Below are 69,052 nucleotides of genomic sequence, written 5' to 3'. Positions count from 1 at the left end.
CGAGAACCCCCAGTTTGCAGCACCGGGGGCCGAGGCTGCCTTCTCCCGCCGCTTCGCGGAGCACTTCGTGGAGCACTTTGAGGCCGAGGTGAGCCGGGCCTGTGCCGGCGACTCACCCCCCCGCTGCGACATCGCTCCCTTCACTGGAGCCCACCATTGCCCTGGGGGCGCTTCCTCCTCCTCCACCCGTGACCTCTCAGAGACCTGCAGCGACTCCTCGGTGGCCTCTCCAGTGGAGCCGCAGCCCGGCCTGGCCTCGGGGCTGTCCAGCAGCCAGTCTCGTAGCTCCGAGGACGTCTCCGCCTCTGCCGCGACTGCCAGCACAAAGCCTAAGCTCAAAAAGCGTTTCTCCCTGCGCAACGTCAGCCGCAGCGTGCGGGGCAGCATGCGAGGCATTCTGCAGTGGAAGAGCTCAGCCGAGTCCCCCACTGAGGAGGAGGCTGGCGGGGCCAACACCAATTCCAACTCCTCAGGGGGTGGGGCAGCGGACTCCTTGCCCACCGAGCGCTGGACACACAAGTTTGAGAGGCTGCGGCTCAGCAAGGCGCCTGCCCCCAAAGTGGAACTGTCCAGTGTGCGCCGGGAGGGGCTGCTCAATTATATTGTGGCCGATGACAGCGGAGGGGGGGGTGGCAGCCGGGCCCGATGGCAGAAATGCCGGCTGCTGCTGCGGAAGGCAGGCAAGGGAGAGGGCGAGGGCTACCTGCTGGAGTTCTACATCCCCCCCAAGGTGAGGGGGCAGTGGGAGTTGTGCCCCATCCTGGGGGGCAGCCACCCACCTGATGGGATTCCTCATGGGGGGCTGCTGGTAAGGATTACCTGCAGGGAGAAGACCCTCAGGTCTGGGGTGGCAGAGAGCTGCGGTTCAGGATTGAGGACCATTGCTAGAGCTGTGCGTGCTGTGAGAGACAAGGTGGAATGAAAGGTGTTCTGGAGTCAGGGCTTCTGGGTACCTTGCCTGGCTTTGGGAGGAGAGTGGGGGTTTAACAAGGTACAGCAGTGGCTCTTAACCTTTCCAGACTACTGTACCCCTTTCAGGAGTCTGATTTGTCTTGTGTACGCCAAGTTTTATCTCTCGTAAAAACTACTGGGTTCCAAAATCAGACATAAAAATACAAGTGTCCCCCAGCACACTAGTACTGGACAATGGCTGATTTTCTCATTTTTACAATGTAATTATAACATAAATCAGTTGGAATATAAATATTGTACTTACATTTCAGTGTATAGTGCATAGAGCAGTATAAACACATAATTGGGTGTATGAAATTTTAGTTTGTACTAGGGCTGTCAAATGATTTTTAAAATTGCAATTAATCGTGAGTTTAAAAATTAATCATGACTAATTGCCATTTTAATCGCACTGCTAAACTATAATAAAATACCATTTAAATATCTTGGGATGTTTTCTACATTTTCAAATACATTGACTTCAGTTACAACATAGAATACAAAATGGACAGTGTTCACTTGATATATTATTTTTATTGCAAATATTTGCACTGTAAAAAAAGATAAACAAAAGAGTACTTTTTAATTCACTTCATACAAGTCTTGTGCAATCTCTTTATCACAGAGGGACGACTTATAAATGTAGAATGGTTTTGTTTTGGTTTTTTGGTACATAAGTGCACTCAAAAATAAAGCAATGTAAAACTTTAGCACCTACAAGTCCACTACTTCTTGTTCAGCCAATCGCTAAGAGAAACAAGTTTGTTTACATTTACGGGAGATAATTTTGCCCACTTCTTATGTACAATGTCGTGAAAGTGAGAACAGGCGTTCACATGGCACTGTTGTTGCTGGTGTTGCAAGGTATTTACATGCTATGTATGCTAAACATGTGTATGCCCCTTCATGCTTCGGCCACCATTCTAAAGAGCACGCTTCCATGCTGATGATGGGTTCTCCTTGATAACGATCCAAAGCAGTGCAGACCAACACACGTTCATTTTCATCATCTGAGTCAGATGCCACCAACAGAAGGATGATTTTTGGCGGGGGGGAATAGTTCAGGTTCTGTAGTTTCCAAATCGGAGTGTTGCTCTTTTAAGGCTTCCGAAAGCATGCTCCATGCCTCGTCCCTCTAAGATTTTGGAAGGCACTTCAGGTTCTTAAATCTTGTATCAAGTGCTGCAGCTATCTTTAGAAATCTCACATTGGTACCTTCTTTGCGTTTTGTCACATCTTCAGTGAAAGTGTTCTTAAAATGAACAACATGTGCTGGGTCATCATCCAAGACTGCTATAACATTAAATATATGGCAGAACACAGGTAAAACCACAGAGCAGGAGACATACAATTCTCCCCCAAGGAGTTCAGTGAAATTTAATTAATGCATTATTTTTTGAACGAGCATCGTCAGTATGGAACCATGTCCTCTGGAATGGTGACCAAAGAATGAAGGGGAATACGAATGTCTAGCATATCTGGCACGTAAATACCTTGCAATGCCAGCTACAAATGTGAATGTGAATGCCTGTTCTTGCTGTCTGGTGACACTGTAAATAAGAAGAGGGCAGCATTATCTCCTGTAAATGTAAACAAACTTGTTTGTCTTAGCAATTGACTGAACAAGAAGTAGGACTGAGTGGACTTGTAGGCTCTGAATCATAGAATATCAGGGTTGGAAGGGACCTCAGGAGGTCATCTAGTCCAACCTCCTGCTTCAAGCAGGACCAATCCCCAATTTTTGCTCCATGATGCCTAAATGGCCCCCTTAAGGATTGAACTCGTTTTGTTTTTGAGTGCAGTTATGTAACAATCTACATTTGTCAGTTGCACTTTCACGTTGGAGATTGCACTACAGTACTTGTATGAGATGAATTAAAAATACTCTTTGGTTTTTTACAGTGCAAATATTTGTACTAAAATATATAAAGTGAGCAGTGCACACTTTGTGTTCTGTGTTGTAATTGAAATCAATTTATTTGAAAAGGTAGAAAAATATCCAAAATATGTATAATAAATATTCGTTTATTAATAATAATCTGTTATTCTTTAACAATGCAATTAAAACTGTGATTAATCACAATTAATTGTTTTAATTAATTTATTTTGCATTAATTGCTTGAATTAAGTGCAATTAATTGACACCCCTAGTTTGTACTGACTTCGCTAGTGCTTTTTATGTAGCCTGTTGTAAAACTAGGTGAATGTCTAGATGAGTTGATGTGCCCCTGGAAGATCTCTGTGTATCCCCAGAGGTACACACACCCCTGTTTGAGAACCACTGGGGTACAGTGGGGGTAGAAGAGTCAGGTTGGACTCCTGGGTTCCTGATCTGGCTGTGCAGTCTTGGCAAAGTCCCTTCCCTGGGCTGCACCCTCAGTGTAACAGATCAGTAATGACCCCCGTCCCATCGCACTTGGCCTGTCGCAGCCCTGTGTGGGGAGGGGACGAATGGCCTGGCCCAGGGCTGGGTTGATTGTGGGTCCCATCTCACCTCGCTATCTCTCACCTGCCCTCAGTCCACCAAGGCCCGGGTCAGCATCCTCTGCTCGGCTGTGACAGACGTGCGCACCACCACACCGCTGGAGATGCCTGACAAGGAAAACACCTTTGTCTTAAAGGTGGGTGCGGGGGACTGGGAGGGGCTGTGGGGGGGAGAGAATCAGCTCACGCCCCTTCTTTGCGCTGCTGCTGCGAGTTAGGCACAGGGCTGGGGCGGAGCAGGTGGAGACGTCTGAGGGCTGTGCCCCCCGCCCCCGCAGTGGGGTCGCAGGGGACCATCCCCCAGTGATGAGGGTCTGAGCAGGAAGCCCCAGCTGTGGGGCCAGGCTGTGGAGATGTTCTGTGGGGGAGGGGTGTAAGGAGGTTGGGGGTGGCCCCACAGGCATATACAGGGGCAGTTTGGGAGATGTCTTGGGGGTGCCATACTGGTGGGGGAGGGGAGGAGTGGGGTGGGAGCATCTGAGGCTGGAGTGGGGCTGGGGGATTCGGATGCTGGAAGGATGGAGAGAGGAGCACCACGAGGGGCAGGGAAAGGGGTGCCTGGTGCACTGGTGCTGACCCGGTGTACCTGGCAGATGGAGAACTCTCTTGAGTACATTCTGGAGACGGTCGATTCGCTGCAGATGAGGTCGTGGCTGGCCGACATCCAGGACTGCATGAGCCTGGGGTGAGTGAGCCAGCGTCCGGCCCCGACCCCAGCTCTGACATCTCCCCCTCATGGCACCAGGGCTCCGGGTCCCCTTCGCCTTGCTGTGGGACCCCCCTGTGCCGCCAACTCCTCTGCCCCCTGCATTGCCCTGGCTCCCTGCCCCGGGACTGCGCTCAGTGCAAGGTCCAGATTCCCATTCCTAGGAGGGGGAGCCAGGCAGCATCCCCCAGGGTGGGGGTGGGGGTGTCCTTTACCTGTGAATCATGCCAGTGTCCCTGCAGGGAGAACGCGGACAGCACGGACCTGCCCTGTCTCAACCACTCGGAGAGCATGCCGAGTCGGGAGCTGCCCATGGTGCCCAGTGAGAGCAGCGAGCAGCTCTCCCAGGGTGAGTGTCAGCAGAGACCTGCCCTGCCACTGCCCCCCCTCATGTGCCAGTCCTGCCAGCTCCCCGTACCACCCCCTAAGCCATCTTCCCCCATAACCAAATCCCCAACCTCTCTACCCCATGCCCTCCCCAGCCGTGCCTCATCTCCCCTACCAACCAGCACCCCGTAGCTGGCTCCCCCTGCCCTGCATCCCCCTTTACCAGAGGTCTGTAGCCAGCCGCCCAACACTTGTTTACCCTGTGCCCTCCTGAGCCCTGCCTCCTTCCATACCAGCACCCCATAGGTGGATGGCATGCTCCCAGCCCTCTCTGGCTCTGTCACAGATCCAAAGGATTGGTGCTATGGCCCCAGCTTTGGAACAGTCTCTCGGAGGACTTCTTCAGTGAGCCAGACCCCTGGGGTCTCTCTTCTTCCTGGATAAACCATGTGGCTTCACCGCCTGCTTAGACTTGACCTCTGGGCTGCAGCCTCCTGCTTCCCCCGTGAGCTCTGACCAGCGAGTCCCGCTGAGCCAGACCCCGGCAGAGACGCGCCCACGCTGCCGGGACAGTGCCCTCACCCAGCATGGCAGGGACAGTCCCTCAACACTGGCGCACAGTCAGGTGTGTTAGTCAGCTGGGCACGGCACAGGGAGCCCTTAGGGTCGCGCAGAGGGGTGCAGGTTACAGCCCAGTCCATTCTGCTCAGCCCAGAGCCCTGCCAGGCAGTGGGGAACCCCTTGGGTCAGGTTCTCTCCCTGTCTTTCTGATCTTCTTTGTCAGGCTCCCAGGGTGTGGTCTGCTAGAGGCAGTCAGGGTACTTAGCCTCCCTTCCCCCCTCTCCCCTCAGTCCTTTGTTCTCCAGCTGGGGAAATGCAGCTCAGCCCCCTGCTAAGAGGTGGGTTTGGCATTCCCTGGACCAGATTGCTTTGTCCCCTTAGCTCTCCAGCCTGGGGTGCCTTGGACACCGCTGTACTGTTGGAGCAGCCTGCTGACCTGCAGCTACTAGCATGGAAAACCAATCCCAGCTGCTTACATGAATGCTCTTCCAGCCAGCCATGAGTCGATACAGGGCGGCACCCGCATATCCCCTGTCCCAGCTCTGGCTCCCCCATAAATGTGCGTCTTACACTGCTCAGTAGCCCACTGGACAGTACAAGCTCATAGATAGTTGGACATCCCAACAAAGGGTAACGTTTATGCACCAAAAGAGGAGGAGGACTTGTGGCATCTTAGAGACTAACAAATGAATTTGAGCATAAGCCTTCTTGAGCTACAGCTCACTTCATCGGATGCATTCAGTGGAAAATACTGAATAGTGGGGAGATTTATATACACAGAGAACATGAAACAAGGGGTGTTACCATACAGACTGTAATGAGAGTGATCAGGTAAGGTGAGCTATTACCAGCAGGAGAGCTGGGTGCGGGGACGGGACCTTTTGTAGTGATGATCAAGGTGGACCATTTCCAGCAGTTGACAAGAATGGGGGCGGGGGAATAAACAAGGGGAAATAGTTTTACTTTGTGTAATGACCCATCCACTCCCAGTCTCTATTCAAGCCTAGGTTAATTGTATCCAGTTTGCAAATTAATTCCAATTCAGCAGTCTCTCGTTGGAGTCTGTTTTTGAAGTTTTTGTTGTTGAAGACTTGCCACTTTTAGGTCTGTAATCGAGTCTCTAAGGTGCCACAAATACTCCTTTTCTTTTTGTGGATACAGACTAACACAGCTGCTACTCTGAAACCTGTTTATGCACCAGTCTTTGTTATCTTAAGTAGAGATTTCTTAAACACTTCAATCAAACCAGCTGGTTTAGAGAAAATAATAAACCGAGTTTATTAACTGGAGAAAGACCCGGTTAAGTGATGATAAGGGAAAAGGCATAACAGTCAGAATTGGGTACCAAAAAAAAAAAGATAAAACCATTAGCTAATTCCTAAACTTTACTTAGCTCAATAAGATTTGAAGCAAACATCATTCTCTCCACGCCAGATGCTGCAGGCAATTCTCAGTTTACAGGCTCTCTCTCCTTTCAGCCTGGGACCACTCCCCTTAGTTCAGTATCCCTCAGGCATTCATTGATGTTATGAGCAGAGAGCTGTAAGGAGGAGAGGAGAGGTGAGGTGGCTAGTGGCATTTCTCCCCCTTTGATGCCCCAGCCCTTCTGTGCTGGACAAGCCCTTGCTGGGTCATGGGGGCAGGCAGTTCCATGGCGTACAATTGTAAATTTCCTGTTTACAAGTCCCCTGCTGGTGAATCTCTGCTTAAGCAGGCAATGATCTTTTAGCACGTAGCTGGCGTGCCAGTCTGCCTTTGTCTCTGAGAAATTGGCTTATGGGGGTTACCCAGAATCACAACCTATTTCACTAACAATCATACAGTAAAACCTCATAATTTGACATGAATCATTGTTACACACATTTCAACAGGGCAATGATGTTCAGCAGATTGTGAGTTTTCAAATGACACCTCAGAAGGCACACTTTGTACCAAATATATCACAACCATATAAAAGTGGTGACCATGGGGCACAGGGAGTCACAGCAGGGAAGTCGGTATGTCTCTGGGTCATTGGTTGCTAGGTATTGGATTTGTCATTGTCTTCTGAAGAGCTCCATTGATATGGGACCTGAGAGTCCAGACAGCTAGGCGATATGCATACCTGTGTCCTAGCCTGGCAAGAGCACACCGACCTGTTCTCCCCACTGAGTGACAATGCAGCACTGGAGGGAAACTCTGGCACACACAGCCTTTATAAAAATATTACAAAAAATTATCACTTTGTGACAACCTGCCATAGCTGGCCCCCAAACCCTGCTTCCCGCCCTGCCCCCAGGTACCAGTGCCCTGTAGCTGCTTCCCCCCTGGATACCAGCACCCCATAGCTGGTCCCCCCAGCCCTTCCTCTAGACCAACTCCCTCAGCCGTCTTCTCCCCTACACCTGCCACGCTAGCTACGTAGTCCCTCTCTCCATATCCAGCTCCCTTCTCCCCTGTGCCTGGTTCCTCCTCCTCACACTTGGCTCCTGACTCCTCTTCCATCCCCTGTTTCTCTTGTTTACAGCTGTTTTGCTGAGTGCAGTGACCCCAGCACAGCCAAAGCTGTGGGCCCAGGGGATCTTGAAGCAGACATGGGCTGAAAGTGTCTTATTCAGGGGCAGGGTTTGCAGGGATGGCAGTGACTATAGAGAGGAGACAGGGTAGACAATAACAGTTGGAGAGAAGAGGGAACTGAGATGGGTACATGGGGAGTGGTGGATCCAGGGAATGTGCTGCCCTGGGCCAGTGGAACTGCCTGCCACTGGATCCCACTGCATTCAGAAATTGGATGCTTCCAGAGAAAACCAGACCAGCTGGACCTGCTGAGGAGGGAGCATGAGCCACACAGCGTGGGATGGCCTCAGCATGAGCCAACCCTAAACTGGGTCTGTCCCAGCGCCCCCAGCTCTGTGGAGATTGGTAACTTCATCTGGTATCTATCCCACCAGGTGCATATGGGGGTCTGTCTGAGCGCCCCTCAGCTTCCATCTCCCCCAGCTCTGTCTCCATCGCTGCTTCCCACTTCAACTCCATGGAGCTGCTGCCTCCCGAGCTGCCCCCCCGGGTCCCCATCGATGAGGCAGCTGAGCGGCTGCAGGGTCCCTACCCCCCTGGCCTGCTGCACACGCCCTTCCCCGACACTCCCGACGCCACAGGTACGGAGCAGAGGAGTCTGTGGGGGTGGCACTGGGGGAGGAGGAATGGGGAGTTCAGGGGGACCATGTAGCCAGAGATGGGGGTGTTTCCAGGTGCTGTGTGGCAAGAGTGGGACCCAGAGTGGAAAAGAGATTTTGTGGGAAGCAAAGGTGTAATTGGGAAAGGGGTGTGGGGGAGGTCTCTGGTGGGGGGTGTGCTTGGGGGGCTGGGGATAACCGGGTCTGTAGGAGGGGCATGCTGGGGCGTGTACTGGGTCTGGTGGGGGTGTGTTCAGGGGAGGGGAGAATGGGTCTGGGGGGCCCTGCTGGGGACGGTGGCCAAGTGGGGAGGAGATCGGGGGGACGGGACAGGGTCAAGTGGGGAACAGGTTGCGGGGGACGTGCCAGGGATGGGGCCGAGTGGGGAGCAGGTCAGGGGGATGTGCCAGGGACGGTGGCCAAGTGGGGAGGAGATCGGGGGGACGGGACAGGGTCAAGTGGGGAACAGGTTGCGGGGGACGTGCCGGGGATGGGGCCGAGTGGGGAGCAGGTCAGGGGGATGTGCCAGGGACGGTGGCCAAGTGGGGAGGAGATCGGGGGGACGGGACAGGGTCAAGTGGGGAACAGGTTGTGGGGGACGTGCCGGGGATGGGGCCGAGTGGGGAGCAGGTCAGGGGGATGTGCCAGGGACTGTGGCCGAGTGGGGAGCAGGTCAGGGGGATGTGCCAGGGACGGTGGCCAAGTGGGGAGGAGGTCGGGGTGACGTGCCGGGGATGGGGCCGAGTGGGGAGCAGGTCAGGGGGACATGCTAGGGACGATGGCCAAGTGGGGAGGAGGTTGGGGAGGGGGGCGGGGCCAAGTGGGGAGGAGGTTGGGGGGGGCGTCCTGGGGACAGGGTCCGAGTGGGGAGCAGGTTGGGGGGGGGGCATGCCAGAGGCGTGCCCCCCATGTGCTGTTTCACTCCCCTTTCCTGTGTCAGGCTCGTTCCTGTTCCAGGGGGAGCCGGACCCCGGGGGAGGCGACCCAGAGCATCCCCTCTCCGAGTACCCCTGGTTCCATGGCACCTTGTCCCGGCTGAAGGCCGCCCAGCTGGTCCTGGCTGGCGGCCCCAGCAGCCATGGTGTCTTCCTGGTGCGGCAGAGTGAGACCCGGCGGGGGGAGTACGTGCTGACCTTCAACTTCCAGGGCAAGGCCAAGGTGAGCGCCCCAGCCCATGGACCCGTCCCCAGAGAAGGGCCAGGAGCCCTGGGGCTGCAGAGCCTGTGGCCATGGTCTCACCCGCTTCTCCCTTCCCCCCGCCAGCACCTGCGCCTGTCACTGAACGAGGACGGGCAGTGCCGCGTGCAGCACCTCTGGTTCCAGACCATCTTCGACATGCTGGAGCACTTCCGAGTGCACCCCATCCCTCTGGAGTCGGGCGGCTCCAGTGACGTCACCCTGGTCAGCTACGTGGTGGCCTCACGGCGGCTGCATGGTGAGAGTGGGGGGCCCTGCTGCGCGGGGGGGAGGCGGAGGCGGCAGCCCAGGGCTCTGCGGGGGTGGCGCTGGGCGCCCAGGAGGGCACAGCAGCTGCAGTTCCATCGGAGGCTCATTCATAACTGGCTGGAGGAGGCGTGGCTGGAGGCTCCCTCTCTGCCTGCTCCCCCGTGGGATCTGGTGGGGAGGGGAGCAGTCTGTCTGCCTGTCTGTCTGCGTGACTGCGTCTCCCTGCCGTGGGGTTCCCATCTGGCTGTCTGGAGAGTGTCTGTCGGGGGAAGGGTGTTCCCCATGTGTCTTGCTGCCTGGGTGAGGAAGCACACTCCTGTGGTTGGAGCGGAGGGCATGTGTCTATCTGGGGCTGGGGGAATGTGTGGAGGGAGGCGGGCGTGGGTCTGGCTCAGCAGGGGTGGGGGGGCGGCGTGTGTCCGGGGGGGATGGGTACCACACGTGCCTGGCTCAGGGAGGCAGGTGCACGTGTCTGGGGGGGGGGGCAGAGGGAGGTGGGCTCACGCGTCTGGCTCGGGGGGAGGTGGGAGTGCGTGGGTCCAGGTGGGGGTGGGGGAGGGAGGTGGGTGCAGCGTGCATATGGCTGGGGATGGGGGTGGCGCATGTATGGCTTGTGGGGGGAGGGAGGCAGGTGCGGTGTGTGTATGGTTCAGAGGGGAGGCGGGCATGGGTCTGTCTTGGGGGTGGGGGGGAAGTGGGCAGATGTGTTGGGGGAGAGGGTCGTCCAAGCCCTATCTGGCAGTTGTCCTGTCCTGTGTCTGTCCATCCGTCCGTGCTTTGTCTGTCCCCCCAGGCCGGGCGACTGTCCCCGTCTTTCCCCCCCCACGTCCGTCTGTCTGTCCCCGTATCTGACGGGCGTCTCTGTCTTCCCCCCCCTCGTGCCCCCAACCCCTGCAGGCAGGGACAGGGCGGGCAGCCGAGCCGCCGCCTGTGAGCCGACCCAGCGCAGCCCTGACTCGCCCGGCCTCGTCTCCATCGGCGCGAATGACTGTTTGTAAGTGTGAGCCGCGCCGGGGGGCATGGCCCCGAGGGAGTGAGTGTCTGTTGTGTGCGCCATGGCCCATCATGCCATCCATGGGGATGGGAGGGGGGCGTGTCTGTGAGCTGCCGCTGCTCACCCCCATTCCCCAGAGCTCCTGCGGCGGGGGGCCGTTACAGATGTTGCGGGGCAGCAGCTGCTGGGGGAGAGGGGTCCCAGGTCTGTCAGGCTGGTGCTTCTGGCCTCCCGGTGGCCCATTGGGCCATGGCAGCCTGTGACCCTGGCCCTGATGTTGGGGGAGGGGGGGAGCGAGGAAGGGGGGCTGTCACCCTGTTATTGCTCAGGGAGTGGGGGCTGGGGTTTCAGTGTCAAGTGCATCAGCTAACACCTGACCCTGTCTGTCTGTCTGTATGTCTGTCTGTCTCCACAGAGCCGAGCACCTCCCATAGCCTGCCCCCCCAACCCCCATCCTGGCACGCAGCTCCAGAGGGGGGGCCCCTGCAGCCCCCCTGGCTCATCCCCGAAGCCCCAGCCCCCGGCAACCCCTCCCTGCCGCAGGAGGAAGAGGAAGGGGGCAGCACAGGGGACCTGGAAGATGGGGCCACAGGGAGGCTCCTGCAGCTCCAGGCTGAGGAGCCAGAGGGAGACACGGGGCATGCCCGGGCCATCAACAACCAGTACTCCTTTGTCTGAGCCATGTTGGGGATGGGGCAGCCCCACTGAGCTCCCCCGAGGCCCTGTGGCAGGGGTGCCCCAGCCCCACTGTACACCCCCAGACCTCGTGAGAGGGGGGCCAGCCCCCTTGAATCCAGCTTCCCAACCCCCCACCTTACATGTGATCATTGAGCCTCTCCCCTCCCCACAAGGTTGGCCTCAGCGGTACAGAGCCCATTGGGGCAGGAAGGTACGTCGCCCCCCACTGGCAGAGGGGCTGGGCACTGAAACACTACAACAGAGCCCTCTAGGTCAGGGCCTCTAGAGCGCTAAGGGGTGTAAGGGGCTGGTCTTCTCCAGGCCAGGAGGGCCTGTCCCTCCCCCTATGGCTCCACACGCTGTCACTGAATGTATCGAGTTTCCGAATGTATCCTCATGCATCCCCCAGTGTTCCCTCTGACCCCAGGGGGTTCAGCCCCCTTCTGGCCCTGTCCTCCTCCCACCCCAAAGCAACATATTTATACACCTCCCGGAGCCAGCCTAGGGTTACAGGCCAGGCCCTGACACCCCGCGTTCGACTGGCCGCACCTTACGGACCCCCAGTAAATTAAAGAGAAGATACTATATATGTCTGTCCCCTCGTATGTCCCCCAGCCTGTGCACTGCCCCCATCTGTTCTCTCCTCCCCGCCCGATCTCACCCTGCACAGAGTGCCCCTCGCCCCCCCACGGCGCGCCCTCCTCACCCCCTTTCAAAATTATTTTTCTACTGTGGAGTAGTTAGACTCTCTTCCCCTGACCCAGCCCCTCACCCCGCCCCACCCCAGCCCCCTGACTCCGCCCTGCCTGGTTTTTAGTTGGCCGGGGTCCGTTTGTTGGTTTTTTGTTAATTTTTTGGGCGTTTGTACGAACCTCGTTCACCTTTTAAAGAAAAAGAGGGAAAGAAAAGCTTGACTGCAATGGCAGTGTCTCCGTCTCTTCTGTGCCCTGGGGCTGGAACGTCACAGCCCGCACTGGCCTCGCCCCCAGGAGCGGCCACCCCAGCGCCAAGGGAGTGTGACGCACCGCCCCCCGGCTCTGGGGACGGTGCTGGCAAAGGAGTGGGGGACTATGGAAGAGTAAATGCCTCCCCACTGCTGGGGGAGTTGCAGCCACAGGGGGCATGGAGAGGCTAAAGGGACACCCCCTGCATCCAGCATGGGAGTGGGATCCTGGGGGATAAATACTCCCCTGTACCTCCCAGGACAGAGGCCGCAGGGAGCGGGGCCAGCGCTGGGAAGGGAGAGGGCTAACACCTCTCCCCCAGGCCAGAGTCCCCAACACGCTGACCATGAGGGTACAGGATAGACACCTGCTGAGCCCCAGCCGCTATGGGGCCGGGGCCACACTGGGGATGATGGCAGTACAGGCAAGGGGGGAGGGTAAACCCCTCAGTCCTCCCCTCCCCCCGGCCTCCAGAGCCCATGGTGCTGCTGACGGTGTGCAGTCCCCTTTGCCCTGGCCGGAGACCTAGCCTTGTCCCGCCCGCTTGGCACCGCAGCCTGGCTGTGGGGGTGCCTGCCGCGGGTGCTGCAAGGTCAGTGCAAATCTGTGGCGCTGACCCCTGGCCAGAGCTGGGCTGGTTGCTTAGCTCAGTGGGGAGACCCCCTGCCACAGCTGGGACAGCATGGGATACCCCCTGCCCCAGACTGGCGCAGTGGGGCCTGCCCCCTAGCGCTACCATGGGGGAGGTGAAGGAGAAACCCCCCCGCACCCTGGGCTGCGCAGCTCACATTGGGGGCAGGCCCCTGCTGGCTCCTAGCTGCAGCCCCTCTGTCCCTGCACTGGCTCCAGGTACAATGGACCTGAGTCCCCCCGCCCCGCACTCGGGGCCAGGGAGGACCAGGCTGACCTGGGAGGTGGGTGCTGGGAGCTGATCGAGCCACCAGGGGGAGGTGCTGGTCCCTGTGATTTCCTACAGAGCCCCTGGGCCGAGCTTTTCACCTCCTCTCCTGGGAGCTGGTGTGTCCGTCCCGTCCCCCCCATTCCCCCCCCACCACAGAGCCGAGAGCCAATAAACCAGAATCGCTGCAGATGGGAGATCAGAAGTGGGGGTCAGGAGGGGCACTGGCAGAGCTGGGGGGGGCAGGGCTGGGCTTGCAGGGGGCTGTGGGTTGGGAGTGAGGGGCACCGGCAGAGCTGGGGGGGCAGGGCTGGGCTGACAGGGACTGCGAGTCGGGAGTGAGGGGCACCAGCTGATCAGGGGAGGTGGGCAGGAGTCCAGGACTGGGCTGGTAGGGGGTTGAAGGGCATCAGCAGAGCTTGTGGTTGCCTCATTGGGCTTCTGTGCCCAGAACAGACAGCAGCTGCCCTTGTTGTCTGGGTTGTGGGGGCTGTGATTCGGAGAGGTCTGTGGAGAGGCGGGTGTGTGGGGGCTGAGGGGAGAGCAGTGATGCAGGGAAGGGATGGCAGCTGGAATGGGAGGGGCTGGCATTTGTCCCATAGGCTCCGCTCTTCACCCAGTGTGGGGCAGTACCGGCTCCCAGGTCCAGGTTGGAGCAATGTCCTGGCACAGGGGCTCACGGGTCCTGATGCCTCTTGGGTCTGGTACTGAATTGCTGGGGTTCCCCTGCAAGACGTACTGCCTGGGGAGACTGAGCCAAAGCCCTTGGTCCCCAGCTGGATCCACTGGGGGGGGCCCTCAGTCTAGTTCTGTGGGGAAGCCTGCTCCTGCCCCTCCCCCACATGAATGGGGTATGGAGACTTTACTTATTTCGGGGGCTGTGGAAGCCCCAGCTTTGCTCCCCAGAGCACCCTGCCCGAGCCTGCTCTGTGTGACCTTGTTCCCAGCAGCCACCTGGCCCTGTGGAGACAGACAGGGCCAGCTGCGGGGGTCGGCGGAGGTGGGGGCAAGAACCAGCCAACCTCATCAGGGATCCCTTGGAAAACTGATTGCCACATTCAACGGGGTGGGTGAAGGAGGAGGGAAGGCCCCTGGGTGGGGGGCTGGAGGTGGGGCGCAGGCAGGGTTAGCCCATCATTTGGGACTCTGGCCTCATGAGAGGCCTTAGTGCATGTCCGACCTTTCCTTGGGGCCTCGCACCTTGCCACAGACCCCCAAATAAGACCAGCCAGGTGGCCCCCTCCAGCAGCTCAGCTAGATTCAGGGCTGCTAGGGCAGGAAGGGCCCAGTCCAGAGGCCTCCTGCAGGGAGCCCCATGATCGGTGCTGAGTGTTCAGAGTGAGCGATGCCTGGAACGGTAGAGAATCCAGTCCCCAAAGCCACGTTGGTCCAAAACATCAGTTCCTAGAGGATCTGGGAAAATGGGACTTTTGCCTCATGGATTTTTTTCACAGGAAAAAGTAACCCTAGTGAAAACAGGAATTGCTGACACGAAGCCAGAGTGCTTTTTCATGTGGGCTTCCAATTTGTGGTATGTGTTTATGTGTCTTACAGGAGCACCCTCGAGCTGCAGTCCTGGGGCAGGAGCCTGGTGCTGTACAAATACAGCGGTACGTTGGGTTGGTTTTGGAACCAAATAAACAGTTTGAGCAACTGGGGAAGCTCCTGCTCACTCACCCCACACCCACGCAAGTGAGTGCTTGCTGCTGGGCCAGACTGCCTCAGAGCATCCCTCTCAATGGGTGTGGCGTCAGCACAGCCATGGCCATCCCACCTCAAGTGTTCATCAACTGAGATCAGCTTGAAAACCAGGTTTTTCAACATGCAAAATGCTGGAGGCTGCTTATTTGCCTGCTGCCTCTGCAGCTTTCGTGGGGTTGCGTCCCCACAACCTGTCTCACTGACTGCAAAGGGCAAGAATTTGACTTAGGGACGCCAAGATCCTGCCGCAATCACAGGATTCCAGAAGCTGGGGCTCAGTGGAAACCCTCAAACAGGATGAGAGCTGACAGCACTGCAGGGATGGGGCATGGAGCCAGCATTCTTGGGTGGGGGCATGGCCACTGGCTACACCCAGGTTCCTGGACCTCTTTGACCCATGCAGGCATCAGGGCAATTGGGGATGATTTTGCATCCTTGGCAGCTGGGTGGATGTCACTGGGGAAGCAGCTTCCCAGGACCCTGCCAGCCAGCTTGAGGCTAAAGGGCTCCTGGGGTTTTCTTCTGGCTATGGGAGAAGGCTGGGTGGGGACTGGGGGCCTGAATTGCAGCCCAGGGCTCTGGGTGGCTGGCTGGCTGTCTTCTCATAACCCCTCTGCCTCGGAGGGAGGGGGAGCGCTGTGTTGGTTGCGGGGAGGAGAGTCAGAGACGGCCACCCCCCACCACAGAGGGGACTTCATCTCCTCCAGGGGCCTGAGCTGGAGCACGAAGGGGCTCAGCTCACAGGGCCCTGGGCCCCTCACTGGGTCTGGAACACAGCACCCCTGGCCCACGGATGTGCCCTGGGTTGAGGCTAGCACCCCACGTGTGGGACATGGGGCGGGGTTAGTGTGCCCCAGAGGCTTCTTGCCAAAGGGTCTGCTGGTCTTTGCAACCAGCTCTCACCGCAGACCTGACAAACTCACTGCTCCAAACACGCCATACTGGCCGTTTTGCCAGAAGGAGGAACATGAGAGGCATCTGTAGGAGGCGCCTGACTTGTCAAGAGTCACAATCCTTGTGCGCCATGTGCCCCACAGAGCCAACAACCAGTGTGCGTGCGGGGCTCGGGGTGCGACTCAGCCACCGGGGGCGGGGGTGTCCCAGCGGTGAAGCGGTCACTGACCCCCGACCCTCATTAGCCAGGTAATGCCGGATTCTAGTTTGCCCTGGCCACAGCCCAGCCCAGTTGCTGGAAAACCAGCAAAGACCAGTGCCGCTGAGCACAGCCAGTGGGAGGTGGCCCAGCCCTCCGGAGAGCGCTCTGGTGGGGAGCAAAGACAATCGAGTCTCAGGGTAGCAGAGGCCCTCGGTGCACAGTCATTGAGGGAACCCCTGGAGGGGGCTTCCATGAACATCTGGCTCCTGGGCCTTGGGCGTGGCAGGGAACCCTGCTGTTAGCTAGACCTGAGAGCTACAGAGATAGGTGGAGCTTTGCTCTGGGTTGTAACCAGGTGTTCCCATCACTTCTCATCATTCCCATAAACTTCCATATGATTTGTTCCAAGAGCACCTGGTTTGCGGGAACGCTGGGGCCCATGGCTCCTGTGGGGCAGAGGCTCTGGGATGGCTATGAGCAGCCAGTGGGAGGCTGCATGGCACAGGGGAGCAATGCAAAGCGACGCGGGAACTGGGGGGCACCTACCATTACCCTGCAAGGCGAGCTCAGGGCTGCTGTAGCCCAGAGAAAGCAGGAGCAGCTGTCAGGCTGGTGGGGCCAGGAGCTGCATGGCTGCTGGGCAGGGGTACCAAGGGGGTCTCAGAGTCCTGGTACCCCAAGAATCATCACAGTTAGTGCCTCTTGTACCGGCCGTGGGGATCACAAGCGGTCAGTGCCCACTCTATGGGGTGGGTTTAGGGTCCCATGTGCAGGTTGCAGGGGCTCAGCGTCCCGTAGGCAGGACACGGGGCTGTAACTGGCTCCTTAGCGGATGCAGGCCCACATGGGGCGGTGTCCCAGCCGGCAGGCAGGGCTGGGCCCCAGGGAGGAGACAGAGCTGCATGGGAGGGGGGCATGGGTGGTGCCCTGGGCCCATTCCCCAGGAGTGTGGGGGGTGGGGTGGAGCCATGGAGCAGTAGTACCGTGGGGGGCAGTGCCATGGTGTGGGACAGGGGGTTGGTGCTGGGGGGTTCAGTGCCTGGGGTCTGCTCCCCGGTGTGGCGCTGGCAGCTGCGGCCAGGGCTGGGGTGGTGGAAATCTCTGCGCTAGGATCCCTAATCCGGGGGCAGCAGCTGCTCCCCCTCCCCCGGCCGGGCTGTTTATTTTCAGCGCACGGAGCCCAGCGGGTCCCTTATAGGGTAACAGAGCGTGGCCCAGCCCCACAGCTCCTTCAAGACAGATGAGGGGGGCAAGGTCCCTGAGCAGCCCCTGCACACACCCGTGTGCCAGGGGACAGCGCTTGCACTAGTGTCACCGACATGCTCCCCCAAGGCACTACCGGCCCCTTCCATGGGTGTGAACTCACCACTGACACTGACGTGGGGGGGTGGCACACAATGCAGCCTCCTCTGCACCATACGCGGCCTCTCCTCAGACACAGCGAGGATGGGGGATTAGAGCTCCCAGCTCCCCCGGCCACCTCAATACGCCCCCAATGCCCCCAGCTCCCTCCGATTCACCCAGCCCCCCATACACCCAGCCCCCTCCAATCTCCCCAGCCCCCAACGCACCCAGCTCCCCTGATCCACACAGCCCCCCACGCACCCAGCTCCCCCATGCCTCCAGCCCCCAACACACAGAGCTCCTCCTATACACCCAGCCCCCATGCACCCAGCCCCCCACTCAATACATCGACCCAACACACCCAGCTCCCTGCACCCACCCATCCCACAATAGACAGAGCTCCCCCGATCCACCCAGCCCCGAATGCACCCAACTTCCCCATACACCCAGCCCCCAACACACCCAGCTCCCCTATGTACCCAGCCCCCCATCTCAATACACCACTCCAACGCAAACAGCTCCCTGCACGCATCCATCCCCAAACACCAAGAGCTCCCCAGTCCACCCAGCCCCGAATGTACCCAACTCCCCATGCACCAGGTCCCCAATGCATACAGTTCCCCCATCCACCCAGCTCCCCCATCCCCCAATGCCCCCAGCTCCCCTGATCCACCCAGCCCCCAATGCACCCATCTCCCTCCAAACCACCCATCCCACAATGCACCCAGCTCCCCACCAGCTCAATACACTGCCCCAACACACCCAGCTCCCACAATGCACCCACCCAGCTCCCCCATCCACCCATCCCCCAATGCCCCCAGTCTCCCCGATCCACTGAGCCCCCAAGGTACCCAGCCCTCCACCTCATTACACTGCCCCAGTGGACCCAGGTCCCCCCCAACACAACCAGCTCCCCCACCTCAATACATCTCCCCAACGCACCCAGCCCCCCAACGCACCCAGCCCCCCACGCATCCTGCTCCCCAATCCACCCAGCCCCTAACACACCCAGCTTCCCCATGCACCCAGCTCCCAACAAACTCAGCTGCCCCATACACCCAGCGCCCAATTCACCCAGCTCCCTGATTCACCCAGCCCCCCTATTCACCCAGTTCCCCCTATGCACCCACCCCAGTGCACCCAGCTCCTCCATCCCCAACCTCAAAGTGCCCTGGCCCCACCCCTCCCTCCAGCACAGTCACATGCAGGATGGACCCTCATTGTGTCCCATGGAGCCTGCTCCTCCGAGTGCCATTCCCTCTCCCCCATGTCAGGGAATCCCCTCTTGTCCTTCACGACTCTCCCCTCCCCCCTTGCTGGGATTCCCTGTCCTTGAGACCTGGAGCAGCCTCAGATCACCACCCCCACCCCCACCCCGGGGTGGTGTGGGCAGGGAGCAGACCAGGTCAGCTGAGGCCCCCAGCATAAGGCGTGAGAGTATGAGAACCGTCCCCATTTCAGGGAAGGGGGAGACTGGCTCCTTTCCCCCAGTCACCCTGGTTCAAAGTCAGACATGGGTGCATCTCAGAAGCCAGGACTCCTGGGTTCTTCCACCAGATCTGGGAGGGGAGTGGGGGACTGGGGGAAAGGAGCCTTGGTTCTATTCCCTGCTGTGCCCCAGGTCTCGGTGTGATCAGCCCCTTCACAGCTCTGGGTCTCAGTTTCCTTTTACTCAGTGCTTACCTTCCTCCTCCCCACCCCCCACATCCAGCTGTCTGTCATTCTCTTCAGCACCTGGCCCACGGGGCTGTGGTCCCAGCTGCAGCAGCCGGGGTGGGGGCAACCCGTCCGCTTCAGAGACCCCCGGCACCAAGAGGGCCTGGAGTTTGATGCCATCTGTGTGTGTGTGTGAGAGAGAGAGAGAGAGAAAGAGAAACAGCTGTGGGGAGCCCCCCCAACCCTGCAGAGCTGAGGGTCACAGGCCCCACTCTGACCACCCCCAGCACGATTCTTCCCCCATCCCTGCCCCCAGCCTGTTCCCCTGTGGCCGCTGACATGGCCAAACAGCAAAGGTTGTGAGGGTAACTGGAGCCGGGACAGGCAGCAGCTGCTGCTCGAATTACACGTCTCTTACCGGCCTAGGGGGGAGGGGGAGCAAGTCTGAAGGCTCAGGCTCTCTGCAGACTCTGGCAGCGTTGCTGCATTGGTCCCTCAGAGCAGCTCCCCAGTTGCCCCAGTGCAATCAGCAGACTCAGACTTGACTCTGGATTCAACTGGTGTGACTGAGACCAGAATCTGCACCCCCATTCACAGCAAGGCGCGTGGCCAGAGCTGGACAGGGCTGCGTGGGGGGCAGGGAATTGTGGGGGGCAGGGCTCTGTGCTGCTGCACTGTCTCTGGGAAGACTCAGAGGCTTTGAAAATGGGGTCAGAGATGGAAATGCCTCACTAGGTTGGAAGATTAATGTTCCCCAACTCCTCTGGGAGCCAGGACTCCTGGGTTCTATCCCCAGCTCTGGGAGGGGAGTGGGGGTCTAGTAGTTGGTGCGGCGGGAGGGGGTCTTTGAGGCAGGACTCCTTGGTTCTATCCCTTGCTCCGGAGGGGGCAGGTGCTGAGACGAGACCCTCAGCAACTCTGCCCCCCCGGTCACTGAGTACATGGATCTGTGGTGGGGACAAGCCACCCCAATCCTCAAAAAGCAGAAGCCGTAAATTAACTTTCCTGCCAACACCCAATAAATCAGCCTCCATCACCACCCTCCCCTTCGAATATCCCAGCTGGGGCCAGTCACCTCAGGACAGGACAGGGAGCAGCCAGTCAGGGGGCCACAGGGGTGGGGCAGACTGGGATTGCAGTTCCCTTGGGGACAGGGACGTGGAGGGCTGGGGGCAATGAGGACTGGTTCAGCAGGGATCCATGGGGTGGGGAGCAGGGCCCTGACTCACTGGCTGCCCAGCCCCCAGGCTGCTGCTGGAGAGGAGTATGGGTGCAATGGGGCCCCATGGAACATGCCGCATCTCCCCGCCCCCCCCCAGGGGCTGATAAATGTCCCATTAACAACCAGGGCCCAGACACAGGGATCCCACCGGGCCAGCTCAAGACTGCAGGCCAGGACCTCCTCAGCCCTTGCTCTTCCCCGCCCCCGGCCAGAATCCATCCCCAGCCTGTGCCCCTCCCCACAGGCCAGGATCCCCCATCCTGTGCCCCTCCCCGCCAGCCCGTGCCCTAGTTCCCCACTGCCAGGTCCCCACTGCCCCACACACGATTCCCGGAGCCGCCCGGCCCGAGCCCTGTGTACGCTGCTGCGGCCCAGTGGGGCTGAGCCGACTCAGGACCGATCCCGTTACTGCTGCTGGCTGCGCCACAGCCCAGCCAGAGGCGGGTTTTACCCTTTGGTGGGGCCCGCCCTCCGGCCCAGCGCTCCGAGCGGGAAATGGGGTCGGGGCGCGGGGGCGCCAATTTTTCCGGGGCCCCCCAAGCGGCCCATTTCCCCATTGGCCCGGTGGCTAATCCGCCACTGCCTCCAGCCCTCAGCCACTGTCCGGCCCCACTGAGCCTCCAGCCCCCAGCCCTGTTACCCTGCCCCCATCCCAGCCGCCAGCCCCACTGAGCCTCCGGCCCCAGCCCCTTTACCCTGCCCCCATCCCAGCCGCCAGCCCCACTGAGCCTCCAGCCCCCAGCCCCTTTACCCTGCCCCCATCCCAGCCCCACTACCCCGGCGCCATCCCAGCTCTCAGCCCCACTGAGACCCCAGCCCCACTACCTGCCCCCAGCCCTGCCCCCAGCCACATTGTCCTTCATCCAACCCAGCCCCAAGCCCGACTGAGCCTCCAGCCCCCAGGCTCATTGCCCTGCCCCCATCCCATCCCCTATATCACTGAGCCTCCAGCCCCACTACCTGCCCCCAACCCACTAGAGCCCCACTGAACCCCCAGCCCTCACCCCATTACCCTGCCCCCATCCCAGCCCCACTACCCCAGTGCCATGCCAGCCCTCAGCCCCACTGCCCTGCCCCCAGCCCCACTGAGCCTCCAGCCCCCAGCCCCATTACCCTGCCCCCATCCCAGCCCCACTACCCTGGAGCCATCCCAGCTCTCAGCCCCACTGCCCTGCTCCACTGCGCCTCTAGCCCCCAGGCCCATTGCCCTGCCCCCAGCCCTGCCCCCAGCCCCACTGAGCCTCCAGCCCTCAGCCCCATTACCCAGTCCAGCCCCCAGCCCCACTGAGTCTCCAGCCCCATTACCCTGCCCCCAGCCCAGCCCCCAGCCCCATTGCCCTGCCCCTATCCCAGCCACCAGCCCCACTGAGCCTCCAGCCCCATAGCTTTGCTCCCCCTGCCCCAGCCCCACTATCCTGTCCCCCAGCCCACCTCCCCCATCACCTCACCACCTCATTTCCTAATGCCCCGCTCTGCCCCACAACAGCATCCCTGACCTCAGGCCATTTGCCGTGCCCTGGTTCTGACCCCATCTCCCCGAGCAGCCATGCCCCCGATGTGACGAAGTGGGAATGTTCTTAATGTTTTCTCTGAATACTGGGTGGGTGCCTCAGTTTCCCCCATGCCTTTCTTAAGAATGCAGGTGGTGGGATCAGGGGTGTGATTGTTGTAGAGCCCTAGAGGGCCAGTGTGATGGTGTCTGCACAGAGAATGGCCGACACCCTGTTTCCTAGCCACTGATGGCCTGGGCCCCTCCTCTGCAAAGGTGCCAACTGAAGGTGCTGGAGAACAAAGAGATCAGGTGGTCTCCTGGCCTGGGAGAGAGACACAGGCCAGAGAAGGGGCTGGAGAGTTTCAGTTTGGAGCTGGCTGGGGAAAGCGAGGGAGGCCCGGACCCGGGGTCTGGCCTCCCTGGCTCCAAGATGGACCCCAGCTGAGGGGTCCTGTTCTCTGCACCTACAAGCTCTGCGTTAGACCGTGTTCCTGTCGTCTAATAAACCTCTGTTTTACTGGCTGGCTGAGAGTCACGTCTGACTGCGGAGTTGGGGGGCAGGACTCTCTGGCTTCCCCAGGAGCCCCGCCTGGGTGGACTCGCTGTGGGAAGCGCATAGTGGGGCAGGGGATGCTGAATGCTCCGAGGTCAGACCCAGGAAGGTGGAAGCCGTGTGAGCTTCTTGAGACTCCTGTACCTGACCAGACTGGGGTCTCCATGATGGGGTTCCCCATCAGGGGATCGGAGACGGCCGGGATTGGAGCTGAGTCCGAAGGAGAGAGTGGACCGTGAGAGACAGCAAGAGCCTGAACAAGAGCAGCAGCAGCAGCATGAACTGGCGGTGGGGGAGTGGAGAGGCCTAGGGGACCCCCCAGGGGTGAGTGGGGATAGACCCCGGGGGACCAGTTCTGCAGGGAACCTCGAGACTAAATTGCTGCCCCGGTTAAGGAGTGGGGGAATGTGGATGCCCACCTCACTGCCTTTGAGCAGTCTGGCGATTTGAACCAGGGGGATCCTGCGGAAAAGCCCTGGTGTCTAGCTCCCTTGCTGGGTCCCAAGGCCATAGACTCCGTCAGCCTGATGGGTGGGATGGTGCAACCCCACTAGATGCTGAAGGGCTGTGTGAGCTGGGTGAGGGTCCTCGGGATGAAGCCCCTCGCCCTGTCTATGGCCCAGATCCCTGTGCAGACATAGGAGGGGTTGGGCTGGCTGGTAGTTGGGGTTCTCCAGCATATCAGCTGTGAGACCCTGTTGTGGGGTGACTGTGTCTCTTTGGGACAGGATCCAGGCCCTGTTCCTGTAATGGCTGAGGGTTTGAATTTGAATCCAGGGAAACAAATGGCTAAGATGGAAATGGACGTGAAAATGCAAATGACCTGGCTGGCAGGGGGGAGGAGCAGCTAGGCTCAGACTACCTGCCTGCCTGTAACCAGAGCCCTGGGGCTGAGTGGGATGGAGAGATGCTCCCCGACTCCTTGCACACTGGAGAGGGGGCTCAAGCTGGCTCTGTTGCTGTAAGGAGAGCAGAGAGCGTGCTGCCTAGCCCCACTGGGACAGCAAGGGCAGCGCTGAGCAAGGGGGGAGCTGAGACCCCAGCTGAGTTGTGGGACCCACAGGCAGGGCAGGTCGGCTGCCAACCAGCTTTGCCTTGTCCAGAGGTGCTACTGGGAAGTGATCCCACGGTAGGGAGGGAGCGACCAGGGCCAGGGCTCAGCGTGGCTGTGACCCCAAGCCCAGCCAGTGAGAGGGAACAGGTCCCACTCCGTCCCCCAGCAGCTGAATTCCAGACTGAGCCGCAGAAGGATCCCTCCTTGGAGAAGCTGAGGGAACTTGCTGGCCACAGCGCTGCAAATTCCCTTGGGGAAGGCTGCAGGGAAAGATTCCTATGGGAGAAGGGATTCCTGCACCGAGAATGGGCTCCCCAAGGGGAAGTAGAACTGAGGGGGATGGAGAACTTGGCCCTGGAGTCCATTGATGACACCTGTGTCTTTAGCCAGACCTGGGAGGACCATGTGTCCCAGGTGAGGAGGGTGCTGGGCTGCCTCAAGGAGGCAGGACTGACGGTAAAAGCTGAAAAGTGTAAGGTGGGGATGGCAGAGGTGTCATACCTGGGCCACAAGGTGAGGAGCAGCTGCCCAAGCCCAGAGCCGGCCAAGGTGAAGGCGATCAGAGATTGGCCTGTTCCCCAGACCAAGAAACAGGTCCAGACTTCTATCGGGATGACAGGGTACTACCGGAGGTTTGTACCCCACTTGAGCTCCCCAGCTGCCCCTGAGCTGTGTAAGAAGGGGAAGCCAGATGAGGTGGTCTGGACCAAGCAATGCCAGAGGGCTCTCTGTGCACTGAGGGAGACTCTAATCCAGGGCCTTGTAAATCTGGTAAACCAGATTTTGCCAAGCCCTTTACAGTGTTCACCGACGCCTCGGATGCCAGGCTGGACTCAGTGCTGATGCAAGCTGATGCTAAGGGGGAGAGACCCCACATCGGGTACATGAGCAGGAAGCTGCTGCCCCGGGAGCAGAATTATGCGGCCATCGAGAAGGAATGCCTGGCCATGGGGCAGGCCCTTAAAAAGCTGCAGCCCTATCTATTGGGCGGCGCTTTGCTGTGTATCCTGACCCCTCTCCCCCTGGCTGCATCCAATGAAAGGGGCTGATGCCAAGCAGCAGGTGACAGAGACACCTGGTCAGAGGGTGGCCAAGGTCAAGATGGGGGCTCTTAACCAAGAGAGCCCGAATCACAGCCCTCCAGACTGGAGCACTGGGAGAAGACCTGATCCCAGTTTGACCCCTGGGGGTTTTGGGGTGGCAAAAGGACACAGGCCGCATAAACCTTCCCAAATGCAGCCTGTGAGTGCCATCGAGCACACCTGACCTAAGGGAGGGCGTAAAACTGGAAGGGCCTGGTGTAACTCCCACCAAGGAATGGGAGAGATGCTGGGGCATCCATGGGTACGTTGGTGGGTTCGAACTTCCCCAGGTCACTGGCTAAAGTGACCCTGCTCAGTCAGTCTCGAAGTGGGGAGAGATATGATGAAGTGGTAATGTTCTTAATGTTTTCTCTGAGTTTCAATTTGGAGCTGGCTGCTGGCCCTTCCCCCACAGAGGGCATCCCCCTGGCTCACAGCTCCCCTGCAGGCCTGGGGTGCTGGCCCTTCCTCCATAGAGGGGATCCCCCCCGACTAACAGCCCCATCCCCCAGCCCTGGGGCTGCCAGCCCTTCCCCCACGGAGGGGATCCCACCAGCTCACAGCCCTCCACCCCTGCCCAGCTCTGGGGCTGCCGGCCCTCCTTCGGGTGGGTCGACCTAGATGGGTTGCTGGTTAGAGTTCACGGCACAGCTGGCTGGGTAGCTGGAGCGGCCTGCGGGGATCTAGGCAGACAGCGGGTGGGTCGATCTAGATGGGTTGCTGACGAGTGTTCGTGGCACAGCTGGCTGGGTAACTGGAGGGGGGCACATAGGATCTGGCCAGCGGGTGCAGCTGTGGACGGCCGCGCGAGAGCTCAGCTGGCTGGGGGGTAAGCAGAGGAACAGAGGCATGGACAGAGGGAAGGGGGTGAGGACGAGGAAACGTGAGTGAGACAAGCCCTGAGCCGCATGTGTCCATTATGGCCAAGGGACAGAAATAACCCGCAAGGAGCCAAGGAGCAGGATTGGCGGGGGAGGTTTCTTCCAAGGAGCTGGCAGACGTTGAGTGACATCTCGGTGTGCGGCCGCCTCAGCCACTCTCCTAAGTCACCTCTCGGCCTCCCTCCCGCTGCCTCAAGTCAGCAAAAATACCTCCCTGCGCAGAATGCCATATGTGTGCTGGTGCCGGCTGTGATGTCAGGGCAGCTGCCCAATGGGAGCCCAGGGACGGGGCCCGGGAGTCTGCCCCGTGGGCTCCCTCATAAGGACCAGGGACAGCCCCAGTCCCCACTGAGGGTGTCTATACCGGGACAGGTTGGGTGGGCTCCCCTGTCGGATACTGGGCGCCGAGGAGGGCCATGGTCTGCTGAGCGGCAAGGGACGCGAGGTGGGAGACACTCGGAGACCAACTGATCGGCCGGGGCTTGTGAGGGGCAGAGACAGGCCAAGCCCGGGGGGGACGGGGCTTACAGCGCTGGTGGGGCAGCCATGGAGAACTCCCACGCAAAGACTGTGGAGGAGTGTCTGGCCTACTTTGGTGTGAGTGAGAACTCTGGCCTGACACCTGAACAGGTGAAGAAGAACCTGGACAAATATGGTCCCAACGGTAAGTGCTGACAGCTCGCCCCGCATCCTCACACACCCGGCTGGACCGGCCACCGGGATGGGGAGAGAGAAGAAGAGGAGAGAGGCGGAGCGAGAAAGAGACTGAGAAAGGAAGAAGGATGGAGAATGAGGAACAGAGAGTTTGCTTGTGTATGGGGTGGGGGGGAGAGAGAAATGTCTGGGGCTGGGGAGCGAGAAAGAAGCAGGCAGACAGAGATGGAGAGAATGGAACAGGTGGCTAAGGATGCATGGGGTTGGCTGGACACAGAGAGGCAGGGTTGGAGCAAGAGACACTGAGTGAGGCTGGCATCAGCCACTGGGCCCTGGGAGGGGCGTAGCAGCGTGAGGGGAGCCAGGTGTCAGGGCAAGAATCAGCAGGGCTCCCGGAGCTGTGTATCAGAGCCCCGGGAGCCGTGTATCGGAGCCAGGAGAGCCGCATATCAGAGCCCCAGGAGTCGCGTATCAGAGCCCAGGGAGCCGCGTGTCGGAGCCAGGGGAGCCGTGTATCGGAGCCCCGGGAGCCGTGTATCAGAGCCCAGGGAGCCACTTATTGGAGCCCAGGGAGCTGTGTATCGGAGCCCAGGGAGCTGTGTATCGGAGCCCAGGGAGCTGTGTATCGGAGCCAGGGGAGCCGCGTATCAGAGCCTGGGGAGCCGCGTATCGGAGTCAGGGTCGGAGCTGTGTATCGGAGCCTGGGGAGCCAGGTATTGGAGCCCCAGGAGCCGCGTATCGGAGCCTGGGGAGCCGCGTATCGGAGTCAGGGTCGGAGCCGTGTATCAGAGCCCGGGGAGCCACGTATCAGAGCCCCGGGAGCTGCGTATCGGAGCCCTGGGGAGCCGCGTATCGGAGCCCGGGGAGCCACATATCGGAGTCAGGGTCGGAGACTATCACAGAGAAGCCAAAGATGCAGACACAGGCAAGGCCCAGCCGTCCTGGGGACAAGGCAGCTGCTCCTTGGCTAAGAATAACCCGCCTGTAATTCCCTCTGGAATGGATCGGACACCAGAGATGCTGCATGGGGTGGAGGGCATCCTTCACGCTACGCTTCCTGTCCTGGGACAGGGTTAAGGGGAGCCCCTAATGCCCGCGGGGCAGGAAAGTCCTGTGCTGGGCCAGCATGTGTGGAATTGATGGGTGGCTCAGACTGCAATTGGGGATGGGCATGATCCCAACCGCACCACGGTGCCCCTCCAGCTTCCTGCCACCCCCGAGCCCCACTGGGCTTGGTGCAGGTCCCAGAGCAGCAGGCCAGCGAGCTCGGAAAATCTCAGCCCAGCTCGGGTCACCGCAGGAGGGCGTGTGAGTGAGTACTTGTGTGTGAACGAATATGTTTGGCTGCATCTAGGTGTGTACGGGCGTGTTTCTGTATGTGTGAAGGCGTGTTCACAAGTGTGTGGGTGTGTGTTACATGTATGTGCAGGTGTGTTCACGTGTGTGAGGGCATGTTTACATGTCTGAGGATGTGTTTACACCAGTGGGGATGTGCGCACCCCATTCTCTGCGTGTCTGTGCAGCCCCAGCTAGGGAAATGTAGGGCCCCGGTACCTCATTTCAGCTGGGCCCACCCCTCTCCCATTTCACCCCATTAATTTTTGGGGGTCCTGCCCCCCCTTTCCTCTTCCTGTCAGCCCTGTGTGTGTCTCAGTGGGTCATGCACACACACACTCTCTCCCCTTAGCCTGGCAAAGGCGCCAGGGTTCGAGGCCCCATGCCCTGTGCAACGCTGGGCTGGGTTGTTGTGCCCCAGGCCAATGAACCCATCGGCCCCTGTTTGTGTGGCATGTCCCCTCATCTGGGGCTCGTTCCTATCTCCCCAGCTTGCAGCATGTACTCTGCCCCGGGGGTTCCCCGCTCACGGTGCTAACCAGCCTCTTCTCCTCTCTTCCTTCGCTCCTGCGGCGGTGTCTCCTTGGGCAGAGCTCCCAGCAGAGGAAGGTGAGTCCCAGCCACTGGTGGCCCCAAAACCACAAAGTGCCAGAGCCCATGGCAGCCACTGCCGGCCACATCCTCAAGCCAGCCCCAGCCTCTCTCTAACGGAAACCCTGGGTCCCCCCCATTAACTCAGGGCCACCAGGGCCCACGGCCCCCTCCAATAGCCCAGTGCCCTCCATTGCCCTATAACTTTACCCCTGTGGGCAGCACCCTCACCCCAGTGCCCCCAAGGCCCTCCCCTGCCCCACAACCTGGCTCCCCAGCTCTGATCCCCATTCTGGCTGCAGCCCCTGGGACTTGCAGGGCTGCCCGTTTTGGTTGCATGGATTCCTGGAGCTTTCATCACCTGACACAATCTTTAATTCCTGGTGACTCCAGGGCAGTCCTGGAGGTCTGGCACCCTAGTGACTTGGTGTCCCTGCCTGTGACCCGCTGTGTCCCCACACCCAAGGAAAATAGGGGGGGATCCCTGCCGGGGGCTGGGGGGGTCCCTGCTGCTCCCTGACCCTGCCCCACTCCCCAGGCAAGTCCATCTGGGAGCTCGTGGTGGAGCAGTTTGAGGACCTGCTGGTGCGAATCCTGCTGCTGGCGGCCTGCATCTCCTTCGTGAGTGACGGGGGGCTGGGGTCCCAGGGTGCGGGAGGGGCTGCATCTCCTTCGTGAGTGACGGGGGGCTGGGGTCCCAGGGTGCGGGAGGGGCTGCATCTCCTTCGTGAGTGACGGGGGGCTGGGGTCCCAGGGTGCGGGAGGGGCTGCATCTCCTTCGTGAGTGACGGGGGGCTGGGGTCCCAGGGTGCGGGAGGGCCTGCATCTCCTTCGTGAGTGACGGGGGGCTGGGGTCCCAGGGTGCGGGAGGGGCTGCATCTCCTTCGTGAGTGACGGGGGGCTGGGGTCCCAGGGTGCGGGAGGGGCTGCATCTCCTTCGTGAGTGACGGGGGGCTGGGGTCCCAGGGTGCGGGAGGGCCTGCATCTCCTTCGTGAGTGACGGGGGGCTGGGGTCCCAGGGTGCGGGAGGGGCTGCATCTCCTTCGTGAGTGACGGGGGGCTGGGGTCCCAGGGTGCGGGAGGGGCTGCATCTCCTTCGTGAGTGACGGGGGGCTGGGGTCCCAGGGTGCGGGAGGGCCTGCATCTCCTTCGTGAGTGACGGGGGGCTGGGGTCCCAGGGTGCGGGAGGGCCTGCATCTCCTTCGTGAGTGACGGGGGGCTGGGGTCCCAGGGTGCGGGAGGGGCTGCATCTCCTTCGTGAGTGACGGGGGGCTGGGGTCCCAGGGTGCGGGAGGGCCTGCATCTCCTTCGTGAGTGACGGGGGGCTGGGGTCCCAGGGTGCGGGAGGGCCTGCATCTCCTTCGTGAGTGACGGGGGGCTGGGGTCCCAGGGTGCGGGAGGGCCTGCATCTCCTTCGTGAGTGACGGGGGGCTGGGGTCCCAGGGTGCGGGAGGGGCTGCATCTCCTTCGTGAGTGACGGGGGGCTGGGGTCCCAGGGTGCGGGAGGGGCTGCATCTCCTTCGTGAGTGACGGGGGGCTGGGGTCCCAGGGTGCGGGAGGGGCTGCATCTCCTTCGTGAGTGACGGGGGGCTGGGGTCCCAGGGTGCGGGAGGGGCTGCATCTCCTTCGTGAGTGACGGGGGGCTGGGGTCCCAGGGTGCGGGAGGGGCTGCATCTCCTTCGTGAGTGACGGGGGGCTGGGGTCCCAGGGTGCGGGAGGGGCTGCATCTCCTTCGTGAGTGACGGGGGGCTGGGGTCCCAGGGTGCGGGAGGGGCTGCATCTCCTTCGTGAGTGACGGGGGGCTGGGGTCCCAGGGTGCGGGAGGGCCTGCATCTCCTTCGTGAGTGACGGGGGGCTGGGGTCCCAGGGTGCGGGAGGGGCTGCATCTCCTTCGTGAGTGACGGGGGGCCTGGGGTCCCAGGGTGCGGGAGGGGCTGCATCTCCTTCGTGAGTGACGGGGGGCCTGGGGTCCCAGGGTGCGGGAGGGGCTGCATCTCCTTCGTGAGTGACGGGGGGCCTGGGGTCCCAGGGTGCGGGAGGGGCTGCATCTCCTTCGTGAGTGACGGGGGGCCTGGGGTCCCAGGGTGCGGGAGGGGCTGCATCTCCTTCGTGAGTGACGGGGGGCCTGGGGTCCCAGGGTGCGGGAGGGGCTGCATCTCCTTCGTGAGTGACGGGGGGCCTGGGGTCCCAGGGTGCGGGAGGGGCTGCATCTCCTTCGTGAGTGACGGGGGGCCTGGGGTCCCAGGGTGCGGGAGGGGCTGCATCTCCTTCGTGAGTGACGGGGGGCCTGGGGTCCCAGGGTGCGGGAGGGGCTGCATCTCCTTCGTGAGTGACGGGGGGCCTGGGGTCCCAGGGTGCGGGAGGGGCTGCATCTCCTTCGTGAGTGACGGGGGGCCTGGGGTCCCAGGGTGCGGGAGGGGCTGCATCTCCTTCGTGAGTGACGGGGGGCCTGGGGTCCCAGGGTGCGGGAGGGGCTGCATCTCCTTCGTGAGTGACGGGGGGCCTGGGGTCCCAGGGTGCGGGAGGGGCTGCATCTCCTTCGTGAGTGACGGGGGGCCTGGGGTCCCAGGGTGCGGGAGGGGCTGCATCTCCTTCGTGAGTGACGGGGGGCCTGGGGTCCCAGGGTGCGGGAGGGGCTGCATCTCCTTCGTGAGTGACGGGGGGCCTGGGGTCCCAGGGTGCGGGAGGGGCTGCATCTCCTTCGTGAGTGACGGGGGGCCTGGGGTCCCAGGGTGCGGGAGGGGCTGCATCTCCTTCGTGAGTGACGGGGGGCCTGGGGTCCCAGGGTGCGGGAGGGGCTGCATCTCCTTCGTGAGTGACGGGGGGCCTGGGGTCCCAGGGTGCGGGAGGGGCTGCATCTCCTTCGTGAGTGACGGGGGGCCTGGGGTCCCAGGGTGCGGGAGGGGCTGCATCTCCTTCGTGAGTGACGGGGGGCCTGGGGTCCCAGGGTGCGGGAGGGGCTGCATCTCCTTCGTGAGTGACGGGGGGCCTGGGGTCCCAGGGTGCGGGAGGGGCTGCATCTCCTTCGTGAGTGACGGGGGGCCTGGGGTCCCAGGGTGCGGGAGGGGCTGCATCTCCTTCGTGAGTGACGGGGGGCCTGGGGTCCCGGGGTGCGGGAGGGGCTGCATCTCCTTCGTGAGTGACGGGGGGCCTGGGGTCCCGGGGTGCGGGAGGCGCTGCATCTCCTTCGTGAGTGACGGGGGGCCTGGGGTCCCGGGGTGCGGGAGGGGCTGCATCTCCTTCGTGAGTGACGGGGGGCTGGGGTCCCGGGGTGCGGGAGGGCCTGCATCTCCTTCGTGAGTGACGGGGGGCTGGGGTCCCGGGGTGCGGGAGGGCCTGCATCTCCTTCGTGAGTGACGGGGGGCTGGGGTCCCGGGGTGCGGGAGGGCCTGCATCTCCTTCGTGAGTGACGGGGGGCTGGGGTCCCGGGGTGCGGGAGGGGCTGCATCTCCTTCGTGAGTGACGGGGGGCTGGGGTCCCGGGGTGCGGGAGGGCCTGCATCTCCTTCGTGAGTGACGGGGGGCTGGGGTCCCGGGGTGCGGGAGGGGCTGCATCTCCTTCGTGAGTGACGGGGGGCTGGGGTCCCGGGGTGCGGGAGGGGCTGCATCTCCTTCGTGAGTGACGGGGGGCTGGGGTCCCAGGGTGCGGGAGGGGCTGCATCTCCTTCGTGAGTGACGGGGGGCTGGGGTCCCAGGGTGTGGGAGGGGCTGCATCTCCTTCGTGAGTGATGGGGCCTGGGGGGTCCCAGAGTCCTGCAGCTCCATGATTGGCTGGGGGGGTCCCAGAGGGCTGGGGAAGAAGCTATGGTGGGAAGGGAGCTCTCTATGTATAACATGGGAACTGAGGAGTAAATTTTAGTGTGAGAGGCTGGTATGTCCTGGGACACCCATTGGGGAAGAGACTGGAAGTCAGGACTCCTAGGTTCTATCCCTGGCTCTGGGATGGGAGCGGGGTCTAGTGGTTAGAGCAGGGGGGACTGGGAGTCAGGATTTCTGGATTCTATTCCTGACCCTGCCACAGGCTCTCTGTGCCTCAGTTTCCCCCTTTTGAGCAGGGCAGGGTGAAGTCTGGATCACTCCTGTGTGCAAACTACTGGGAGATGCTGGGGGACAGGTGTCCCTGGGGAAGGGCCAGGGGTACGGTCCCACCCCACTCCATCCAGGCCCCATGCTGTGTCTCTGTGGCAGAGGTGCTGGGGGCCCGGGGCTCCTCAGGCCAGGAGGGGAGCAGGCTTTGGGAGTCATCTTGCATTGTCCTTCACCATGACCTTTCTGTGCGGAGGCCTGGCCCAGGCCCGCCCGGAATTCAGTCTTGAAGGTTTCAGTGTCGGCTCCGGAGAGGCAGCATCTCAAGTGTCAGCAGCTGGGCCAGGGCTGCGAGTGGAAAGAGGGAGCCAGGGCTCAGGAGTGGAAGGAGGGAGGCCCAGGGCTTCGTCTGGCAGGTGTTAAAGAATGGGAGACCCTGCCTGGATAGGCAGTGGTGGGGGGAGGAGCCCCTCCCCCAAGTGATTCTCCCCCCATGTCCCCTTGATCTTGATATGTACTGGGGGGGGGAGGGTGGCGACAGCTGGGCCCCCCGTCCGCTTGCGTGAGTGCAAGAGGCCTGTAAACTGATCTCAATCTCACTGGGCCTTGGATGAAACCTGAGTGGGCACAGTTGGGTCCAGCCTGGGCAAGGCTGCCCCATCCCTGTGTGTAACTGTGTGTGTTTGGCAGGTGGGGGGGGAGAGGGGGCTGATGTCTGTGCGAAAGTGGCAGACACTTGGGGGGGGTCTGTGTGAGTGTGTGCATACACGTGTGGCTGTATTGCTGCAGTGGGCGTTAGAGAGCTGGCCCCTGTGTCTGAGGAGGTGTGTATTGTGCTGCACGTGTGCATGCCTGGGGGTGTGTCTGTGCAGCAGTGCTTCGCTTGGTAGGGGTGGGGTGTGTCTGTGCAGGGGGGGTGTGTGAAATCCAGTTATTCCCTGAGTCAGAGCAGCCGGAGGGGACACCCTCAGGAGCCCTGGGGCAGTAAACCTGCAGCTAACCAAGCTGATTGTGACCAGGTAGAGGGGATGGGCCAGAAATGGAAGCTATTTTGCGATAAAATAGATTGATGAGCGTGTATGGAGATAGATTAGATTAGATTAGATTGGGTGGATGGGGATAGATAGATAGATAGATAGATAGATAGATAGATAGATAGATAGATAGATAGATAGATGGGGTATATGACGAGATCCCTGGGGTGCAACATGGCACTGTGGGACCGCTGTGTCCTCTTAACTCAGTAAGCTGGATTGTCTCTCACAATGCCTTACTGATGACAAGCAGCAAACCTCTCCCATGCTGTTTTCACTGAACAGGTAATCATCAAGTGATCCTTATCTTTTTTGAGATGGGGTGACCACATCTGCAGGCAGTATTCAAGAAGTGGGCGTACCATGGATTTATATACAGGCAACATGATATTTTCTGTCTTATTATCTCTCCCTTTCTTAATGATTCCAAACATTCTGTTCGCTTTTGTGATGGCTGCTGCGCATTGAGGGGATGTTTTCAGAGAACTCTCCACAATGGCTCCAAAATCTCCTTCCTGAGTGGTGACAGCTAATTTAGACCCATCATTTTATATGTATAGTTGGGTTTATGTTTTCCAATGTGCATTACTTTGCATTTATCAACACTGAATTTCACCTCCCTTTTGTTGCCCAGTTACCCAGTTTTGTGAGATCCTTTTGTAATTCTTCACATTCTGCCTGGGATTTAACTATCTTGAGTAGTTTTGTATCATCTGCAATTTTTTCCACCTCATTGTTTACCCCCTTTTCCAGATCATTTATCAATATGTTGAATAGGACTGGGCCCAGTACAGACCCCTGGGGGACACCACTATTTACCTCTCTCCATTCTGAAAACTGACCATTTATTCCTACCCTTTGTTTCCTCTCTTTTAACCAGTTACAGATACATGAGAGGACCTTCCTTCTTATCCCACGACAGTTTACTTTGCTTAAGAGCCTCTGGTGAGGGACCTTGTCAAAGGCTTTCTGAAAATCTAAATTCATTTTATCCACTGGATCCCTCTTGTCCACATGCTTGTTGACCTCCTCAAAGAATTCTAGTAGATTGGTGAGGCATGATTTCTCTTAACAAAAACCGTGTTGACTCTTCCCCAACATATGTTCATCTATGTGTCTGACAATTTTGTTCTTTACTATAGTTTCAACCAGTTTGCCCACTACTGAAGTCAGACATACTGGCCTGTGATTGCCGGAGTCTCCTCTGGAGCCCTTTTAAAAAATTGGCATCACATTAGCTATGCTCCAGTCATTTGTTACAGAAGCTGATTTAAATCATAGGTTACAAACCACAGTTAGTAGTTCTGCAATTTCACATTTGAGTTCCTTCACAACTCTTGGGTGAATAGCATCAGGTCCTGGAGACTTATTACTGTTTAGTTTATCAATTTGTTCCAAAACCTCCTCTAAAGACACTGCAATCTTGGACATTTCCTCAGATCTGTCACCCAAAAAGAATGGCTCAGTTTGGGAATCTCCCTCACAACCTCAACAGTGAAGACTGATGCAAAGAATTCATTTAGTTTCTCTGCAATGGCCTTATCGTCCTTGAATGCTCCTTTAGCATCTCGATCGTCCAGTGACCCCACTGGTTGTTTAGCAGGCTTCCTGCTTCTGATGTACTTAAAAACATTTTTGCTATTACTTTTTGAGTCTTTGGCCAGCTGTTCTTCAAATTCTTTTTTGGCCTTCCTACTTGTATTTTTACACTTCATTTGCCAGAGTTCATGCTCCTTTCTATTTTCCTCACTAGGATTTAACTTCCACTTTTTAAAGGATGCCTTTTTACCTCTCACTGCTTCTTTTACCTTGTTGTTTAGCCACGGTGGCTCTTTTTTGGTTCTCTTACTATGTTTTTTAATTTGGGGTATACATTTAAGTTGAGCGTCTATTATGGTGTCTTTAAAAAGTTTCCATGAAGCTTGCAGGGGTTTCACTTTTTGCGCTGTACCTTTTAATTTCTGTTTAACTAACTTCCTCATTTTTGTGTTGTCCTCCTTTCTGAAATTAAATGCTACAGTGTTGGACTGCTGTGGTGTTTTCCCTGCCACAGGGATGTTAAATTTCATTATATTATGGTCATTATTACCAGCTCTATTCACCTCTTGGACCAGATCCTGTGCTCAATTTAGGACTAAATCAAGAATTGCCTCTCCTCTTGTGAGTTCCAGGACTAGCTGCTCTAAGAATCAGTCATTTAAGGTGTCAAGAAGATTTATCTCTACATCCCTTCCTGAGGTGATATGTACCCAGTCAATATGGGGGTAGTTGAAATCCCCCATTATTATTGAGTTTTTTATTTTTATAGCCTCTCTAACCTCCCTGAGCATTTCACAGTCACTATCACCATCCAGGTCAGGTGGTCAGTAGTATCTCCCTACTGCTATCTATCTATCTATCTATCTATCTACCCATACATCCCCATACATCCCCATACACCCCTGGATCCTGGGCAGGGTCTGTGCAGCACTTGGCTTACGGGGACTCCTGATCTCAGTTGAGGTCTGTGCAGCACCTGGGACAAGACTCCATTGTGATAGAAATAGCCAAGAGAGTAATGAGTGTCGGGAGCTAGGTAGCTACCTGCGGGAGTGTGAGGTAGGGTGTTGTGCGCTGTGTGTGCGAATGGGAAGGACTGTAATGCTCCGAGTGATGGGCTGGGGTGTAATATTTGCAGAGGCCTGTGTGGGATGTATGTGAGAGAGACACACATGTAGTTCTGGGGGTATGGAGTGGGGTGTAGTGCTCTGGCTGTGTGTTTAAGAAGCTGAAGTGCTCTGGGCATCTATGGGAGGTGTGCAAGTGTGTAGCTAGGTGGGGGAAGGAGAGAGGTGTAGCACTATGTGTGTGTGTGTGAGGGAGAGAGAGTGAGGGTGTAGAACTGTATGTGTGTCCGGGGGAGGATGTAGAGTTGTGGAGAGGTGTAGCACTTTTGCTATGTGGCGTGAAGGGTGTAGTGCTCTGGCTGTGCATCTAAGTGGGTGTAGCCCTCTATGGGGGGAGGGTGTAGCTCTGTGGAGGAGAGGGGAGAGGTGCAGCACTGTGTAAGTGTGTAGTTCTGTGTGTGCGTGTGGGAGAGTATAGTGGGGAGGGGGTTGTATCTCTCTGGCCATGTGGGTGAGAAGGGTGCAGCTCTGTGGAGGTGGAGGGGGAGTAAAGAGTGTAGCTCTCTGGTCATGTGGGTGGGAGGGGCGTAGAACTCTGTGTGGGGAGGGTCATGGTGAAGGTCTGGGGCTATGGCTGTGGGGGAAGGGGTGTAGTATTTAAGGGTGCATGGGTGTGTGTGGGAGGGTGTAGCTGTGTGAAGGAGGGGAACGGAGAGCTGTAACTCCCTGGCCATATGGGTGGGAAGGGTGTAGCACTCTGGATTTGTGTAGCTCTGTGGAGGAGGGGAAGGGAGGGCTGTAGCTCTCCAGCCATGGGATGGGAAGGGTGACTTGTGCTGTGCTTGGGGAGCTCTGTAGGTCACACAGACGTGACCTGGTTGTGGCTCTGCCCCTCATAGGTGCTGGCCTGGTTTGAGGAAGGTGAGGAGACAATCACTGCATTCGTGGAGCCATTTGTCATTCTCCTGATCCTCATCGCCAATGCCATCGTAGGAGTCTGGCAGGTAACCAGGGGCCAGCGACCACCCCCTCTATGTGCTAAGCAGGGTCAGGCCAGATCAGTATCTGGATGGGAGACTGCTGAAGTGACCCGGGAGATAGCGCAGGAGACTTAGAAGTGGTCACTGACATCAATGTCTCATCCCAGAATGGGGTTCCATCTTGGCACCGGGCAATGGGCCCCTGTGTAAACAGCCACGTGCACCACCCCAGAGGTGGCCGCACCTCAACACCAAGTGACGGATTGCTGTGTAAACAGCCAACAGCAACCCAACCCACATCTCATTGCCGGTTGAGGGGGGTCACCCAGTTCACCCAGCCCCCGGGGGGCTGTGGGCAGGTGGGTGTGACTTTTTGTGCTGCCCTGGCAGGAGAGGAACGCTGAAAACGCCATTGAGGCCCTGAAGGAGTATGAACCCGAGATGGGCAAGGTGTACCGCGCAGACAGGAAGTCTGTGCAGAGAATCAAGGCCCGGGACATGGTCCCCGGTGACATCACCGAGGTGGCTGGTGAGTGTGTGGCAGTGAGCACATCAAGGTGCTGAAGGCACCATGGAGCAAATGGCACGGGGCATCCCCGGGCAATGGTTAAACACACCCTGTGTACTGAGGGTTGAAGGGTTGGGATGACGTCCCAACCATGCTGTTGCCATGATTACCCACAATGCCCTTGAAGAGTTGCCAATGCTCCTCACCCGTCCCCTCTGCGAGGGTGTCGGGGCTGTGGGGGCTGGCTGAGCAGGGCTTCCCAGCCTCTCTCGGCCTTGTTTACTGCCTGGCCCCAGCCTGCCCTGACCCTGGCTTGTGGGGCAGACGCAGCCTCATTCTCCCCGGGCTGAGAGGCGGGTGTTTGGGAACAGACAGTCCCTGGCCCCGTCTGAAAGCGGAGCTCCGTGGAATCCCCTTTGCGCTGCACTTGTTCAGTGACAGGTGTTCCCGGGCCTGGGCTTCAGCCAACTGCCCCCGCCCCCTGCCCCCCCCCCGCCCGCCTGGGGGGAGAGACCCTGTGTCCCCTGCCCTGGCCCCGTCTCCATCCCTCCCTGCAGGCTGGGGGGTGGCCTTATATCCCCCTTCCCAGTGCCCCCCAGCCGTGCCAGCCAGCCAGCCGGGAGCCCTGACCTCGCCATCTCCTTGAGAGCCCCCTGGGCAAAGAGGGGGGGCTGAGGCGCTGGGCGCTCCTTCTATGGGCAGTGCCAAGCGGCCGGGGCAGCAGGAATGTGATGAGCCAGGGTTACGAGGACATGGCCAGCAGGACATAGAGGGCACTAAGGAGGGGGAGGAGGGAGACACTTACTGAGCTTACAGGAAGGGTCCCAGCGGAGAGGGGCAGCTAGGGTTACACTGCTGGGGGGCCTGATCCCCGGCTGGAATAGCGGGGCTGGTGCCCCGGCTAGGGGTGGACAGGGAGAAAAGATCCAGCATTTCCTCTCCCTGTATAACCTCTTCCACACCCCTGGCTGTCTGGCTCCCTCCCTCGGTGTGGTCTCCTGGTGTTGTGTGTTGCTGACACCCAGGGGCCGTGTACCCCCAGCTGCTGCTCCAACACTCTCAACCCCGGCCCTGGGGAATTCAGTGCCTTGTACCCCAGGGATGAGCTGGTCCAAAGTCACACAGCCCCCTCACCCTTTTGCCCTGAGCGTCCCCTGCAGCCCTGCTGAGAGGGGGTGGGGTGCAGGGTCTGCCCTCCAGACTCTGGTAGTGGGGACACTCCTTCCCCCGTGTCCATCCATCACAGCGTGTCTTGTGCCTCTCCCTGCAGTGGGTGACAAGGTGCCAGCTGACATCCGGATCATCTCCATCAAATCCACCACCCTGCGTGTGGACCAGTCCATCCTGACAGGTTAGGGTCTGGTGGGGGGCAAACCAGCCTGGGAGCTGGGCTGCGGGGAAAAGAACTGGGGTGGGGGCTGGGCTGGTGGGGAAGGACTGGGTTGGGGGCCTAAGGACAGCAAATCTGGTCTGGGGGGGACAGAACTGTGGGGCAGGCATGAGAAATTCAAGCTTGTGATTGTGAGTCTGTAGCCCTGGGGGATAACAGTAGCCAGTGCAGCAGGTCTGTGAGTGTCTGGGGAGGGTGTACGTTGGGGGGGTGTCTGGGAGGTGTTTGTGTGGGTGTCACTGTGTGTGTGGGGGGGTGTCTCTCTGGGTGATTTTGCCTCTCTGACTGTCCATGTGTCTGTCGGTGGGTGAGTGGGTCTCGCTGGGGTGGAGGAGGGCGTCTCTAAGCTCCTGTTCCGCTCCCTGTGTGTGTGTGTGTCTGGGCCTGTTTGCATCTGTGGGTGCCTATCTGTCCATGTAGTGGGGATGTCGGGTGTCTGTCTGGCAGGACTCCTGGTGCCCTCATCCCGTGTGCTCAGCCCTCTCTGCTCCTCCTGCCAGGTGAGTCTGTCTCGGTAATCAAGCACACGGAACCTGTCCCAGACCCTCGTGCTGTCAACCAGGACAAGAAGAACATGCTCTTCTCAGTGAGTGTTGCATGAGGGCTTGAATATCGCTTCCCCCATGCTGAGGGCTGCCCCTCTTCCCCCCAGCCAGAGAGCTGTCCCCCAGGTCACCCCCGTCATGGACTCCCAGGCCCTGTGCTCTCTCTCAGCTCCGTACGGCCCCTGGGAGGAACCCCCTTCAATGTGACAGCCCTTCTCGGGGGTCCACTCTCTCTCGGGGGTTAAGCCCTGGGCTCCGGTGCCTCCTGGAACTGCACCTCTCTGAGCCTTCAGCATGCCCGTCTCTGCCGTGGGCCCCCTCAGGGAGTCCTCTCGCTCTGGCCCCCCGGGGCCTCCACCCCCAGAGGGAGCAATGCCCCCCGATCTCCAGCCTGCAGTGACTCAGCCAGCGTAACACAGGAGGTTTATTGAGCATCTGAACCCAGCACAGGCAGTTCTCAGGGCCCTCAGGCCTGGCCAGTCTCAGCACCATCCAGCTGGGTCTGTCCCCATCCAGGTGGGCTCCGGCTGTTCTCTCTCCCCCGAGTCCAGCAGCCCGCTCCTTCCAGCCGAGCCTCCTATATCACCTCTCCCCTTGGCCCCTCCTTGTCCTTTGTGTTCGGTCCTGGGCAAACAGATCACCTGGGACTAGTGGTGCAAGTAGAAATCATTTCTTGCCCGTACTACACTCATGGGAGGGACACAAAAGAGGGCATGTGACCTCCCCAGGTGACCCTCCATGTGACTCCTCTCTGCCCTGCCCCCAGCCCAGGGCCCCCATGCTCTGCCCGTCTCCTCCGACACCCCCCCTTACATGTCTAAAATTTTATGCTTTGGGCCCCTGGTGCCACCTGTACTTCCAGGTGTCATTGAGGATCCAGCAGCACCCCAAATTGAAAAATTCTTAAATGAAGGACGGATAAGAGGGATAATCACCCCACTTTCCCTTAACATGCTATCAGTGTCTCTCTTATGTTCAAATTAAGCTTCTGCCAGCTTGCCTTTATCTAAGTATTGCTCTCCGCCAGGCACTAGGAAAGCAAAGATGCTGCACCATCTGAGTTTGATGGAAAAGAGGCACAGAACTGTGTGTGCCATGTACATCTTGATAGGACTACAGCCCAAATTGTTTTATTATTTTCCTCAGCATGACATATAGGAGGGGAAATCAAAATCAGCCTGGCAGAACATTCATAAGAACTGTCTCTGGACAGATAAGCAATTGATCAAAATTACATTATCTGATCTCTGGGGCCAAATCCCATTCCCATTGAAATCAAAAGGAGTTTTGCTATTGAGTTCAATGGGAGCAGGCTTTGACATTTGGAGAGGAAAGAACAAAACCACTCAAGCAAGGGCTACGGTTGCTTATACCACAGCTGTCAAAGGTTGCTGACTCGTGAGAAAGTCAGCAAACATCTGATCTTTGTCCATTGCAAGGGAGAAATCAGCAATCAATGAGGTTAGAACAGTCTCTGTACTATTTCCAGCTCATAAGTCCATCTGCAAAGGATCAAGGAATATCAAGGCTCCAGATTACCTTAAAGTCCTCAGTCCCTTGGTTAGAATGCTCCCATTAGTATATGTTCATAGCCCAGAGGCTGGAGCAGGAAAGAGGACAGAGCAGGAAAGGCAAAATAGATATGTTTCCAGACCAGGGCCTTTTAGCTTCTGCCAAGTGCCAAGTAAAGGGAAATCTATTCTCACTGTGAAAGATGGTGTTTGGAGTCACATGGGCAACTTACATGTCCATCACCCCCATCCATATTCTAGTTAGAACATTCACAAAATGTCCATTAAGTGTAGACAGGCATTTTCCACGGTCCAGTGTGAGCTAAGTATTCCTTAATGGGCAATTCAGCTTGACTTGTCCCTTCATGTGCTGGCTAAATATCTTGTGGGCATTACCACAGGAGCAAACATGTAGTAAACAGAGCTAATATTCATAACTTCAGCTACCAAGATGAATACACAGGCATAGAAATAGCATAATCATAAGCTTTCGTGAGCTACAGCTGATGAAGTGAGCTGTAGCTCACGAAAGCTTATGCTCAAATAAATTGGTTAGTCTCTAAGGTGCCACAAGTACTCCTTTTCTTTTTGCGAATACAGACTAACACGGCTGTTACTCTGAAACCTTTTGTCAGTGCAAGCATTCCTCTAATGATTTGGACTTGATGTGATGCAGTATGAATGTCACGGATAATTCAGACCAATGGGGAGAAACAGAATCAAAAACACTGTTTAAACACCTTCCGTTCCCCTCTCTCCCACTCCTCCCCTCTTGAGGTCTCCTGGCCAATTTAACAGCACAATACATATGCTAACAAACTTAAACAAAGCCTTTATTTAAGTTTGTTAGCATATTCATTGTGCTGTTAAAGCCATATAAAGAATGAATGCCCTCCCTAGCCATGTTCTGCTCCTTTAAGGAGCAGAGCGCAGCTCCACCCCCATCTCTGGAGGGTTGGGGCTAGCCCCAAGTCTTTCCGATACCCAATACCTGCTAAAATCTCTTGCTGGTACTGCCTGGGACCCCCTCTCTTCCATCCTTTGTTCCCCTTTGGCTGGAACTGGCTGGTCAGGTCACCGGGGTCCTGTCTCCTCAGCCCATTGTCCTCCCAGTGGCTTGAACCGGCTGACTTCCAAGCTGGAGGGTGGGGAGGGTTCACAGCCACCAGTTGCTAGGGTACCCAATCTCCAGGCCATTGTCTGGGATCCAGGCTGCTAGGCGAGGTCGTACCTGGTCCTCTGCAACAACAAACACCCTCACCCAACCCCTTTTTCCACATGCAGCACACAGGAAAACTGAGGCACCCACAGTGTTCATGCAAACCATTAAGAAAACCCCCCACTTTGTGTCATCCCCACCCTGCACCCCAGCTGGAGTCACTCCCACCCTGCACCCAGCCAGAGAGCTACCCCCCCAGGTCACCCCACCCTGTACCACAGCCAGAGATCTTCCCCTGGGTTACCCCAACCCTGCACCCAACCAGAGAGCTACCCCCAGGGTCATCCCCAACCTTCACTGAGCCAGAGAGCTACCCCCGGGTCACCCCCAGCCTGCAGCTAGCCAGAGAGCTACCCCCTCAGGTCACCCACACCCTGTACCCGAGCCAGAGAGCTATCCCCGGGTTTCCCCCACCCTGCACCCAGCCAGAGAGCTACTCCCCAGGGTCGCCCCCAGACTATAGAGACCTGTCCCTGGGGGTCACCAATGCCCCCAGCCATGCTGGCCAGACAGAGCTTTGCCCCAGTCCCCTGTTTTGGGCTCCACAGGGTCTCCATGCATACCCCCTGTTGGTGCTGCTGCTCCTCCTCCCCTGCCAACACCCCTCACTGCCTCCCCCCTGCAGGGCACCAATGTGGCAGCTGGCAAGGCTGTGGGCATCGTCATTGCCACAGGGGTGGGCACCGAGATCGGGAAGATCCGGGATGAGATGGCAGCCACGGAACAGGATAAGACGCCTCTGCAGCAGAAGCTGGATGAGTTCGGGGAGCAGCTCTCCAAGGTCATTTCGCTCATCTGCGTGGCCGTCTGGCTTATCAATATCGGCCACTTCAACGACCCCGTCCACGGCGGCTCCTGGATCCGTGGTGCCATCTACTACTTCAAGATCGCCGTGGCCCTGGCTGTGGCCGCCATTCCTGAAGGTCAGTCTGTGTGTCTGCAGGGCCTAGGGTCTGCCTGCTCTTCGGACCCATTCCAGGGCCTGAGTGTCCAGGCTCCATATGCAGCCCCCTGGAGGTGAACAGATTCCAGCTGTTCCCAGCCCTGATCCTTCCCGGTCCAGAGCAGGCCCTGGCAGTGACTCCATGGTAACACGCTGGACATTAACCTCTGCTCCCCTCCCTTGCAGGTCTCCCAGCGGTCATCACCACCTGCCTAGCCCTGGGCACCCGCCGCATGGCCAAGAAGAACGCCATTGTCCGGAGCCTGCCATCCGTGGAGACCCTGGGCTGCACCTCAGTCATCTGCTCCGACAAAACCGGCACCCTCACCACCAACCAGATGTCTGTGTGCAAGGTAAGGGGCGCCCCCCCTCCCTGGACAGCCCCCCCATGTGTCCCTGACCCGCATCCCCATGGGCCGCCAGCCCTGACCCTGTCTCTCTGTGTCTCTTGGCAGATGTTTGTTGTTGAGAAGGTGGAGGGAGATGTCTGTTCCCTGAATGAGTTGAGCATCACCGGATCCACCTACGCCCCTGAGGGAGAAGTGTGAGTGACCCCCGATATCCCCCTGACATCCTACATCCCCTGACACTCCCAACTTCAGCATCCCTCATGGCCCCTGACCCCAGCATCCACCATGGCCCTTGACATCCCCAACCCCAGCACCCCCTGACCCCTGACATCCCCCTAACCCCAGCATGCCCCATGACTCTTGACATTCCCATGACCCCTGTGTGACACTCCCCAGGGTAAAACCTGAACCACTAAACTGCTGTGTCCCCTTAACTCTCCAGCCCACAGTGCCTCTTTCAAGGCCTTGCTAATGACAAGCAGCTTCTCTAGACTCTGCGCACACACAGCCATTAGCATGTACAGTCACTCCCAGAAAAGTTACATGAATGTGGTCCCAACCACTCCTGAACTATGACCTGCAAATTCTTAGCCCCAGCCTTGCACCCGAGAAATGTGCATCTTACACTGCTCAGGACCCCCACCCCGAACAGTGTACGCTTGTGAATAGTCCGTCATTCCATCAAAGGGAATGATCATGCACCAGCCTTGTTAACCTGACTAGAGATTCCCCAAACACTTCAACTGGTTTAGATAAAACCAGTTTATTAACCAGAGAATGAGAGAGTTTAAATGATTATAAGTGTTAAGGCACAAAGGTCAGAATGGGTTACAGAAGAAATACAAGATTAACACGCATCTATTTCCTAAACTTTACCCAGGCTAATAGTTTTAAACCAAAAAGGTTTCTCTCACCCAAAAACTTTCAGCAGTCTGTGCTAATTGGAAAGCCTCCCAACCAGGACTACCACCCCCACCCCCAGTTCTCCTATTGTCTTTCACGTGGTCTTGCTGCCGTGAGTGGCGGTGGGGGAGGAGAGGTAATTTGTGTGTTGTGTGTTCTCTATTCTTATACCCCAACCCCTTCTGCTGGAAAAATCCTTGCTGGGTCATGGGGTTAGGCAGTTCCATTGCATATGTAGTCTGTAAACTGTCCTTCATATGAATTGTAAATTCTTTTGTCTATACTTTCCCCCCTTCTTTTGAATGCCCGATTAAACAGGTAATGGCTCTTGAGCATTTGTGCTCAGTCTTTTTTGTTTTTTTCTGGAGAGCTAGTCATAGATTCATAGATATTAAGGTCAGAAGGGACCATTATGATCATCTAGTCCGACCTCCTGCACAACGCAGGCCACAGAATCTCACCCACCCACTCCTGCGATAAACCTCTCATCTATGTCTGAGCTATTGAAGTCCTCAAACCATGGTTTAAAGACTTCAAGGAGCAGAGAATCCTCCAGCAAGTCTATGAGTGTTCTCCAGAATTACAACATATTTTAGCAACACACTTATAGTAAAAGCTCATCATTTTACATGCAGTGCTTTTATATACCTTTTAATGGGACAACGATGTTCAGCAGATTATGAGTTTTCAAATAATACCTCACAAGGTATACTTTGTACAAAATTATATCATAACCATATAAAAGTGCTGAACATGGCAGTACAGGATGTCACACCCTGACTCTCCCAACCCCAGCATCCCCCATGACCCCTGACATCCCTAACTCCAGCATCTCCCATGACCCAAACCCCCAGTATCCTCAGCCACCGTGCAACCCCCATACTCCCACCATCCCCATGACTCCACTCTGTCGCTGACCTCCCCTCTGGGGCAATCTGTCACCATCCTTCATTGCTGCCTCTTGGTGTCCCCTCTCTCCCCCATCTCTGTGTGTCCCTGTCCCTCCCTCCCCTTCCCCATCTCTGTGCACCCCCCTTTCTTTACCACATCTCATCTCCCCCTCACTCCCCTATCCTGTGTCTCTGCAGGCTGAAGAATGACAAGCATGTGAAGGCTGGGCAGTACGATGGGTTGGTTGAACTGGCCACTATCTGTGCCCTCTGCAATGATTCCTCCTTGGATTACAATGAGGTGAACACCCCACATCCCGCCTGGGTCACCCTGCACCCCCAGGTCACCCTGCAACCCCCATTCTCCATCCCACCTGCGTGACCCTGCACCACCCATTCCCCAGATCCCGCCTGGGTCACCCTGCACCCCCCCATTCCCCGCCCTGCCTGGGTCACTCTGCACCCTCCATTCCCCACAACCCACCTGGGTCACCCTGCACCCCCCACGTCACCCTGTCTGGGTCACCCTGCATCCCCCATTCCTAACCCTGCCTGGGTCACCCTGCACGCCCCATTTCCCACATCCCACCTGGGTCACCCTGCACCCACCAGGTCACTCTGCAACCCCCATTCTCCATTACACCTGCATGAACCTGCACCCCCCATTCCCCACCCAGCCTGGGTCACCCTGCACCCCCATTCCCCACATCCCGCCTGGGTCACCCTGCACCCCCCTTCCCTGCCCCGCCTGGGTCACCCTGCACCCCCCAGGTCACCCCGACTGGGTCACCCTCAACCCCCCATTCCGCACCCTGCCTGGGTCACCCTGCACCCCCAGGTCACCCTGCAACCCCCATTCTCCATTACACCTGCGTAACCCTGCACCCCCTATTCCCCACCCAGCCTGGGTCACCCTGCACCCCCCAATACCCACATCCCGCCTGGGTCACCCTGCACCCCCCAGGTCACTCTGCCTGGGTCACCCTGCACCCCACATTTCACCCTGCAACCCCCATTCTCCATTACACCTGCGTGACCCTGCACCCCTCATTCCCCACCCTGCCTGGGTCACCCTGCACCCCCCATTCCCCATCCCTGCCTGGATCACCCTACACCCCCCCAGGTCACCCTGCCTGGGTCACCCTGCACCCCCCATTCCCCGCCCCGCCTGGGTCACCCTGCACCCCCCAGGTCACCCTGCAACCCCCATTCTCCATTATACCTGCATGAGCCTGCACCCCCATTCCCCACCCTGCCTGGGTCACCCTGCACCCCCCGTTCCTCACCATGCCTGGGTCAGCCTTCACCCCCACAGGTCACCCTGCCTGGGTGACCCTGCACCACCCATTCCCCGCCCCGCCTCGGTCACCCTGCACCCCCTAGGTCACCCTGCAACTCCCATTCTCCATTACACCTACGTGACCCTGCACCCCCTATTCCCCACCCAGCCTGGGTCACCCTGCACCCCCCATTCCCCACATCCCGCCTGGGTCACCCTGCACCCCCCAGGTCACCCTGCCTGGGTCATTCTGCACCCCCCAGGTCACCCTGCAACTCCCATTCTCCATTACACCTGCATGACCCTGCACCCCCCATTCCCCACCCAGCCTGGGTCACCCTACACCCCCAGGTCACCCTGCAACCCCCATTCTCCATTACACCTGTATGACCCTGCACCCCCCATTCCCCACCCCGCCTGGGTCACCCTGCAACCCCCAGGTCACCCTGCCTGGGTCACCCTGCACCCCCAGGTCACCCTGCAACCCCCATTGTCCATCACACCTGCGTGACCCTGCACCCCCCATTCCCCACATCCTGCCTGGGTCACCATGCACCCCCCATTCCCCGCCCCGCCTGGGTCACTCTGCACCCTCCATTCCTAACCCTGCCTGGGTCACCCTGCACCCCCCATTTCCCACATCCCACCTGGGTCACCCTGCACCCCCCAGGTCACCCTGCCTGGGTCACTCTGCACCCCCCATTCCCCACATCCTGCCTGGGTCACCCTGCACCCCCCAGGTCACCCTGCCTAGGTCACCCTGCACCTCCCATTCCCTGCCCCGCCTGGGTCACCCTGCATCCCCCATTCCCCACATCCCGCCAGGGTAACCCTGCACCCCCCAGGTCACCCTGCCTGGGTCACCCTGCACCCGCCATTCCTAACCCTGCCTGGGTCACCCTGCACCCCCCAGGTCACCCTGCAATCCCCATTCTCCATCACAGCTGCGTGACCCTGCACCCCCCATTCCCCACCCAGCCTGGGTCACCCTGCACCCCCCATTCCCCACATCCCGCCTGGGTCACCCTGCACCCCTCAGGTCACCCTGCCTGGGTCACCCTGCACCCCCCATTCCCCGCCCTGCCTGGGTCACCCTGCACCCACTAGTCCCCACATCCCACCTGGGTCACCCTGCACCCCCCAGGTCACCCTGCAACCCCCATTCTCCATTACACCTGCGTGACCCTGCACCCCCTATTCCCCACCCAGCCTGGGTCACCCTGCACCCCCCATTCCCCACATCCCGCCTGGGTATCCCTGCACCCCCCAGGTCACCCTGCCTGGGTCATTCTGCACCCCCCAGGTCACCCTGCAACTCCCATTCTCCATTACACCTGCATGACCCTGCACCCCCCATTCCCCACCCCGCCTGGGTCACCCTACACCCCTCCAGGTCACCCTGCCTGAGTCACCCTGCACCCCCCATTCCCCGCCCCGCCTGGGTCACCCTGCACCCCCCAGGTCACCCTGCAACTCTCATTCTCCATTACACCTGCGTGACCCTGCACCCCCTATTCCCCACCCAGCCTGGGCCACTCTGCACCCCCCATTCCCCACGTCCCGCCTGGGTCACCCTGCACCCCCCAGGTCACCCTGCCTGAGTCATTCTGCACTCCCCATTCTCCACATCCCACCTGGGTCACCTTGCACCCCCCAGGTCACCCTGCAACCCCCATTCTCCATTACACCTGTATGACCCTGCACCCCCCATTCCCCACCCCGCCTGGGTCACCCTGCACCCCCGAGGTCACCCCGCCTGGGTCACCCTCAACCCCCCATTCCCCACCCTGCCTGGGTCACCCTGCACCCCCAGGTCACCCTGCAACCCCCATTGTCCATCACACCTGCGTGACCCTGCACCCCCCATTCCCCACATCCTCCCTGGGTCACCATGCACCCCCCATTCCCCGCCCCGCCTGGGTCACTCTGCACCCTCCATTCCTAACCCTGCCTGGGTCACCCTGCACCCCCCATTTCCCACATCCCACCTGGGTCACCCTGCACCCCCCAGGTCACCCTGCCTGGGTCACTCTGCACCCCCCATTCCCCACATCCCGCCTGGGTCACCCTGCACCCCCCAGGTCACCCTGCCTGGGTCACCCTGCACCTCCCATTCCCTGCCCCGCCTGGGTCACCCTGTACCCCCCAGGTCACCCTGCAACCCCCATTCTCCATTACACCTGCGTGACCCTGCACCCTCCATTCCCCACCCTGCCTGGGTCACCCTGAACCCCCCAGGTCACCCTGTCTGGGTCACCCTGCACCCCCCATTCCTAACCCTGCCTGGGTCACCCTGCACCCCTCTGGTCACCCTGCAACCCCCATTCTCCATTACACCTGCGTGACCCTGCACCCTCCATTCCCCACCCTGCCTGGGTCACCCTGCACTCCCCATTCCCTACCCTGCCTGGGTCACCCTGCACCCCCCAGGTCACCCTTCCTGGGTCACCCTGCACCCACTATTCCCCACATCCCACCTGGGTCACCCTGCGCCCCCCAGGTCACCCTGCAACCCCCATTCTCCATTACACCTGCGTGACCCTGCACCCCCTATTCCCCACCCTGGGTCACCCTGCACCCCCCATTCCTAACCCTGCCTGGGTCACCCTGCACCCCTCTGGTCACCCTGCAACCCCCATTCTCCATTACACCTGCGTGACCCTGCACCCTCCATTCCCCACCCTGCCTGGGTAACCCTGCACTCCCCATTCCCTACCCTGCCTGGGTCACCCTGCACCCCCCAGGTCACCCTGCCTGGGTCACCCTGCACCCACTATTCCCCACATCCCACCTGGGTCACCCTGCACCCCCCAGGTCACCCTGCAACCCCCATTCTCCATTACACCTGCGTGACCCTGCACCCCCTATTCCCCACCCTGGGTCACCCTGCACCCCCCATTCCCCACATCCCGCCTGGGTCACCTTGCACCCCCCAGGTCACCCTGCCTGGGTCATTCTGTACCCCCCATTCCCCACATCCCACCTGGGTCACCCTGCACCCCTCAGGTCACCCTGCAACCCCCATTCTCCATTACACCTGCATGACCCTGCACCCCCCATTCCCCACGCCGCCTGGGTTAACCGTGCCCCCCCATTCCCCACTCTGCCTGGATCACCCTGCACCCCCCAGGTCACCCCACATGGGTCACCCTCAACCCCCCATTCCCCACCCTGCCTGCTGCACCCCCCAGGTCACCCTGCAACCCCCATTCTCCATCACACCTGCGTGACCCTGCACCCCCCATTCCCCACCGCACCTGCATCACCCTGCAACCCCCATTCCCCACCCTGCCTGGTCACCCTAGATCCCCCATTCCCTGCCCCACCTGGGTCACCCTGTACCCCCCAGGACACCCTGCACCCCACATTTCCTACCCCGCCTGGGTCACCCTGGATTCCTCCCTCCTAGGTCACCCTCACCCCCCATCCCTCTCACTCCTACCTGGGCCCACGGACAGATTTAGGGGCAGGCACTGGGGTGCTGTTTTTGTTGTTAGTAACAACAAATGATGGAAGTCCTATTACTAAGGAATTAGCTGATTTACTAAAAGATAAGCAATGGAAATGTGAGGAAAGTGATGGATAGTCGTCCAGTTTTCCTGGCGGCGTAAAGGCGAGTGAAGATAAAGAAGAATGTGGCTCACATGAAAAGGAAGAAAAGTAATAACAAAGAGAAATCTGGTTTACATTAAAAGGAGAGAAATGGTAAAGAAGAATCAGCCTTCCACGATGAAACAGCAGTGAGAAAAATTGCACACCACAACTCGATACATCAGATCTTGCTTTATGGCCGGCGATCCTAAATTCTGCCAATATGGATCGTATAATTTGGAACGGGGGGTGGGGGGGGAATAGAGGGTTTGATCTTTCCAGTAAATGAGCAGAAGCGACACTTCTCAAAGTCACACTGTGGTACAGTGCTCGAGAATGGTGAGACACTGAATAGGCGTTGGCTAGTATGCTCGAAAGCAACAGACAAAGTGTTCTGGGTTTGTTGCAAAACATTTGACAAGAATGCCAAATCATTGCTTGCATTTTCCGGGTACAAGTTACTGGCGTAACTTAGCTGATGATCTGAAGCAACATGAAAAGTCACTCAGCCATTTTACAGCCTACTCCAAATGGATGGAGGTCGAGTCAAGGCTCAAGCTGAATAAATGCACAGGTGCAGAAAACCAGTGCATTATTAACATAGCAACTCAGCACTGGAGGAACGTGCTCAAGCGTCTGATCTCAATTACCCTCTTCCTTGTAGGGGTAGCTTGACTGTTATATGTGGGGCGGCGGGGGGGCGGGGGGGGGAGGAAACCACACACACACACTGAAGCCAGTTCCCTTGGCTCACTGGTTTGGGGGACAGGATGGCTTAACAGGGGAGCTCCAGCTGGTGCTGGCGGCTGCTCCGGCACTGCATGTCGCTGCTCCCCGCTGAGGCTGCTGCTGCTGCTGCTGTCCCAGGGATGCCACATACCGGGCTCCTGCTTCCCACCCACCACCGCCCATTCCCATATCCCCTTCTCTTCCCCATCCCCCCCTGTTTCCACTCCCCACTGTCCCGTGCCCCATATCCCTCCCCTTCTCTTCCCCTCCCCTCCACATCCCACCCCCCCTTCTCCACTGTCTCTTTCCCCCCACCCCACCCCACCTCTTGCCCTGCCTCTGCCCCCACAGGCACTCCTGCTTGTACAGGAAACAAGCAGGCACTAGGGACCCAGGAGGCGGCATCCAGCTGTCTAGGCAGAGACCTAGAGAACATCTGCTCCATGTGGAGAGGGTGGGAGGGGGAGGCACAGCGTGGGAAGGACAGAGCCCCCCTTCCCCTCCTCTTGAAGGGCAGCACCAAGCTCGCAGAAATGGGGGCGTGAAATGACACATGACCCCATGTAACTCCCTGCACTTCGCCTCTTTTGGGGGGGCAGTGCCCTCCCTACAGCCCCCCCCCAAACTACACCAATGCTCTTCCTTGCAAAGAATGATTTGTCTTTCCGGGGCTCCTTGGATAAGTTGTTCACTGAACATAACAGTAATTTCCTTGGTTTGGTAGAGCTCCTTGTGAAATATGACGATGTCATGCCTGAACACCTACTATGAATAGTTCGTAAAGAAGCAATGGACCATTACTGTAGCAAAGCAATTCAAAATGAATTGATTGACTTAATGGCAAGGAAGGTGCTTGTGTGACGAAGTGGGCCTGTTCTTAATGTTTCCTCTGAATAGTGTGGGGGTGCCTCAGTTTCCCCTATGCAGTTCTTAAGTATCTAGGTGGTGGGGTAAGGGTGTATGATCATTGCAGAGCCCTAGAGGGCAGGTGTGTGCAGGGGTCTGGACACAGAGAATGGCCGACACCCTGTTTCCTGGCAACTGATGGCCTGGGCCCTTCCCCCCCTGCAAGGTGAGAGCTGAAGGGTTGGAGAACAAAGGAATCAGGTGACCACCTGGCCCAGGAAAGGAACAAAGCCCAGAGGAGGAGGGGCTGGAGGGAGTTTCAGTTTGGGGCTGGCTGGGACATGGAGTGAAGTGCAGACGTGGTTGTCTGGCTCACTGCCCCCAAAAATGGACCCAGCTGAGGGGTCCCGTTCTCTGCACCTGCAAGCTCTGTTTTAGACCATGTTCCTGTCGTCTAATAAACCTTCTGTTTTACTGGCTGGCTGAGAGTCACGTCTGAATGCGAAGTTGGGGTGCCGGACCCTCTGGCTTCCCCAGGAGCCCCGCCTGAGCGGACTTGCTGGGGGAAGCGCACGGAGGGGCAGAGGATGCTGAATGCTCCGAGGTCAGACCCAGGAAGGTGGAAGCTGTGTGAGCTGTGTGTCCTGAAGACAGGCTGCTCACAGAAAGGCGACTGCCCCAGAGTCCTGACTGGCTTCATGGGGAGCAGTTCCAGAGCATCGCCCAGGGACTCCGTGACAGCTTGTTACCACATTGATGCAGCTCAGCAAAGCAATGTACTACGCTATAATAATGGACTGCACTCCCAACAGTCGCCGTGAAAAGATGCCATTTACAGTAAGATTTGTTGACGACGAGGATGGCTGTATCCAAGGAAAGGAACACTTCATCTGTTTCCAACTCTACTGGAAAAGGCCTGAACGTTCATGAACGTTTTGAATGAGAATAAAATAAGATGAGATTGCACCCTCAGCAAGTTCGAGGATGACACTAAGCTGTGGGGAGAGTTAGATATGCTGGGAGGTAGGGATAGGGTCCAGAGTGACCTAGACAAATTGGAGGATTGGGCCAAAAGAAATCTGATGACAAGGACAAGTGCAGAGTCCTGCACTTAGGATGGAAGAATCCTATGCACCGCTACAGGCTGGGAACTGACTGGCTAGGCAGCAGTTCTGCAGAAAAGGATCTGGGGATTACAGTGGACGAGAAGCTGGATATGAGTCAGCAGTGTGCCCTTGTTGCCAAGAAGGCTAATGGCATATTGGGCTACATTAGTAGGAGCATTGCCAACAGATCGAGGGAAGTGATTATTCCCTTCTATTCAGCACTGGTCAGGCCACATCTGGAGTACTGCATCCAGTTTTGGGCCCCGCACTACAGAGAGGATGTGGACAAATTGGAGAGAGTCCAGCGGAGGGCAACAAAAATGGTTATGGGGTGGGGCACATGACTTATGGGGAGAGGCTGAAGGAACTGGGATTGTTTAGTCTGCAGAAGAGAAGAGTGAGGGGGGATTTGATAGCTGCTTTCAACTACCGGAACGGGGGTTCCAAAGAGGATGGAGCTCGTGTGTTCTCAGTGGGGACAGACGACAGAACAAGGAGCAATGGTCTCTAGTTGCAGTGGGGGAGGTCTAGTTGGATATTAGGAAACACTGTTTCACTAGGAGGGTGTTGAAGCACTGGAATGGGTTCCCTAGGGAGGAAGTGGAATCTATCCTTAGAGGTTTTTAAGGTCAGGCTTGACAAAGCCCTGGCTGGGATGATTTAGTTGGGGATTGGTCGTGCTTTGAGCAGGGGGTTGGACTAGATGACCTCCTGAGGTCCCTTCCAACCCTAATGTTCTATGATTCTATGAAAGCTTCAGGACTGCTGTGGCCACGCTACGACAATGGCGCAAACATGAAGGGAAGAAACAGTGGTGGCCAGGCAAGGATCCTTGCTCTGAATCCAAGGGCTTTCTTCGTGCCTTGTGGCGCCCATTCCCTCAACCTGGTTATGTCAGACACAGCTTTGTCATCTTTAGATTCAGTATCTCTCTTTGGAGTACTGCAAAAGATATATGTCTGGTTTTCAGCATCAACTATCGGTGGAAGATCCTCACGGACACTGTTACAAATCTAATGGTGCAGTTGCTAAGTGACACTCACTGGGAGAGTCGCATTGACAGTGTGAGGTACCAAGTGACTGAGGTTTACAATGCTTGACGGAACGGTCGCAGTCGAGTAAAGCCAAGGCCGGAATGCAGCATGAGGTGCCAAGCTTGGCAAACCAGATCACTGACTTCAAATGTCTGGTCTCAATTGTGGTTTGGCATGATATCCTGTTCCAAGCAAATGTTGTAAGCATGGCACTAGAAACTCAATCGATGGACATTGCGATCGCTACTACTTTGATGATGTTCTGGGCCAAGGTATTCGAAGCGCTACAGGCCGGCAGGGGCATTCTGAGAAAACGAGACCCACACGCAGCTAAGCAGCGAGTTATTTGCTTTATTGAAGGTTAGTGACACACCCACAACAGGGACTCCCAGCATTGCTGTCACGGAGGTGGAGAACCCAGCACACTTGCCTGGGACGGAGTCTGACGAAGGGGCAACCAGCGAGCCATAATAAGCAGTACACAGAAACAGCTCATGAATATATAATTAGGTACTTCCCTAAGGGGGCTTTCCGCTACCTGGCAACGGGCCATGCAAGGCAGACAAAACCAGCCTCAAACCAGTTAAAGTTGGTTCTCCATGTCCTACAGTGACCGGGCAGCCTCGAGAAAGCGTAAGTTCCCTAGCTAGGCCATAACAAGGTCTTCCGCAGTCCATTACAGATGAGAAGCTGCCTTGATTTTGCTGTGGCTTTGATTTGAAGATGCCATCACTGCTGCCAAAGAAATGGCAGAAAACTTAGGAGTTGAGCCTGTCTTAAAGGAAACTCATGTTCACCGGAAGAAGAGACAGTTTGGTTACGAGGGTAGAGATGAGGTGATGGGATGTTCAGAAGAAAAATTCAAGAGGGAATTTTTTTGCTCACTCATTGACACTGCTTGAGTGTCCAACGAAGAAAAGTTCGGACAATTGAAGCACCACAAAAAGATCGGGGGGGAGGGTGTTGTATGACCTTAATAACCTGCTGGCAGACAGGAAAACACTCTTGAACAATTGTACAAACCTTCACCAGATGCTGACACATGGGGAATATTCAGACATCAATGATAAAGACCTCTATGTCAAATTGGACCACATCCATAACATTTTACCACTTGGTAGGCGCTCTCCACTCCAACTTCTCCAATTCATTCATGATGCAGAGCTAAAAGACTCTTTTCCTAATGTGTGGAGAGCTTTGAGGATTCTGCTCATGTTGCTAGTCACAGTTGTGAGTGGTGAGTGCAGTTTTTCAAAGCTCAGGCTCATTAAAACACATCTTCGATCGATGACGGCCAATGAGAGATTGACATCACTTGCTATTTTATCACTTGAAAATACCATTGGCCAGTCTTTGGATCTCTCGGACGCTGGGCTTCAGTTCATGAGGGCAAAGGCGAGAAAAGCCACCTTTTGAACCAAAGGACTAGGGTTAACTTTCTAAACCTGTCACCTACTGTAACACTAACTAACACAGGTCCACCCAAGGTCAGTGCACAGTTCCATTTCTTGATGTTAGTACATTTCAGCTATTCTTAAAATTAAAAGGTTTCTATAAGTTTAGAGGAAACAATTTTTTTATCTGCTTATATATCGCATGAATAAATACAGATCCTAGTGTGCAAATTTATTGTCTTATATGACGGGGATAAATCATGCATGCACATTGTGCCTCACAGTTGTGAAATGGGCTACAAATGCAATAAAATATAAGGTATTCAGAAGTTTAACAAATGCGGGGGGTGCGGGTGCTGAAGATGCTCCTCTCCTGGGGTGACATTTGGTCTAGTGCCGGCCCTACCTGGGCCACCTGCATCCCCCATCCTGCTGCCCACCTGCCAGCATTACCCAGATCCCGCATGACCACCCTGCTGCCTGGACACGCCCGTCCCTGACCTGCTGCATGTACTTCCAGGCCAAGGGTGCCTATGAGAAGGTGGGGGAAGCCACCGAGACGGCTCTGACCTGCCTGGTGGAGAAGATGAATGTTTTCAACACAGATGTGCGGAGTCTGTCCAAGGTGGAACGCGCCAATGCCTGCAACTCTGTAAGTGTTCATCCACCAGGACCTTTGCCCCAGATACCACCCCACTGCCCCCTCCAAGACCCCCCAGTGCCCCTCCCCACCATGCCAATGCCTGCAACTGTGTGAGCATTTGCCCCCCTACTATTCATAACCACCCACTCTGCCTCCTCCCATCTGGCCCAGCAGGAGATGTGTTGTGCTGGGCTCCCCAGGGGGTCACACTCTCCTGGTCTGGTCTATTCCCCCCCATTCCCTCCCACAGGCTGGCCGGTTAGGGTCTGTCCCTGTAGTCCCTGAGTCGGGGGGAGGAGCTGCCCTGGGCTCCATGTCTGGTGCTTTTTGGGGGTCACTGCTCCCCCATTAGCCCCTGTTCTGCCCTCCCCAGGTGATTAAGCAGCTGATGAAGAAGGAGTTCACCCTGGAGTTCTCCCGTGACAGGAAGTCCATGTCTGTGTACTGCTCCCCTGCCAAGGCCTCCCGCGCAGCTGTCAGCAACAAGATGTTCATCAAGGTCAGTGCCAGGCTCCCATCCCCACGGAAACCAGGGTACTCTGGGTATCCCCCAGCTGCCTCCTCTTATCCCCACGGAAACCAGGGTACCCAGTGTCACAGAACTACGGTGGGTTGGATGCTCTGTCTTTTATCCAAACCCTTTGGGAATGCCCCTATTGTTTACTAGGCCTAGCTTGTCACCAGGGGGAGCCACATGGCCCCACAATTCTGAGAAGGGGCTTCTGGGTACCAGCCTCCTTATCTCTCGGTGACCTCCTGCCAGTCAGGGAGCCGGAGCCAGTGGAGAACTGAGCTGTCCCGTGCAGCCCTGTTCCCCAAACTCCATCTCTCTCGGCCTGTCCCGCTCTCGCTCTGTCCCCGCTGGGCTCCGTCCGTCCGCCTCTCTCTCTGTCCATCCGTCTCTCTCCGTCCGTCCGCCTCTCTCTGTCCGTCCGTCCGTCTCTCGCTCTGTCCCTGCTGGGGTCTGTTCATCTGCCTCTCTCTGTCCGTCCGTCTCTCGCTCTGACCCCGCTGGGCTCCGTCTGTCTGCCTCTCTGTCCGTCCGTCTCTCTCTGTGCATCCGCCTCTCTCTCTGTCCATCCGTCTCTCGCTCTGTCCCTGCTGGGGTCCGTTCGTCTGCCTCTCTCTGTCCATCCGTCTCTCACTCTGTCCATCCGTCTCTCTCTCTCTGTCCCCGCTGGGGTCCATTCGTCCGCCTCTCTCTGTTCGTCCGTCTCTCACTCTGTCCGTCCGCCTCTCTCTCTCTGTCCCCACTGGGCTCTGTCCACCCGCCTCTCTCTCTGTCTGTCCGTCTCTCGCTCTGTCCCAGCTGGGCTCTGTCCGTCCGCCTCTTTCTGTCCGTCCATCTCTCTCTCTGTCCGTCTGTCTCTTGCTCTATCCGTCCGCCTCTCTCTCTGTCCATCTGTCTCTCTCTCTGTCCGTCCGTCTCTCGCTCTGTCCCCACTGGGCTCCGTCCATCCATCTCTCTCTCTGTACATCCATCTCTCGCTCTGTCCATCCACCTCTGTCCATCCACTCTGTCCCCGCTGGGCTCCATCCATCCATCTCTCACTCTGGCTGTCTGACTCTCGCTCTGTCGGTCCGCCTTTCTCTCTGTCCCGTCCATCTCTCGCTCTGTCCTCCCTGGGCTCCGTCCATCCATCTCTTTCTCTGTCCATCTGTCTCTCTCTCTGTCCCCGCTGGGGTCCATCCATCCATCTCTCACTCTGTCCGTCCGCCTCTCTCTCTGTCCGTCTGTCTCTTGCTCTGTCTGCACTGGGCTCCGTCCATCCGCCTCTCTCTGTCCATCCGTCTCTCGCATTGTCCATCCGTTTCTTGCTCTGTCCCTGCTGGGCTTCGTCCGCCCGCCTCTTGCTCTGTCCGTCCGCCTCTCTCTCTGTCCGTCCACCTCTCTTTCTGTCTGTCTGTCTCTTGCTCTGTCCCCGCTGGGCTCCGTCCATCCGCCTCTCTCTCTGTCCGTCCATCTCTCACTCTGTCCCCGCTAGGCTCCGTTCATCTGCCTCTCTCTCTGTCCATCCTTCTCTCACTCTGTTTGTCCGCCTCTCTCTCTGTCTGTCCGCCTCTCTTTCTGTCCGTCTGTCTCTCACTCTGTCCGTCTGTCTCTTGCTCTGTCCCCACCTCACTCTGTCTGTCCGTCCATCTCTCTCTCTCTCTCTCTCTCTCTCTCTCTCTCTCTCTCTCATGCTCTTGCTCCCAAAGGGTGCCCCTGAGGGGGTTATTGACCGCTGTAACTATGTCCGAGTGGGCACCACCCGTGTCCCCCTCACGCCCCTGGTGAAAGACAAGATCTTGACCGTCATCAAGGAGTGGGGGACGGGGCGGGACACACTGCGCTGCCTGGCTCTGGCCACACGTGACACCCCCCCAAGGAGAGAGGACATGGTGCTGGAGGACTCTGCCAAGTTTGTCGAGTATGAGGTCAGGTTCAGCCCCCCCCCGCCCCCCACCCATGGGATGGTGGTGCAGTGTTTGCGGGGGGTCAGTGCTGGTTGGGAGAGTGGTTGGGGGGTTGGATGGGGGCTGGTTGAGGCAGTGGTTGGGGGGTTGGATGGGGGCTGGTTGAGGCAGTGGTTGGGGGGTCGGATGGGGGCTGGTTGAGGCAGTGGTTGGGGGGGTTAGGGTGGGGGTTGGTTGGGGCAGTGGTTGGGGGGTTGGTTGGAGAGTGGCTGAGGGGTCAGGGTGGGGATTGTTTGGGGGGATCAGCATGGGGGTTGGTTAGGACATAGTTGGGGGATGAAGGCAGGGGCGTGGTTGGGGAGGGTTTGGGGAGATGAAAGCAGGGGTTGGTTCAGGGCTGGGAGTGGGGGGCTGGGGGGTTGTTTAGGGAGTGGTTCAGGGAATGGGGGCGAGGTAGTTGGGGCGTGGTTTGGGGGTGAGTGTGGGGATGTGGTTAGGGGATGGATAGGGCAGTTGGGGGTGAGGATGGGGGTGTGGTTGGGTGAATGGGGTGGGGTGGTTGGGGTGTGTTTGGGAGATGGGGAGGGGTGGTTGGGAGAGTGGGGGTGGGGTTGGGGGATGGGAGTATGGTTGAGGGCATGGATGGGGGAGTGTGTGGGGTTTGGTTAGAGCATGTTTGGGGGCTGGTGGACTGGTTGGGGCATGGTTGGGGAATGGGGGATGGTTGGGGAGTGGTTGCGGGATGGGGCAGGGGTTGGTTGGGGTGTGGTGTGGGGATTGGGGCTGGTCGGGGTTGGGTTGGGGGATGGGGGTTGGCTGGGGTCTGGTTGGAGGGTTGCTATGGGCGCAGCACGTGCTAATCGCTCCCCCCCCAAAGGTGGACCTGACCTTTGTGGGCTGTGTGGGGATGTTGGACCCACCCCGGAAGGAGGTGATGGGCTCCATCCAGTTGTGCCGTGACGCCGGCATCCGCGTCATCATGATCACGGGGGACAACAAGGGCACGGCCATCGCCATCTGCCGCCGCATCGGGATCTTCACCGAGGAGGAGGAGGTGATGGGCAGGGCCTACACAGGCCGCGAGTTCGACGACCTGCCCCCCGCTGAGCAGCGCGAGGCCTGCAAGCGGGCCTGCTGCTTCGCCCGTGTCGAGCCCACCCACAAATCCAAGATCGTGGAGTTCCTGCAGTCCTTTGATGAGATCACAGCCATGGTGAGAGGGGACCCTAGGGGGGTGCCATAGTGAGGACGGGATCACTGGGGTGGGGGCAGAGAGCAGGGGAAGGGAAGAGGGTCCCTGCCATGGCAGGAGGAGACAGGCTGTGCTAAGGAACTGTGAGCTCAGGGATGCGGGGGTCAGCGGGGTTTGGGGATCCCACACTCAGTGGCTTACCCCTCTCACACACAGACAGGCGACGGGGTGAATGATGCCCCTGCGCTGAAGAAGGCCGAGATTGGCATCGCCATGGGCTCTGGCACAGCTGTGGCCAAGACGGCCTCCGAGATGGTCCTGGCTGACGACAACTTCTCGACCATCGTGTCTGCCGTGGAGGAGGGCAGGGCCATCTACAACAACATGAAGCAGTTCATCCGCTACCTCATTTCCTCCAACGTGGGCGAGGTCGTATGGTGAGTGCCCCGCCCCCCGACTGCAACCATCCTGTCCCCTCAACCCACCCCCAGCCATGCCAACCTTCGCTCCCCTCCCCAGCCACGCCAGCCTTCTCCCTCCCCTTCCCCAGCCATGCCAGACGTCCCCTCCCCTCTCCCACCTACACCAGCCTTCCCCTCCCCTCACCCCAAGCCACGCCAGCCTTGTCCCTCCCCTCCCTTCCCCTCCCCCAGCCATGCCAGGCTTGTCCCTCCCCTCCTTCCAGCCACGCCAGACTTGCCCCCACCCAACCCCCAGCCACACCTGACTTGTCCTTCCCCTCCCCCAGCCACACCAGCCTTGTGTGATGAAGTGGGAATTTTCTGTAGTGTTTTTGAGTCCTATGTGGGCCTCAGTTTCCCCTGTATTTTGCATGGCTTCCTGGGGCAGGGCGGGGCTAAATTTGCTCTCACCACAGTGTGTGTCACCTCACTGACTGAGCAGGGAGAGGCGATTCCAATGGGCTGGCTGAGGCCCACCCCCTCAATGAAAAATCAGAACAATGGAAGCCCCTCCCCAGGACATGGTCCGCTGCGCCCACCCAGCCAGCAGGTGATGGGTTCCCCGCCTCTCAGCTGGAGGCTGAGCAGAGATCCAGCTCCATCTGGACTAGGGGCTGAGGTGCGGGTGGGGGAATAGAGGGCTGCCTGCTCGAAGCTCTTACCTGGGACCTGCCAAGCAGGTCAGACAGAGGGACGGACAGACAGACAGAGCCTGTGCCAAGGGTTTCCCCACAGCCTGGCAGGGCTCTGGGCTGAGCAGAATGGACTGGGCTGTAACCTGCACCCCTCTGCACGACCCTAAGGGCTCCCTGTGCCTTGCCCAGCTGACTAACACACCTGACTGTGCGCCAGTGTTGAGGGACTGTCCCTGCCACGCTGGGTGAGGGCACCGTTCTGGCAGCGTGGGCGCGTCTCTGCCAGGGTCTGGCTCAGCGGGACTCACTGGGCAGAGCTCACGGGGGAAGCAGGAGGCTGCAGCCCAGAGATCCAGTCCAAGGAGGCAGTGAGGCCGTGTGGCTGACCCTGGAGGAAGAGGGACACACCAGGGGGTTTGACACACTGAAGGAGACCCCTAGAGACGGCTGCAAAGCTGGGGGTGTCGCACTGATCCTGGAGATCCGGGACACCTTGCCCTGCCCCCCCCAAACACACCAGCCCTGCCCCTCTTCTGTCTCTCACTCCCCCTGTCTCCCCACAGTATCTTTCTCACAGCTGCTCTGGGCCTTCCAGAAGCCTTGATCCCCGTGCAGCTGCTGTGGGTGAACCTGGTGACTGACGGGCTCCCGGCCACTGCTCTGGGCTTCAACCCCCCGGACCTGGACATCATGGACAAGCCGCCCCGCAGCCCCAAGGAACCCCTCATCAGTGGCTGGCTCTTCTTCCGCTACATGACCATTGGCGGTAAAGCCCTCCCACCCTCTCCTGCAAAGCCCCATCCCCTTCTGCCCCACATTCATGCCTCCCCTCTCTGCTCTGCCCACAGGCTACGTTGGAGCTGCCACGGTGGGTGCCGCTGCCTGGTGGTTCCTCTATGCAGAGGATGGTCCTGGCGTCTCCTATCACCAGCTGGTGAGAGCTGGCCCCAGTGCAGAGCTGGGGGGCCTGTGCTGTGTGTGTGTGGGGAGGGCTCAGCTGGGTGCTCTCCCCAGCAGTCAGTGCTGGCCCCAATGCCCCAGTGCAGAGCTGGGGGGCCTGTGCTCGGGCGGGGGAGGGGGGGTTTCTGTGTCCCTTGCAAGGAGCCATGTGGGGCAGGAGTTCGGATGGCAGCACTGTGCTGTCTGCATTTTGACACCCCCCTCCCCCCCAGTCCCATTTCATGCAGTGCACGGAGGAAAACGTGGACTTTGAGGGGCTGGACTGCGAGGTATTCGAGTCGCCTGTGCCCATGACCATGGCCCTGTCTGTGCTGGTCACCATCGAGATGTGCAACGCCCTCAACAGGCAAGGACCCCTCCCTGCCCTCCCCTCCCCTCCCCACCCACCGGCCCAGCCCCTCGCTCACTCTGCTGCTCTCTCTGCACAGCCTGTCTGAGAACCAGTCCCTGGTGCGCATGCCACCCTGGGTGAACATCTGGCTGCTGAGCTCCATCTGCCTCTCCATGTCCCTGCACTTCCTCATCCTCTACGTCGACCCCCTGCCCGTAAGTGCGGCCCTGCCCAGGTGCCTATGCAGCACAGTGCCCAGGCGGGGGGAGGAGGGGTGGGTTACTCTCACCGCCAGTGGTAGAAGGTCCCATCTGCTCCCACCCCTCCCTGAGCCCTGCTCCCCAGGGCTCTGGCATTGCCCATCCCCAGCACCAGAGGCTCTGGGCTTGCCCTGTGGAGACATTTCCCCAGGCTCGAGTGCCCCTGCCTTGTTCTCCCCATGACCTCCTCCTCCCCCTTTGCTGTCCCCCCCCGCCCAGATGATCTTCAAACTGACACCACTGGACCTGACCCACTGGCTTGTGGTGCTGAAGATCTCGTTCCCTGTCATCCTCCTGGATGAGGTGCTGAAATTTGTCGCCCGGGACTACCTGGAAGGTAAGGATGCATCCCTGCCATGGGGCAGGCCTGGGTCACCTGGCCCAGCTGCAGCCCCATAGGAGCCTCCCAGCAGGATTCATCAGTTGGAGCTGTGTTGTGAATTTGTGCAGATGCCAGTCCCACCCGATGGGACACAGTGCAGGGACCTGCCCCCAAGCTCCAGCTGGCACCAGGGTGCCACCCCCTTCTCTGTCTTCCATCCCCTCCATACCACTAACCACGAACCATCAGCATCACCTGCCATGTAACAGACCCATCAGGGCAGCTCAAACGGGCCCAGAACAGCCCCAGCACCACAGAGAGCAAGCTGCACAGAGCTGGGTGCTTACTGCTCTTGGGGCTAGAGCAGGGGGGCTGGGAGCTAGGACTCCTGGGTTCTTTCCAAGATCTGGGAGGGAAGTGGGGTACAGTGGTTAGAATGGCAAAATAGGAGTCAGGACTCTTGGGTTCTATCCCAGCTCTGGCAGGGGAGTGGGGTCCAGTGGTTAGAGCAGGGGGAGCTGGGAGCCAGGACTCCTGGGTTCTATCCTGGCTCTGGGAGGGAAGTGGGGCCTGGTGGGTTAGAGCAGGGGGGCACTGAGATCCAGGACTCTTGGTTTCTATCCCAGCTCTGGGAGGGGAGTGGGGTACAGTGGTTAGAGCAGTGGGACCAGAGTCAGGGTTCCTGTTGTTTTTTACCCCATCTGTCCCTGCCACCTGTTGTAATCCGTGTCCTTCTGGGAGTATCTGTTTCCAGTCTCCCCAAGGGGCTGGGCCAGACTGCTGCTGAGCCCCCCCACTCCCTACTCTGTGCTGCTCTGGTGTGGGTTTGAGCCCCATGCCCTTGATGGGTTTCACCTTCCATCCATCCATCCATCCATCCATCCATCCCATGTGCAGGTCTGGACTAACTCTCTCTCCCGCACAACCTCCTCCCCTGCGCTCTGTTAACTCTGGTTTCTTTTATCCTTTCCCCTTGTAGCGTAATCTCCTTTCCCTCCATCTCCTTGATCCTGTGTCTCAGGTATCCCATGATCCTTTGCTGCATGCCTTGCCTGCCCCATGTCTGTCTGTGCCAAGGGGCGCTGCAGAGCGTGTGTGCATGTGAAATCTCATTGCTTTACCAGCTACTCCTGGCTGGGTCCCCACTGCAGTTTGGCAGTTGGGGTCTGGGGTCGGGTGGTGTCGCCTGTTTGAGCCTTAGCGCCGCTATCTGCCTGGGCCAGGTACCCCCATTGCCTTCTCTGCCCCCCGCTGCGCCTCTCCATTCCCTTCCACTCACCCCCTGGCTGTGGAGACCCAACGGGGTGTCACTCTGATGCTGTCACACATGCTGCTGCTGCGCTAGGAGCTCTTCCCCCACGGCCCATCATCCTCCAGCTGCCACCAAAGGAGCCAATTGCTGTTGCTCTTGTTTCCACCAGCTGCGACACTTAGATGACCAGATCACAAGAGTTAAGTATCGCAGGCTCACAGCGCCCCCCCCCGAGCCACAGGGGATGGGGGAGCACAGCTCTAGGAATCTGCGAGTGGGACATTCGGCCCCTGCTGCAGCCCCCACCACAAGCGGTGGGTCAGGGGCGCATGGTCCCAGTTCCAGCCCCTGGTGCAAGGGTGGGGCTCAGGGCTGGGGCAGGGGGTTGGCATGCAGCAGGGGGTACAGGGTATGGGCTCCCAGCAGGCTCTGGGGAAGCGGTGATATCTCCCACTGGCTCCTAGGCGGAGGCGCGACCCGGCAGCTCTGTGCGCTGCCTCCACCCGCCGGCGCCTCTCTGCAGCTCCCATTGGCCACGGTTCCTGGCCAATGGGACCTGCGGAGCCGGTGCTTATGGTGGGGGCAGGACACAGAGCCCCCTGGCTGTCCGTGTGCCTAGGAGCCAGGGGGAGATATCACCACTTCTGAGAAGCTGTGTGGAGCCAGGTAGAGAGCCTGCCAGCTCTGCACCAACCGGAGGCCTGGCAACCCTACAGTATCAGGACATCAGTTGGCACACGGGCAAAGAGTTAAATATTGGGACGTCTGGTCACCCTAGCTGCTCTGCGGGGGTGAGGATAGGGCCTGGAGACAGCAGCTCCTGGCACTGCTGAGATCCCTGCCGAGCAGCTGCTGGTTAACTGGGGAAGTGGAAATGGTTCCTCCCACTTAGTGCCTCCCTGTGTGTTAGCACCAGTCAGCCCCTGCCCTGCCCCAGAGAGAGACCGCTCTGCTCGAGTGCTGCCTGGGGGTGGGGGCAGCGAGCCACAAGAGGGTGGTGCAGAGGGCCAGATTACAGGTCATTCTGGGCTTTTTCGACTGGTGAGACAAGGGCTGGACACCAGACCTTGGAGGCCATCCTGCCATTGGGACACAAACCCTACCACCTGGGGCTGGTCACTGGCCCGGCCCTGAGGACCGCCCCCCTCCCCGCCCACCTTGTCTCATGTGTCCCCTCTCTCCCCACAGTGGGTTTAGAAGACCCGAAGAGGAGGAAGAAGTGACACCTCTGGCCACTAGAGAAACTGCATCTTCACCCCAACAGTGAAGAACCGCTCGGTGCCCCCTCGCCTCCCCACGAGCCTCGGCCACCCCCTCTTATTTAACAGTTGCTCCCCTCCACCAAAGGCTGCAAGCAGCCCTCCTTCTCCTCCCCCAGCCAGGTGGGGGGACATCATGGGGGTTTGCCCGCTGTGTTTGGAGAATGGGGGGAAGCTCCCCCTTGCAAACTGCCTGCCCTCCTCCCGGCGTTCTAGCTACTTTGCTTCTGTACATTTTGAGCTGCTAGTCTGTCCTAGCGGCCCCTGCCCATCCCGCCTCCCCCCGTCAAGCCCATTTCCTTGCTGGGCACCCAGCCCATTCGCTGTGTTACCAGCTCACACCCAGTGACCTCCTCACTGACCGGGTGGGTTTTTTTTTAATGCAAAAGATAACTGAACAGATGGAAACATTTTGTCAGGCCAATGTGCAGCTCGCAGAGGAGGAAATTAAGAGACTGTTCTAGCTGCTTATTTATTGACATTAAAAGATAAACTCCTTAATGCTGTGTGCGCTCCAGCCTCTTCCTTTGCTTCCTTGGAAAGGGGACGGGCAGGAGCCACAATTGCTGCTCGTTTGAAAAGTACCGCAATCGGAGGAGTGGTCGGAAAAGGCCGAGATGTGTGACCTGAAGCGTGCCCCCTGCTGGCCCAGGGTGGTATTATGGCTACTCCCAGCCCCACTGGGGGAGCGTGGAAAAAGTCAATGGCTGCAATGGGGGTGTTGCTTCTGCCAGAGAGCTCCAAAGCCCAGCAACTGTTGGAATATGGGCTGGAATTTTCTTTTGATGCTCATTCTGTAACCCCACTGACTGCAACTGAGGTTGGTGCGTGAGCTCCCCCCTGCATTGTGTGTGTGTGTGGGGGGGTAGGTGTGTGTGGGGGTGTAGGTGTGCGTGGGGTGTGTGGGGGGGTGTAGGTGTGTGTGGGGTGTGTGTGTGGGGTGTAGGTGTGTGCGTGGGGGTGGGGGGTGCAGCTGCAGAGGCAGGTGTGTGTGAGAGCGAAAACCCTGCGGGGGAATGAAATACAGGGGGCAGGGCTCAGTGAGCTGTTTGGGGCTCAGGCGCCTTCTCTCTGCCGCAGAAACACGACCTGATGCGAGGTGGGTGGTGGGTCCTTGCAGCATGTGTCAGTTATAGTCTCATCTCCGGAACTGTTTTGGGAAGGGCTCTTAGAGTGACCCTCTGTGAGAACCAGCCCTCAGATAGGCAGCACAAACCCTATTTCCCTGCCCCACAAGTAGAACAGGCCAGCCCTGGCCAAGGAGCTGCTACCTCCTAGTCTCTAAAAGAAAAAGGAGTGCTTGTGTCACGTTAGAGCAGGGGTCCCGAACGCAGTGCCCGCAGGTGCAATGGCGCCCACCGGGGCAGTTCTGTGCACCCACAAGACACCACGCCGCCAAAATGCTGCCACCGAGCGTGGCCACTGGAGACCCGCCCACCGAAATGCCGCCGAGAAGCGTTGCTGTTTCTCAGCGGCATTTTGGCGGCTGTGCTTCTTTCCGCTTCCGCTTGTTGGCGGCATTTCAGCGGCAGGGTGTCTGGCGCCCGCCACAGTCTTCTGGGAATAGGAATGTGCTAGTCCCACAGAAACGTTGGGGACCACTGCCTTAGAGACGAACAAATTTATTTGAGCATAAGCTTTCGTTGGCTAAAGCCCACTTCGTCAGATGCATGCAGTGGAAAATACAGTCCCTGTTTCTCTGCTGCCCTGATGGCCTTTTTTGGAGCCACCATCGGGCACCAGAGGTGCAACAGGAGCTGGAGCAAATTGAGCTCACAGCACGCTGGGCCCATGCTCTGATTATGAAAACAGGTGCCCACAGTCCCCCGTGGCACACAATCAGTGCAGGTGAAAAGCAGGAGCCGGGCGAGCCCCCAAACAGAGCAGATGCAGCTTAGCGGCTGCTGGTGCAGAAGGTGATAAGAAGGGGAGGGTTGGGGTTACTGCTTGGGACCCTATTACAGCATATACTGGGGCAAATGATTGCTAGGCCCCGGGCTGCATTCCATAAGGCAGCAGGGTGGCAGCAGAGGGCGCCATGCCAGGCAGTGCCACCCTTAGGCAAATGTTGGAGGAGCAGGAGACACCTGTGCTTCCAGTAGGAGGTGCTGACCGCATAGTGAGGGAGAGGCGTGAGGACACTAGAATAACCTCTTCCCCATGGGGGGCAGTGACCCCTGGTGGCCTGGATAGAGGGGCACTTACAGAGCTGTGTGGGGAGCCTCTTACTGGGCTAGCAGGGTGCTGGGGCTCGGGTTTGCCGGGCACTGGAAGAGGTTGGGGTGGGGTTGGGGGGCAAAGGCTGGGCTAGCAGGGGGCTGTGGGTTGAGTTTGCCGGGCATTGGAAGGGGTCAGGGGGGCAAGTACCGGACTAGCAGGGGGCTGTGGGTTGAGTAGATTGGGGGGACAAGGGCTGGGCTAGCAGGGGGCTGTGGGTTGAGTTTGCCGGGCATTGGAAGGGGTCAGGGGGGCAAGTACCGGACTAGCAGGGGGCTGTGGGTTGAGTAGATTGGGGGGACAAGGGCTGGGCTAGCAGGGGGCTGTGGGTTGAGTTTGCCGGGCATTGGAAGGGGTCAGGGGGGCAAGTACCGGACTAGCAGGGGGCTGTGGGTTGAGTAGATTGGGGGGACAAGGGCTGGGCTAGCAGGGGGCTGTGGATTGGATTTCCCGGATACTAGCAGGACTGGTGGTGGGAGGAAGGACCAGAAAGTGCACTGCCTCCACACAGAACCCAAATGAGACCTGGAGGAAGCAGAGACAGGAAGGGGAAGGTGGATCCGTGCACCAAATTCCTTGTTGCTGCTCCCCTCAGGGAAATCGTGGCCAGAGCAACCGCAGAAGCCTTCCGGCACTACCTCCTCCAGGCCTGTAGCTGCCCCTGCAAGACACTGACGGCCCAAGGGCTGCGCTTTCAGTCACAGCTGGTCGAGGCATTGTGCTCTCTGTACCACAGCCTCACTAAGGGCATCAGCCTACCACCCACAAGGCACTGACACCTGCCAGCGGGACCAGGGACCCTGTCAGAGCTGCAGCACCTGCCAAAGCTGATCACCTGGCTAACGACCCAGTGCACGCTGCCACTGAGCACCTCCCAGTGGCACTGGGCTCACATGGGATCCCAACTGCAAGCACCTGGACTGCGGTCCTAACCCCAAGGCAGGGCCCAAGCAGTGGGAGGCCCAGGAGGAGGAGGCATCGAAGCCTGACCCTGGTGGGGTGGTGAGGAGAACAGAACAATGAGGCAGAAGCAACCCAACATTCTCACAGGTCAAATGGGGGGGGGGCACCCCTACTTGAATGAAAGAGGCGTGCTGAGCGTGGCCTAGCCATGGGGCATGCCTGCTACCTGGGGACAGGTGTGTTTCCCCAGCCTTGCTTCTTTGCTCATACCTGATTGGCTGGAGGCGGGGGGAGGGTGCCACTCCAAACAAGGATACAGGTTTAACTATAAAAAGAAAAGGAGGACTTGTGGCACCTTAGAGACTAACCAATTTATTTGAGCATAAGCTTTCGGCTGTTACTCTGAAACCTGAGGTTTAACTATGACAGGTTTCAGAGTAGCAGCCGAGTTAGTCTGTATCTGCAGAAACAAAAGGAGGACTTGTGGCACCTTAGAGACTAACATATTTATTTGAGCATGAGCTTTCGTGAGCTACAGCTCACTTCATCGAATGCATTCAGTGGAAAATACAATGGGGAGATTTATATACACAGAGAACATGAAACCACTATGGTCCACCAGGGAGGGCTTGAGCCAATGAGCAGATGGGGTGGGGGGAGGAGGATGGGGGACAAGCCCAGGAAGATTTGGAGAAGGGAGGGGAATAAAGACAGACCAGGAGAAGAAGTAGGTGCTCTGAGCTGACAGCTTGCAGGCAGGTGGGGCTGCTCCAGGGGTTTGCACCCGTGGGAGGCAGAGTATGTATCTAGGCAGGTGCTGTACCAGGGGAAGGGAGTCGGGCACTCCTGCCAGACCCTGACCTGGGACTGTTCCTGGCCGGGCTTAACTCTGACCCCACCTAGGAGGGAGGGCTGGTGTTTGTGCAAACAGGGGGCTGGGAACTGGGACCCCTTCCCCAACCTTAGGATTCCCACACCCAGAGCAAGGTGTGGGGGTTTCTACAGGACCTGCTCTCACTAGGAATGGATTTGGACCAAGTTCTAATTGTGCCCGACAGACAGTGGTGCAAGTAGGGAGGTCCGGTCCACAGTACCATTAAGATATTTATTGCTGGTAGGCTGTACCGGATAGACACAGGAGCACAATGTGAGCAGCCCCATGCCGGCCGCTCCTCTGGTGCAGCTGTACCGCCCCCAGTCCTGCCAATCCTTCCATGCAGTTGCATCTCCTGTCTGAGGTCTGTACAGCCCTGCCAGAGGACAGGGCTGGGAGCGGGCTGGGGACAGTACAGCCAGGCACCAGAGCAGCCCCACATTCTGCCCATGGGTAACATGGGATGGGGAGGGGACAGGGAGAGTGCGAGGGCCCCGGGCTGGGGGTAGGGAAAAGTTACATGCCCCGCCCCCTTCAGCTGGTGCCCCCCTCTGTGTCCCTCCTATGAGTCACCTATGCTCAGCATACAGGTAAGAAATGAACTCAAGTTGCACCAATGATGGTTTGATACAAATATTGCTCTTTTTGGACTACAAAT

General features: G+C 58.6%; 2 protein-coding genes across 4 annotated transcripts in view; both read left to right on the top strand.

Moving 5' to 3' along the window:
- Positions 1-12,222, top strand: part of SH2B1 (SH2B adaptor protein 1) — a 17,458-nt gene extending 5,236 nt beyond the window's left edge. For 2 of the 3 annotated variants that reach the window (XM_073346376.1, XM_073346377.1), the window contains exons 2-9: positions 1-730; positions 3,471-3,572; positions 4,029-4,120; positions 4,384-4,490; positions 7,960-8,166; positions 9,125-9,342; positions 9,448-9,619; positions 11,040-12,222. The exon at positions 1-730 is cut by the window's left edge and continues 238 nt beyond it. In XM_073346376.1, the coding sequence (XP_073202477.1) occupies positions 1-730; positions 3,471-3,572; positions 4,029-4,120; positions 4,384-4,490; positions 7,960-8,166; positions 9,125-9,342; positions 9,448-9,619; positions 11,040-11,302 (1,891 nt within the window). In that variant the 3' untranslated portion in view covers positions 11,303-12,222. Of the gene's footprint in view, positions 731-3,470; positions 3,573-4,028; positions 4,121-4,383; positions 4,491-7,959; positions 8,167-9,124; positions 9,343-9,447; positions 9,620-10,527; positions 10,625-11,039 lie in introns of all 3 variants that reach the window. The other variant, XM_073346378.1, reaches the window with a different exon arrangement.
- A 13,368-nt stretch (positions 12,223-25,590) lies between these two features.
- Positions 25,591-63,482, top strand: ATP2A1 (ATPase sarcoplasmic/endoplasmic reticulum Ca2+ transporting 1). Its single transcript, XM_073346364.1, has 22 exons — positions 25,591-25,889; positions 27,806-27,823; positions 28,344-28,426; positions 36,370-36,474; positions 36,841-36,979; positions 38,229-38,309; positions 38,849-38,934; positions 42,249-42,546; positions 42,753-42,919; positions 43,022-43,110; positions 44,908-45,010; positions 55,209-55,340; positions 55,705-55,830; positions 57,531-57,749; positions 58,606-58,941; positions 59,137-59,357; positions 60,580-60,782; positions 60,865-60,950; positions 61,189-61,322; positions 61,405-61,522; positions 61,787-61,904; positions 63,113-63,482. Exons 1-22 carry the CDS (start codon positions 25,772-25,774, stop codon positions 63,232-63,234), a joined length of 3,102 nt encoding a protein of 1,033 aa, XP_073202465.1. The 5' UTR covers positions 25,591-25,771; the 3' UTR covers positions 63,235-63,482.
- The last annotated feature ends 5,570 nt before the right edge of the window (positions 63,483-69,052 follow it).

This window comes from Lepidochelys kempii, chromosome 6 (assembly GCF_965140265.1).
Source record: "Lepidochelys kempii isolate rLepKem1 chromosome 6, rLepKem1.hap2, whole genome shotgun sequence".
In the NCBI taxonomy this organism is placed as follows: Eukaryota; Metazoa; Chordata; order Testudines; family Cheloniidae; genus Lepidochelys; species Lepidochelys kempii.
This window is presented reverse-complemented; position numbering and strand designations above follow the sequence as displayed.

Bases quoted from the DNA above. Each gene is read 5' to 3' on its own strand.
- ATP2A1 (XM_073346364.1), top strand. From the start codon at position 25,772: ATGGAGAACTCCCACGCAAAGACTGTGGAGGAGTGTCTGGCCTACTTT. The intron at 28,427-36,369 runs GTGAGTGACGGG...TGCCCCTCATAG, and splicing joins TGGCGGCCTGCATCTCCTTC to GTGCTGGCCTGGTTTGAGGA. The intron at 38,935-42,248 runs GTGAGTGTTGCA...TCCCCCCTGCAG, and splicing joins AGAAGAACATGCTCTTCTCA to GGCACCAATGTGGCAGCTGG.